Raw genomic sequence first — 72,089 nt, forward strand, 5'->3', positions numbered from 1 at the left:
ACTGAACCTGGGAGACATGTATTGTTTCATTTTAGAATGATAACTGTATAGCAAGCCTAAATTCCAAGCAATCCAGATAGCAGGAACAAAGAACTCCACAAATTAGGTAGAAAATGTATCAGTCTAAATAGAACAAGTAAGTACTTACAAACCTTGAGAAGGTGATAAAGGGATTTGCTTTAAAAAATAGGCCAGCAGGAGTTGGAGGGAAGATGGCGGCGTAGGAGGACGCTGGGCTCACCGCGCGTCCTGCTGATCACTTAAATTCCACCTACACCTGCCTAAAGAACCCAGAAAACCGCCAGAGGATTAGCAGAACGGAGTCTCCAGAGCCAAGCGCAGACGAGAGGCCCACGGAAGAGGGTAGGAAGGGCGGCGAGGCGGTGCGTGCTCCACGGACTGGCGGGAGGGAGCCGGGGCGGAGGGGCGGCTCGCCGGCCAAGCAGAGCCCCCGAGTCTGGCTGGCAAAAGCTGAGGGGCCTGACGGACTGTGTTCCGACAGCAAGCGCGACTTAGCGTCTGGGAGGTCATAAGTTAACAGCTCTGCTCAGAAAGTGGGAAGGCTGGAGGACAAAGGGAGGGAGAGCTGCTGGGCCCCCGGACGGCAGAGCTCAGCTTGGCGGGGAACAAAGGCGCTCGCCAGCGCCATCTCCCCCGCCCATCCCCCAGCCAAAATCCCAAAGGGAACCAGTTCCTGCCAGGGAACTTGCTCGCTCTGTGCAAACACCCAACTCTGTGCTTCTGCGGAGACAAACCTCTGGCAGCGGATCTGACTGCTTCCCGCTGCCACAGGGCCCCTCCTGAAGTGGATCACATAAGGAGAAGCGAGCTAAGCCTGCCCCTCCTGCCCCCTTGCACCTTGCCTACCCACCCCAGCTAATACGCCAGATCCCCAGCACCACAAGCCTGGCAGTGTGCAAGAAGCCCAGACAGGCCACGCCACCCCACAGTGAATCCCGCCCCTAGGAGAGGGGAAGAGAAGGCACACACCAGTCTGACTGTGGCCCCAGCGGTGGGCTGGGGGCAGACATCAGGGCGGACTGCCGCCCTGCCCACCAACTCCAGTTATACACCACAGCACAGGGGAAGTACCCTGCAGGTCCTCACCACTCCAGGGACTATCCAAAATGACCAAACGGAAGAATTCCCCTCAGAAGAATCTCCAGGAAATAACAACAGCTAATGAACTGATCAAAAAGGATTTAAATAATATAACAGAAGGTGAATTTAGAATAATAGTCATAAAATTAATCGCTGGGCTTGAAAACAGTATACAGGACAGCAGAGAATCTCTTGCCACAGAGATCAAGGGACTAAGGAACAGTCACGAGGAGCTGAAAAGCGCTTTAAATGAAATGCAAAACAAAATGGAAACGACAACAGCTCGGATTGAAGAGGCAGAGGAGAGAATAGGTGAACTAGAAGATAAAGTTATGGAAAAAGAGGAAGCTGAGAGAAAGAGAGAGAAAAAAATCCAGGAGTATGAGGGAAAAATTAGAGAACTAAGTGATACACTAAAAAGAAATAATATACGCATACTTGGTATCCCAGAGGAGGAAGAGAGAGGGAAGGGTGCTGAAGGGGTACTTGAACAAATTATAGCTGAGAACTTCCCTGAACTGGGGAAGGAAAAAGGCATTGAAATCCAAGAGGCACAGAGAACTCCCTTCAGACGTAACTTGAATCGATCTTCTGCACGACATATCATAGTGAAACTGGCAAAATACAAGGATAAAGAGAAAATTCTGAAAGCAGCAAGGGATAAACGTGCCCTCACATATAAAGGGAGACCTATAAGACTCATGACTGATCTCTCCTTTGAAACTTGGCAGGCCAGAAAGGCTTGGCACGATATCTTCAGTGTGCTAAACAGAAAAAATATGCAGCCGAGAATCCTTTATCCAGCAAGTCTGTCATTTAGAATAGAAGGAGAGATAAAGGTCTTCCCAAACAAACAAAAACTGAAGGAATTTGTCACCACTAAACCAGCCCTACAAGAGATCCTAAGGGGGATCCTGTGAGACAAAGTACCAGAGACATCATTACAAGCATAAAACATACAGACATCACAATGACTCTAAACCCGTATCTTTCTATAATATCACTGAATGTAAATGGATTAAATGCGCCAACCAAAAGACATAGGGTATCAGAATGGATAAAAAAACAAGACCCATCTATTTGCTGTCTATAAGAGACTCATTTTAGATCTGAGGACACCTTTAGATTGAGAGTGAGGGGATGGAGAACTATTTATCATGCTACTGGAAGCCAAAAGAAAGCTGGAGTAGCCATACTTATATCAGACAAACTAGACTTTAAATTAAAGGCTGTAACAAGAGATGAAGAAGGACATTATATAATAATTACAGGGTCTATCCATCAGGAAGAGCTAACAATTATAAATGTCTATGCGCCGAATACCGGAGCCCCCAGATATATAAAACAATTACTCATAAACATAAGCAACCTTATTGATAAGAATGTGGTAATTGCAGGGGACTTTAACACCCCACTTACAGAAATGGATAGATCATCTAGACACACGATCAATAAAGAAACAAGGGCCCTGAATGATACATTGGATCAGATGGACTTGACAGATATATATAGAACTCTGCATCCCAAAGCAACAGAATATACTTTCTTCTCGAGTGCACATGGAACATTCTCCAAGATAGATCATATACTGGGTCACAAAACAGCCCTTCATAAGTTTACAAGAATTGAAATTATACCATGCATACTTTCAGACCACAATGCTATGAAGCTTGAAATCAACCACAGGAAAAAGTCTGGAAAACCTCCAAAAGCATGGAGGTTAAAAAGCACCCTACTAACGAATGAGTGGGTCAACCAGGCAATTAGAGAAGAAATTAAAAAATATATGGAAACAAACAAAAATGAAAATACAACAATTGAAATGCTTTGGGACGCAGCGAAGGCAGTCCTGAGAGGAAAATACATTGCAATCCAGGCCTATCTCAAGAAACAAGAAAAATCCCAAATACAAAATCTAACAGCACACCTAAAGGAAATAGAAGCAGAACAGCAAAGGCAGCCTAAACCCAGCAGAAGAAGAGAAATAATAAAGATCAGAGCAGAAATAAACAATATAGAATCTAAAAAAACTGTAGAGCAGATCAACGAAACCAAGAGTTGGTTTTTTGAAAAAATAAACAAAATTGACAAACCTCTAGCCAGGCTTCTCAAAAAGAAAAGGGAGATGACCCAAATAGATAAAATCATGAATGAAAATGGAATGATTACAACCAATCCCTCAGAGATACAAACAATTATCAGGGAATACTATGAAAAACTATATGCCAACAAATTGGACAACCTGGAAGAAATGGACAAATCCTAAACACCCACACTCTTCCAAAACTCAATCAGGAGGAAATAGAAAGCTTGAACAGACCCATAACCAGCGAAGAAATCGAATCGGTTATCAAAAATCTCCCAACAAATAAGAGTCCAGGACCAGATGGCTTCCCAGGGGAGTTCTACCAGACGTTTAAAGCAGAGATAATACCTATCCTTCTCAAGCTATTCCAAGAAATAGAAAGGGAAGGAAAACTTCCAGACTCATTCTATGAAGCCGGTATTACTTTGATTCCTAAACCAGACAGAGACCCAGTAAAAAAAGAGAACTACAGGCCAATATCCCTGATGAATATGGATGGAAAAATTCTCAATGAGATACTAGCAAATCGAATTCAACAGCATATAAAAAGAATTATTCACCATGATCAAGTGGGATTCATTCCTGGGATGCAGGGCTGGTTCAACATTCGCAAATCAATCAACGTGATACATCACATTAACAAAAAAAAAGAGAAGAACCATATGATCCTGTCAATCGATGCAGAAAAGGCCTTTGACAAAATCCAGCACCCTTTCTTGATAAAAACCCTTGAGAAAGTCGGGATAGAAGGAACATACTTAAAGATCATAAAAGCCATTTATGAAAAGCCCACAGCTAACATCATCCTCAACGGGGAAAAACTGAGAGCTTTTTCCCTGAGATCAGGAACACGACAGGGATGCCCACTCGCACCACTGTTGTTTAACATAGTGCTGGAAGTTCTAGCATCAGCAATCAGACAACAAAAGGAAATCAAAGGCATCAAAATTGGCAAAGATGAAGTCAAGCTTTCGCTTTTTGCAGATGACATGATATTATACGTGAAAAATCCGATAGACTCCACCAAAAGTCTGCTAGAACTGATACATGAGTTCAGCAAAGTTGCAGGATACAAAATCAATGTACAGAAATCAGTTGCATTCTTATACACTAACAATGAAGCAACAGAAAGACAAAAAAAGAAACTGATCCCATTCACAATTGCACCAAGAAGCATAAAATACCTAGGAATAAATCTAACCAAAGATGTAAAAGATCTGTATGCTGAAAACTATAGAAAGCTTATGAAGGTAATTGAAGAAGATATAAAGAAATGGAAAGACATTCCGTGCTCATGGATTGGAAGAATAAATATTGTCAAAATGTCAATACTACCCAAAACTATCTACACATTCAATGCAATCCCAATCAAAATTGCACCAGCATTCTTCTCGAAACTAGAACAAGCAATCCTAAAATTCATATGGAACCACAAAAGGCCCCGAATAGCCAAAGTAATTTTGAAGAAGAAGACCAAAGCGGGAGGCATCACAATCCCAGACTTTAGCTTCTACTACAAAACTGTCATCATCAAGACAGCATGGTATTGGCACAAAAACAGACACATAGACCAATGGAATAGAATAGAAACCCCAGAACTAGACCCACAAACGTATGGCCAACTAATCTCTGACAAAGCAGGAAAGAACATCCAATGGAAAAAAGACAGTCTCTTTAACAAATGGTGCTGGGAGAACTGGACAGCAACATGCAGAAGGTTGAAACTAGACCACTTTCTCACACCATTCACAAAAATAAACTCAAAATGGATAAAGGACCTGAATGTGAGACAGGAAACCATCAAAACCTTAGAGGAGAAAGCAGGAAAAGACCTCTCTGACCTCAGCCGTAGCAATCTCTTACTCGGCACATCCCCAAAGGCAAGGGAATTAAAAGCAAAAGTGAATTACTGGGACCTTATGAAGATAAAAACTTCTGCACAGCAAAGGAAACAACCAACAAAACTAAAAGGCAGCCAACGGAATGGGAAAAGATATTTGCAAATGACATATCGGACAAAGGGCTAGTATCCAAAATCTATAAAGAGCTCACCAAACTCCACACCCGAAAAACAAATAACCCAGTGAAGAAATGGACAGAAAACATGAATAGACACTTCTCTAAAGAAGACATCCGGATGGCCAACAGGCACATGAAAAGATGCTCAACGTCGCTCCTTATCAGGGAAATACAAATCAAAACCACACTCAGATATCACCTCATGCCAGTCAGAGTGGCCAAAATGAAGAAATCAGGAGACTATAGATGCTGGAGAGGATGTGGAGAAACAGGAACCCTCTTGCACTGTTGGTGGGAATGCAAATTGGTGCAGCCGCTCTGGAAAGCAGTGTGGAGGTTCCTCAGAAAATTAAAAATAGACCTACCCTATGACCCAGCAATAGCACTGCTAGGAATTTATCCAAGGGATACAGGAGTACTGATGCATAGGGGCACCTGTACCCCAATGTTTATAGCGGCACTCTCAACAATAGCCAAATTATGGAAAGAGCCTAAATGTCCATCAACTGATGAATGGATAAAGAAATTGTGGTTTATATACACAATGGAATACTACGTGGCAATGAGAAAAAATGAAATATGGCCTTTTGTAGCAACGTGGATGGAACTGGAGAGTGTGATGCTAAGTGAAATAAGCCATACAGAGAAAGACAGATACCATATGGTTTCACTCTTATGTGGATCCTGAGAAACGTAACAGAAACCCATGGGGGAGGGGAAGGAAAAAAAAAAGAGGTTAGAGTGGGAGAGAGCGAAAGCATAAGAGACTGTTAAAAACTGAAAACAAACTGAGGGTTGATGGGGGGTGGGAGGGAGGGCAGGGTGGGTAATGGGTATTGAGGAGGGCACCTTTTGGGATGAGCACTGGGTGTTGTATGGAAACCAATTTGACAGTAAATTTCATATATTAAAAAATAAAAAAAATAAATAAAATAATAAAAAAAAATAAAAAAATAAATTAAAAATAGGCCAGCATAGTGATTAAGATATTAGGCTTTCAGTGCAGTTTATCAAGCTGAGAGACTGTATTTTTTTTTGTTTTAAAAATAATAACATAAATCAAAACAATACAATCAAAACCCTGTGTAACTATAAGAGATCCCTCCCACAAATACTTTATTAAGGCTTGAGAAGATGCTTGAATTACAGATACTCAGTGTTATTGATTATATCTCTGGCTCTGTCTCTCTCTCTCTCTCTCTCTCTCTATATATATATATATATATATACACACACACATACTGTTTTCCCCTTACTGTTCTACTTGAATTCTAAATACTCTAGTTTTGCAAGCTTTTACCATATGGTTTCCATTTACATTTTTCTTTCCTTTGTTTTAATTCCTCTTACAATTTATTTCTCTCTTGCCTTTCATTACCTTTAAAATTTTCCTATTATTATTGGTTTCATTTCACACTATTATTTAAATTTATTTCCAAATATATGTATCATGTTCTTTCATTTTTATTAATGCCAGATGAAGAGTAACTGTTCATTCCCACTGATTTCCAAAAGATACATATTCTTTAAGATAAAACCAAAAATGAATATTTATAAGAAAAGAAGAAACTCCCTCTTGTTTTTTAGGAAGGACAATAAAGATATGGAAATAACTAATTGAAATATGACTATAGAGTCACTATAAGTTTCCTTGTTCTTATATTGACATATTTCTTTGCACTGCTGATGGCAATTCCTTATACGAAAGAATTTCATTTATACACAGAATTCTTTCTTGGAGGACTTCTTTTTTTTATTTATTTCTTAACGTTTATTTATTTTTGAGACAGAGACAGACAGAGCATGAACGGGGGAGGGTCAGAGAGAGAGAGAGGGAGACACAGAATCTGAAACAGGCTCCAGGCTCTGAGCAGTCAGCACAGAGCCCCACGCGGGGCTTGAATTCACGTACAGCAAGACCATGACCTGAGCCGAAGTCGGAGGCTTAACCGACTGAGCCACCCAGGCGCCCCTTGGAGGACTTCTTAAAGTGAGGTCATAGATGTTTATGAATCATTCTCAAAGTGTTTATTTAGTTACAAGTACAATCATTTTCTACAGAATGAAAAATTAGATCATATATGCGCTTGAACTCTGTTATTGGGCAATTACATTTTAAAAAGCTGATTTATTGAGCAAATGGTTGGGTTAGTAATATTTATATAGTTATATGCAGTAGATTGTATTTCACCTTGCTGTTATGTTCTCTTTAATGGTTTCACTTCTACTTGAAATAAGTTTAAGGTCATGAAACTTTTAATAAGGGACCAAGAAACACTTAAAGATGTAGACACTCCCCCTTAGATTAGCTGGGCCTGTATTAAGCTTCCTTAGATTTAGTTATTTAGATTAGAAAAGGGGAGTTGGTTGAAAAAAACAAGGAAATAGACAAGGAAATGAATAAGGAAATAAAGAGAGAGTGAAATTCCTTGCTATAGCCAGGCCTCACAGGAATCCAAAAATAGATAGACCAGGCCATGCAAATAGAATTCAGTACTGTAATACCATCAGGCTTCTTTTAAACTAGATGACAGGAACCAGGAGGTAATTCAGAATCCAGAGTTGCTCTAGGAACCAGAATACCCTGTGGTAATAGTATCTTGCTTTGGAATCGGCAGTAAGAATTCCTTCCTCATTTTAGTACTATATCATTTATATGATTTTTTTTGTGGGTAAATATTCTATTTTCATTTTAAAAAAGCTGTAATATTCAAATCTGAAATATGTATTTAATATATCTAAAATATCTTCCATCATTCCAATAATGTCACTATCATAAATTGTAGTAGATTGCAAAATCCTTCCCTATCATATACATACATATATATGTATATATATATATTTGATTTATACATTCCGTCAACCTTTCTATTGCTGCTCTCCAGTTATCTCTATACAGTAGGAGTAGTAGCAGCAGTAGTAGTAATTTTTTTTTCTCTCTTTCTCCATGTATCTCTGATGACCTTTTCTCCTGTGTCTTTCATGTTCAGCAGCTGCTAGTAAAGACTTGCTTTGCATACCATAACACTTTCAAGTTCCTCACCAAAAGAATCTTATAGGTTTAATTTGGTCACCTCTCCTGCCAACTACAACATTCCTTACTAAGAAATTTTATAAAGTCTGCTGCCCAATATGTGGCTGATCTTCCTTTGGCCGAATTGGCTGTGGTCCCAGGAGCAAAGTCATGTGTTAGGCAGCATGGCCATCAATGTATTAAGAAATTACTAGAGCCATAGGAAACTATGGAACAATGTCCTTGAAAGGGTTTTAGAAATGGGGGACATTCCTCCAGTCCAGATTTTATAATATAGACACCATGATATATATCTTTTTGCTTGACATTTAATAGTTCTGAAAATACTAATGAAAATCCTCAAATATTAAATTATGCTTATAGAGAATTCTGATATATTGCAACCAAAACTGAAAAAATTTTACACATGATGGAAATTCAAAAATACATTTTTGACAGATAAAGTATAGTTAAAATACAGTTAAAATTTGATGCTTATTTTTTAAAGCCAGTCTTTAAAGGATAAATTTGGAGTAGACTTTTAACATTATTCTTAATATTGTTATCTAGATGTTATATATTCCTACTTGGGTTTCTACCATACTGAAACTCAATAATCCAATATGATTTTATTAAAATTGTATGTTAAGCTATTAAGTGGTGGGTACAATTTATATATTGAAGTGATAACATGATTACAAAAATGTAAGCCAACAAACCTGCATGTTTATTAATATCTGAAAAGATATAAATAGTATGCAATATTACTTTCTGTTGAAGTTTTTGGACCAGTATCAGAAAAACTCTTTGATTAACTTAAAATGCAGTATATAAAGTAACCTGGAAATTTCAAAGAAAATACATGCGCAAAAAAGATTATGTTTCAATGTCTTTAATAGTTGGAGAAGAAATACTAAGGATGAGAAATAGTATAAAAATACGTTCAAGTTAAGTTTTGTAAAGATTGGGTATTTGCTGCAAAAATATATTAGGAGATGTAGGTTTATATTAAAGAAGTATATTTTGGCACTAAAAATGTTTTTTATAGATTTTGGATACTCAAAACCACAATGAAATACCACCTCACAATGGTCAGCATGGCTAAAATTAACAACTCAGGAAACAACAGATGTTGGCGAGAACGTGGAGTGAGGGGAACAATTTTGCACTGTTGGTGGGAATGCACACTGGTACAGCCACTCTGGAAAACAGTGTGGAGGTTCCTCAAAAAGTTAAAAATAGGAATACCTATGACCCAGCAATTGCACTACTAGGCATTTATCCAAGGGATACAGGTATGCTGTTTTGAAGGGGCACATGTACCCCAATGTTTATAGCAGCACTATCAACAATAGCCAAAGTATGGAAAGAGCCCAAATGTCCATCAACTGATGAATGGATTAAGAAGGTGTGTGTGTGTACACACACATACACACACACACACACACACACACTACAATACTATGTGGTGATGAAAAGAATGAAATCTTGCCATTTGTAACAACATGGATAGAACTGGAAGGTATTATGCTAAGCTAAATAAGTTAGTCAGAGAATACAGGTATCTATGATTTCACTCATATGTGGAATTTGAGAAAATGAACAGATGAACATAGGGGAAAAGAAGGAAGAAAAAATAAGATAAAAACAGAAGGAGGTGAACCATAAGAGATTCTTAAATAAAGAGAACAAACTGAGGGTTTCTGGATGGATAGGTTGGTGGGGGTGGGGTGTTAAATTGCTCATGGGCACTAAGGAGGACACTTTTTCAGATGAGCACTGGGTGTCATATGTAAGAGATTAATCATTGTGTCTACTCCTGAAGCCAAGACTATACTGTAGTTAACTAACTTAAAAAAATACAATAAAATACAATAGAATACAATACAATAAAATAAAATAAAATAAATAAAATAAAATAAAATAAAATAAAATAAAATAAAATAAAATAAAATAAAATGTTTTTAAATCTCCTAAAAAATAAATAAAAAAGAATTCTGGAGCATAAGAAATGCTTTTTAAAAATCATTTTTCAGGGTGCCTGGGTGGCTCAGTCAGTTGAGCGTCTGACTTCAGCTCAGGTCATGATCTCACGGTTTGTGGGTTCGAGCCCCGCATCTGGCTCAGAGCCTGGAACCCACTTTGGATTCTGTGTCTCCCTCTCTCTCTGCCTGTCCCCTGCTCACGCTCTGTCTCTCTCTGTCTCAAAAATAAATAGTAACATTAAGAAAAATCATTTTTCAATGCTAATCTACTAACATTTTGTTCCAAATACAGATGGGACTATAGATAATGTAAGAGTTATAAATCCTTTTCCTCTTGAAGAAACTTCAGAATTACAACAGTTATGATCATCATTTTCACTCCAGAAAAATAGTGTAGTCTGTTGTAAAACCAGAGAGAAAAAGGAAGACAAAAGCACAGAGAGAAAAATAATAGCAAATGTTCTTTGCAGAGCTCAACAATATATTGCAGCTGGTATGGAGATTTCATACTATTCTTCATAAATAATCTGTAAACAAAATCTAGCATTGTTGATTCGAAAAGTATACAAAATTGTCAAAATAACAGTAATTTTAATCAGTTAAAGTAAAAATAGTGTTAGGAATTTTTTCACACCTGTTAGAAGTAACAAAACAAATAGATTTACCAATAATGTCTAAAACGTTTTGTTAACCTGCGTATGATATGGGAAAGATGACAAAACTGATTTGAAGGCTATGAGTAGTTGAAATGCAGTAGATAATCTGGAGATAAAAGCATCATTTATAATAAAAACAAAAGAGAAAATATTGGAGGATGGGATTTGGACATATATATGATGGTTAACATTTTAAGTATTTTGGAGGCACCTGGGTGGCTCAGTTGGTTGAACATCAAACATCGGCTCAGGTCATGATCTCATGGTTCACGGGTTTGAGCCCCATGTCAGGCTCTGTGCTGACAACTCAAAGCCTGGAGCCTGCTTTGGATTCTGTGTCTTCCTCTCTCTCTCTGCCCGTCCCCCACTGGCACTCTGTCTCTCTCTCTCACTCAAAAATAAATAAACCTTAAAAATTTTTTTTTAATTTTAAATATTTTTATGGTCAAGGAGAAATACATGCCGGAGCTAGTCTTTTCTATATATTCAAGCGTACATATACACCCCTTGATTAACCAGTAACGTATTAACTATCTAAATTTAAAATACTTCCTTAGTACTGTTAAATATTGTTACCAATATATTATAAAAATAAAACTATCAAAAATATCACTAGTAAACTGAGCACTTTAATACATCATGTTTGTCTTTTCTATTCCTCATTCTTGTTTTTGGCCACATGCATACTTTTTTAAATATTATCAATCATTGAAAAGATAGAGTATTAAGTTTTTAGATGTTCTTTATTAAATGTATTTTTAAGATTATGCAGAGAGTTTTACAACTATTAATTTTAGTGGTTATATAATGGTTCATTAAGTTGATGTAGCATAATATAATTACTCTTTCCCTACTGCTTCATATTTAGTTTATTTCTATTATATCTCATAAATAACAGTGCAATGAAATTCATGTGAGCCTGTTTTTATACTTCTCTTGTATTATCTCCTCAGGATACAAAACATTCTGAAAATATAATTTTGACTTTGGTACTGGAAATATAGAAGAAGAATAAATGAAGCAATGGATTAAAAAATATGATCCTCCATTTTGAATCAAACCCTTTATCTCACTCCATGCTTTAATTAGTATTGATGGGTTTTTATCTGAACCATAACTTGATGGTAGACAACACTTAAACATCAAACAAATGCTCAAAAGACAGGTGTCTTAATTTCATTCTAAAAGTTATTTACCAAATACTCAATCTATACTTAACTCTCCTTAAATTATCGTGGAGAGGCACCTGGATAACTCAACAGGTAGAGCAGGTGACATTAGATTTCTAGATCATAAGTTCGAGTCCCACACTCAGCACAGAGATTACCATAAATAAATAAATAAATAAATAAATAAATAAATAAGGAATTGGAATTGGTGATAAAATAGGAAAGTCAAACTAAGTGAGACATGGACTTTACCATCAAGAAGGCCTTAGAGGAGAAAAAAAATCAATACCCAGAAATGTAAGGAAAGGAGGTGATGGAAAATAAGATAATTCACTGAATGGAAGCACAAGCCTGATGTATCATTAACATATTGCTGATTAACACCAGATAGAGGTGCCCTGTCCATCTTCCGACCTCATTTATCTAAATAAGTCAAATTCATTTGTCCATCTCACATCATCTGTCAGCTTCTTGCTTCCTTGGTTATCTCAAATTCTTTGATTATATGTTTTTATTTTATTATTGTCATTTTTCCTTATGAGCCCTTAGTTTGTAATCACAAATTCATTAGTGATTAGTGACTCCTCAAATTTTGGTACAGTGCCAGAAACCTAGCTGGTACTCAGTAAATATATGTTGCTCAACTAATTTGTTGATGGGAGAAGATAAGATCTATGCTGGCTGGAAGTTTGAGAGGAATCTTCATGAAGCAGGTAAAACATGTAATAGGCCTTGAGGAAATGAGATCAAATATAATGGAAAGGATTTGAAGCACAGAAATGACATTAATAAATTGACAAGGATCCAGTACTAAGAGTGTGTTTGTTAGAGATGACTCTGAAATTTATATTAAGATATAATTTCTTGCTGCTGGGGAATATCAACAATCTTGGTGAAATTAGGTAACATATATCAAGGTCTGTTCTGATAACTTAATCCAAAAGTTGTAATGATTTTGGAAGATGAGATACGAACTTTTAAGGGGGAAAGTTTGGAACAAATTCACTCTCTCAGAGGTGGGATATGTTTTGTGTTTCCAGGATTTACGATGTGGGCAGGGTGCAAAGTGATTTAAACATCAATGGAGTAAAATGAGTAAGGGACCTTTGATGTTCAGCTATTTAATAGATGATAGAAATGGATGTTGTAGTTACTGATACTGACAACAGGAAATGCAGTAAAAGAAAAATATAACCTAAGACTTACCTAGAAAGTAGAAAAAGTGAACTTTATAATAAATAGATTATGACATTGATGATGTGGACATCAAATGGGAATAAATGAAATAGAAGCTTTGGTCCTTTTTCATCTTTCCCATCCCACCCCATCCTCAGTATTTTCTGTTCTCACCAAAGTAAACAAAGTAAATATCCAAAATGTAATACAGATCTTACCACTATTCTGCTGAAAACCCTCCAATACCTCTCTTTTCATCTTTGTAGGAACAACATGGGATATGGCCTCATGGCCTTGTCCACTATATAAGATCTGACCCCTGTTTATGTTCCTGAATTCCCTTCCAACTAACTACTCTACCTTCTACTCACTCTATTCTCTATTCGAGATACAATTCCCTCTTTGATTCTCATAAACACCTACCTTTTTTTTTTTTTTTAATTTATTTTTTATTTTTTATTTTTGGGACAGAGAGAGACAGAGCATGAACGGGGGAGGGTCAGAGAGAGAGGGAGACACAGAATCGGAAGGAGGCTCCAGGCTCCGAGCCATCAGCCCAGAGCCCGACGCGGGGCTCGAACTCGCGGACCACGAGATCGTGACCTGGCTGAAGTCGGACGCTTAACCGACTGCGCCACCCAGGCGCCCCAACACCTACCTTTTAAATTAGCTCTCTCCTTTACATGAAACACCCATTCCCCGAATATCCATGAGACTAAAGCCTTTATCTTCTCCACCTCCCTTTGTTCAATAAGCCTTGCTCTGACCATTACATTTCAAATTGAAATTCACCCTCTTGTCTTTGTTAAGGCTGTTATACCAAAGTATCATAGAGAATGCCTTATGCAGAGCAGCCTTATTTTTCTCATAGTTGGGAGGCTGGAAGTCTGAGATGAAGGTGCCAGCATGGTTGGTTTCTGGCAAGAGCCCTATTCCAAACTACAGACTTCTTACTGCATCCTCACATGGTGGAAAGAGGATGAGAGTTCCCAGGGGTATCTTTTAGAAGGAGGGCACTAATCCCATTCATGAGGGTTCCTCTCTCATGACCTGCTTACCTCCTAAAACCCCCACATAATTTTGGGGGGTTAGATTTCAGCATAAGAATATGAAGGGGACACAACCAGTCAATTCATTGTGTTCTGCCCCTACCCTCCCACCCCAATTCATATCCTCCTCACATGCAGAATATATCCTAACAGTCCCAAAAGTCTGAACTCATTCCAGCATCAACCTTGAAGTCGAAAGTCCAAAGTCTCATCTAAATATCATCTAAATCAGAAATGAGTGAGACTCAATGTGCAATTCATCCCCAGGTAAAATTCCTCTCCAGCTATTAACCTACTTGCTCACGCGTTTCCCCTTTATTCTGTTCTTTTTAAATTTATTATAAATCATAAAATTTTAACTTTTATTTTATAATTTATAATAATTTATAATAACATTATAATTTTATTATTTTTATATTTATTGTTTGTGATCTATATCGCCCCCCAAATAGAATGAAAGCTACCCCTGTGCAAAGATTTTTCTCTATTATGTTTACTGATGTATATCTCAAGGGCCTAGAATACTACGTGGTACACAGAAAGCACTTAATAAATTATATTCATAAATCAAATAAAGGAATTCACTTTGAGGAGTTTAGGGGAAAGTAGTTAAATTAGTGATTAAGCTGACTTTGCAAAGTATAGAATAACAGAAATAGAAGGAAAAGGCAGCATTGACTGTGATATAATTGGGGAAGAGCCAAATTTGGTCATGGCAAAAAATTGAAGATAAGATAAAAATTGAGCAAGATTAAAAAGAAATTGCTGGTAATAAAGCATAGTGCACATGGGGGAGCATTAAGAAGCAAAGAGAAAATGAGATTAGTTTGAATTGATGAGCTAGGGTGGATTATGGAGATATGAATGTTCAGGTAAAGAAATAGGACAATGTATGTGTGCCCAATGTTTCAGCGGCCGACTCAAAAAATTACTAAAGATAAGATGAGAAAATCTTGGATTATATATTTTCCTCACAGATATGATTACATGTGTTAAAATGGCATAAATTTATTGAATAATATTTGGTGTATGGTAATATTTTTCTTACTAAGCCCCTACTATGTGCCAGCTACACTATCAAGCACTTTTTATACTTTATCTCATTTAATCTTCACAATAGCCAGGCATAAATTTAAGAGATAATTCACTTTATTTCAGCATTTGATTAACTTGATATGTACTTTGACAAACTGAAATCCCTGCTGTGCTCATTGAGTGTACAAAATGCAGTCTGGATTTGCTCTCAAGTGATCAGTATTTGAAAGGTCTTGCTTGTATTATTAAACAATTTCAAAATCCAATTAAAAGGGAGAGTAAGCAATTAAGGGAAAAAAAAAGTTTTTGGCACATGCCAGTCTCATTATTTGGACAACACATTTATCTCTAATTAAATTGGTATCTAGAGTACTCCATAAATTGCCATTTATTATTTATTTCCTGAACTCATATTTCTTGTTCTCTTTTAAGGAAATCTACATCTTAAAATATCTCTTTGTTCACATCCTATTTTCCACCTATTTGCATATCTACAGGACCACTGGAAAAAATTATCTGAAATGCACACGAGACACTATATGTTTTCACTTTGTTTATAAAAAATAAGATTCATTTATAGAAAATATGTGTAAAATATTCCCTAAGTAAAACTTCATTCTCGAATGAACTAAAGATCATACAGTAAATGTTAACTATTTTGAACCTTTTAGAAATCTCCCATCAGAAAAAAATTAAAAATAAAAATAGAGCTACCATATGGTCCAGTAATCACACTTCTAGATATTTATCTAAAAGAACTGATATCAGTATCTCAAAGAGGTATTAACACTTCCATAATTATTTCAGCACTATTCACAACAGCCAAGATATGGAAGCAAACTAAATGTCCACTGACAGATAAATGGATAAAGACAATTTGGCATATATATGATGGAATATTATTTAGTATTAAAAAGAAAGAAAGAAACTCTGTAATATGGCAATCTGGATGAATCTGAAAGACATACTAAGTTAAATAAGCCACTCACAGAAGGACGACTACTATATGATTCCATTTTCTGATGTACCTAAAATAGTAAAATTCTCAGACTCAGGAGTAGAATGATGGTGGCCAGAAGCTGGAGTTGGAGTGAAATGGAATTTGCTAATCAATAGGCGTAAGGTTTCCCTTAAAGCAAGACAAAGAAGTTCTAGAGACCTATTGTGGATCATTGTGGTTCTTTATAGTTAACAATACTGTATTTTTCACATAAAACCCTGTTAAGAGGATGTCTCATGCTAAGTGTTCTTACCACAATAAATACAAATCTTTAAACATAATAAAATAATAAAATAACATAAAAATAAAAAATAAAGATCACACAGTACAGAATCTCAAGATACTGTATTTTTTAATAAGGTAATTTAGTATTCATCAATGATAATGACTGAAGGCTGAGGTATTTCATATTGCAGCAAAGGATGCCTTATAACACTCAAGCTGATCAGATATCATTGTAAATATATGCTTTATAGCCAATAAATACATTTCAATATTTTGAGCTATGAAAACATATAAATTGATAAAAACATTATTGAAGTTATTTTTACATTGTATAAAGGAAAATATGGATATTTCTAAAAATAAGTTTTGACAACCTAAAAATAATATGTTTTTAAATTTCATTTTTATTTAATGTTTATTTATGAGAGAGAGAAACAGAACACGGGTGGCAAAGGGGCAGGGTAGCTGTCAGCACAGAGCCCGATGTGGGGCTTGAACTCAGGAATCTCGAGATCATGACCTGAGATGTAGTCAGACGCTTAACCAACTGACCCACCCATGTGCATATTTTATTTCATTTTTATTGAACTATAGGTGACACATAATGTCACATTAATTTTAGGTGTACAACATAGTGATTCAACAGCTCTATATGTTATGCATTACTCATCACAGTTGTAGCTACCATCTGTCACCATACAGTGCTACTATAATACCATTGACTATATTCCCTATGCTATGCATTTCATCCCCATGACTCATTCATTCCATAATTGGAAGCCCGTATCTCCCAATCCTCTTTGCCCATTTTGCCCAACCCCTCCCTCCCCTCTGGAAACTACCAGTTTGTCTCTGTTTTTATGAGTTTGTTCCTACTTTCTTGTTTGTTTGTAAATATGTTTTGTTTTGTGAAATAATATACTATTTGTCTTTCTTTATCTGACTAATTTTGCTTAGCATTATACCCTCTAGGTCCATCCATGTTGTCACAAATAGCAAAATCTCATTCTCTTTTAATGGATGAATAATATCCCTTTGTACGTATATATTGTATGTATGTATTCATGTATTTTATATGAATATATATATTATACGTATCTAATGTATATATATATATATATATATATATATATATATATATAAAATCAGTGAACACTAAGGTTGTTTCCATACCTTGGTGATTGTAAATGTGCAGTAGTGGAATGACTAGTTTGTATGGTGTTTCTATTTTTAATTTTTTCAGGAAACTCCATACCATTTTCTACAGTGGTTGCACCAAATTAGATTCAAACTGAAAGACTAAAAGGGTTACCTTTTCTCCACATCATTGCAAACACTTGTTCCTTCTATTATTGATACTAGCCACTCAGACATGTATAAAGTGATACCTCATTATGGTTTTGATTTGCATTTCTCTGATGATTAATGTTGTTAAACATCGTGTCATGTGCATGTTGGCTACTTGTGTGTTTTCTTTAGAAAGTGTATAGTCAGGTCCTCTGCACATTTTTAGTTGGATTATTGTGGTTTTTTTTTTTTTTTTTTTTTTGGTGTTGAGTTGTATAAGTTCTCTGTATGTTTTTATGTTAACCACTTATTGGACATAAAATTTTCAAATATCTTCTCCAATTCAGTAGATCGCCTTTTTATTTTGGTGATTATTTCTTTCACTGTGCAAAAGTTTTTTATTTTGTCATGGTCCCAAAATACTTTATTTTGTTTTGGTTTCCCTTGCCTGAGGAAATATATCCATAAACACATCACTAAAAGTTGATATCCAAGAAATTACTGCTTATGTTTTATTTTAGGAGGTTTATGGTTTCAGATTTCACATTTAGGTTTTTAATCCATCTTGAATTTGTGTGTGTGTGTGTGTGTGTGTGTGCTGTAAGAGGGTGGCTTGGGCTGCCCAGTTTTCCCAGCAGCATTTTTTGAAGACTGTCCTTTCCCTATTGTATATTCTTGCATTCTTTGTAGTAGGTTAATTGATCATATAAGCATGGGTTTATTTCTAGCCTTTCTATCCTATTCAATTCATCTATATCTGCACTTTTGTGTGGTACCATACTGTTTTGATTACTGTATCTGTGTAGTGTATCTGGAAATCTGGGATTGTGATACCTCCAACTTTTTTTCCTTGTCAAGATTGCTTTGGCTACATAAGGTCTTTGTGTTTCCGTACAAATTGTAAGATCATTTGTTGTAGTTCTGTGAAAAATATTATTGACATTTTGATAGGGATTACATTGCATCTGTAGATTTCTTTGGGTAGTAAATAAATTTAAAAATATTAATTATTGTAATCCATTAACATAGTATATCTTTCCATTGTGTCATCTTCAATTTTTTCATCAATGTTTTATAGTTTTCAGAATATAGGTCTTTCACTCCTATATTTATTCTTTTTAGTGAAGTTGTCAATGAGATTATTTTCTTAATTTCTCTTTCCACTACTTTGCTATTTGTGTATAGAAATTGCAACAGATTAATAGACATTCATTTTGTATCCTACAAATTTAACAAATAAATTTATGATTTGTAACACTTTTTTGGTGGAATCTTTAGGGCTTTCTATATATAGCATCATGTCATCTAAAAATAGAAACAGTTTTACATATTCCTTACCATTTTCGATGCCTTTTATTTCTTTTTCTTGTCTGATTGCCATGTCTAGTACATGCTGTGCCATGTTGAATAAAAGTGGTGAAAGTGGACATCCTTATCTAGTTCATGAAGGCTCCCAGTTTTTCATCATTGAGTATGATGTTAGCAGGGGAATTTTTATATGTGGCCTTTATTGTGTTGAGATTTGTTCCCTCTATACCCACTTTGTTTAGGGTTATCACGAACAGATGTTAAACTTTGTGAAATGCTTTTTCTTTATTTTTATTGCAATATAAAAATAATGATAGTTTATTTCATTTCTTCTAAAACCATTTAAAGGCTTCATATAACAGTATGATATAAAACTTTATTTGATACAACCAAACTATTTACAAAATTCAGATCTATATCTATTTGATTTTTTTTAATTCACTGTCAAGTTAGCTAACATACAGTGTAGTCTTGTCTTCAGGAGTAGATTCTAGTGATTCCTCACTTACATACAACACCCAGTGCTCATTCCAAGTGCCTTCCTTAATGCCCATCACCCACTTTCCCCACCTTCCCTAACTCCCCACCCCCATCAAACCTCATTTTGTTCTCTGTATTTAAGAGTCTCTTATGTTTTGACTCTCTCTCTGCTTGCAACATATATTTCCTTCCCTTCCCCTATGGTCTTCTGTTAAGTTTCTCAAATTCAACATATGAGTGAAAACATATGATATCTGTATTTCTCTGACTTATTTCACTTAGCATAATACCCTCCAATTCCTTCCACATTGTTGCAAATGGGAAGATCTCATTCTTTTTCATTGCCAAGTAGCATTCTATTACACACACACACACACACACACACACACACCCCACATCTTCATCCATCCATCCATATTCAGTTAATGGACATTTCTATTCTTTCCATAATTTGGCTATTGTTGATAGCACTGCTATAAACATTGAGGTACATGTGCCCCTATGAATCAGCACTTCTGTATCCTTGGGTAAATTCCTAGTAGTGCTATTGATGGGTCACAGGGTAGTTCTACTTTTAATTTTTTTAGGACCCTCCATATTCTTTTCCAGAGTGGCTGCACCAGTTTGCGTTCCCACCAACAGGGCATACGGGGTTATTTTTCTCCATATCCTCAGTAATATCTGATGTTTCCTGAGTTGTTAATTTTAGCCACTCTGACCAGTGTGAGGTGGTATCTTAATGTGGTTTTGATTTGTATTTATCTGATGATGAGTGATGTTGAGCATCTTTTCATGTGTCTGTTTGCCATCTGGATGTCTTCTTTGGCGAAGTGTCTATTCATGTCTTCTGCTCATTTCTTCACTGGATTATTTGTTTTTTGGGTGTTGATTTGGTAAATTATTTCTAGATTTTGGATACTAACCCTCTACCCAATATGGCATTTGGAAATATTTTTCCCATTCTATCAGTTGTCTTTTAGTTTTGTCAATTGTTTCCTTTGCTGTGCAGAAGCTTTTTATCTTGAAGAGTTCCCAATAATTCATTTTTGCTTTTATTTCCCTTGCCTTTGGAGACATATCAATTAAAAAGCTGTTGTCACTGAAGTCAAAGAGGTTTTTTCCTGCTTTCTCCTCGAAGATTTTGATGGTTTCCTGTCTCACATGTAGGTCTTTCATCCATTTTGAATTTATGTTTGTGTATGGTGTAAGAAAATGGTCCAGGTTCATTCTTCTGCATGTTGCTGTCCAGTTTTCCCAGCACCATTTGCTAAAGAGACTGTCTTTTTTCCGTTGGATATTTGTTCCCGCATTTTGAAGATTAGTTGGCCATATACTTGTGGGTCCATTTCTGGGTTCTCTATTTTATTCCATTGGTCTGTGTGTCTGTTTCTGTGCCAATATCATACTGTCTTGATGATTACAGCTTCGTAATACAGGCTAAAGTCCAGTACAATGAAGACTCCAGCTTTAGTTTTCTTTTCCAACATTACTTTGGTTATTCAGGGTCTTTTGTGATTCCATACAAATGTTAAGGTTGTTTTTTCCAGCTCTGTGAAGAATGCTAGTGCTATTTTGATTGGGATTGCATTAAATGTGTAGATTGCTTTGGGTAGTATTGGCATTTTAACAATATTTGTTCTTCCAATCTATGAGCATGGAATATTCCCATTTCTTTTTGTCTTCAATTTCTTTCATAAACTTTCTATAGTTTTCAGCATACAGATATTTTACCTCTTTAGTTAGGTTTATTCCTAGGTATTTCATGGAGCTTGCTGCAATTGTAAATAGGATCAGTTCCTTGATTTCTCTTTCTGTTGTTTCATTATTTGTGTGTAGAAATGTAACCGATTTCTGTACATTGATTTTATATTCTGTGACTTTTCTGAATTCATGTATCTGTTTTAGCAGTTCTTTGGTGGAGTCATTCGGGTTTTCCATGTATAATATCATGTCATCTGAGAAAAGTGATTGCTTGACTTCTTCTTTGCCAATTTGGATGCCTTTTATTTCATTTTGTTGTCTGAATTCAATACTATGTTAAACAACAGTGATGAGAGTGGCTATCCCTGTCATGTTCCTGATCTCAGGGGAAAAGGTCTTAGTTTTTCCCCATTGAGGATGATATACCAGTGGGCCTTTCATATATAGCTTTTATAATATTAAGGTATGTTCCTTATAAAATTTTTTAATGTTTATTTATTTTTGAGGGAGAGAGAGAGAGTGATCATGGGAGGGGCAGAGAGAGGTACACACAACAGAATCCAAAGCAGACTCCAGGCTCTGAGCTGTCAGCACAGAATCTGATGCAGGGCTTGAACCCAAAAGCCGAGAGATCATGACCTGAGCTGAAGTCAGATGCTTAACTTACTGAGCTACTCAGGTTCCCCAAGGTATGTTCCTTCTATCCATTTTCTTGAGGGTTTTCAAAGAAAGGATGCTATTTTGTCAAATGCTTTTTCTGCATCTATTGACAGGATCATACGATTCTTATCCTTTCTTCTATTAATGTGATGTATCACATTGATTGATTTGCAAATATTGAACCAGCCCTACAGCCCAGGAATGAATCCCACTTGATCATGGTGAATAACTCTTTTAATATACTGTTGAACTTGATTTGCTAGTATCTTTTTGAGAATTTTTGCATCCATGTTCATCAGGGATATTGTCCTGTAATTCTCCTTTTTTAGTGGGGTCTTTATCTGGTTTGGGAATCAAGGTAATGCTGGCTTCATAAAATGAGTCTGGAAGTTTTCCTTCTATTTTTTGGAACAGCTTGAGAAGAATAGGTATTAACCCTGCTTTAAATATCTGATAGAATTCCTCTTGGTAACAATCTGACCCAGGACTCTTATTTTTTGGGGAGATTTTAGATAACTGGTTTAATTTCTTTGCTGGTTATAGGTCTGTTCAAATTTTCTATTTCTTCCCTTTTGAGTTTTGGAGGATGTGGGTATCTAGGAATTTGTTCATTTATTCCAAATTGTCCAGTTTGCTGGCATATATTTTTCATATTTTTCTATAATTGTTTGTAATGCTCAGTTGTGATCTCTCCTCTCATTTGTGACTTCATCTATTTGGGTTCTCTCTTCATTTTGATAAGTCCGGCTCGGCAATCTTGTTTATTCTTTAAAAAAAGCACCTCTTAGATTCACTGATGTGTTCTGGGTTTTTTTAAATTATATATTATTTATTTCTGCTCTAATCTTTATTATTTTTCTTTTTCTACTGGCTTTGGGCTTTCTCTGCTACTATCTTTCTAGTTCCTTTAGGTGTAAGGTTAGGTTCCGTATTTGGGATCTTTCTTGCTTCTTGATATAGGGCTGAATTGCAATATATTTTCCTCTTAGGGACTGCCTTTGCTGCATCCCAAAGGGTTTAATGGTCATGGATTCCTTAAGTTTTTGTTTGTCTGAGTTAAGTCCTTATCTCTCCTATTCTGAATGACAACCTTGCTGGATAAAGAATTCTTGGCTGGATATTTTTCCAGTTCAGCACATTGAATATTCTTGACACTCCCTCGGCCTGTCAACTTTCAGTGGGCAGGTCAGCTACTACCCCTATGTGTCTACCCTTGGAGGTTAAGTCCCATTTGTCCCTAGCTGCTTTCAGAATTCTCTCTTTATCTTCGTATTTTGCCAGTTTCACTATGATAGATATGGTGTGGACCTGTTTTTGTTCACTTTGAAAGGAGTTCTCTGTGCCTTCTGGACTTGGATGTCTGTTTCCTTCCCCAATTTAAGGAAGTTCTCAGCTATAAGTTGTTCAAATAAACTTGCTGCCCCTTTCTTTCTCTCTTCTTCTTCTGAAGAAAGAAAGTTGTGCACCCTTGAAAACTCTGATCTTTATCACTTAGGTCTCTAGTTCTCCCTGGTGGTCTAGTAATTTCTTTCCCCTTTTTTCAGCTTCATCACTTTCCATAATTTTATCTTTTATTTCACCTCTTCTCTTCTCTGCATCTCCCATCTTTGCCGTCAGTGGTTTTTTTGCATCTCATCACAGCATTTCTTAATTCATTGAGACTATTTCTTAGGTCTTTGATCTCTGTAGCAATAGATTCTCTGCTGTCTTCTATGCTTTTTTCAATCCCTGCCAGTAGTCTTATGACTAATATTTGAAATTCTTGTTCAGATATATTGCTTATGTCTGTTTTGAACTATTCTCTGGATATCATTTTTTCCTGGAATTTCTTTTGAGGAAAATTCTTCCATTTTGTCTTTTTGGTTAGGTTTCTGTCTTTTACATGTTTTAATAGATGTGTCCTGCACCTGTGAGTACTACTGTAGTAAAAAAGGGTCATACACTGCCAGGGCCTGCAACTTCAGGAAGTGTTTTTGGAGTATGTTGCATGCACTCTGTTGTTGTGTCTTTGGCTGTTCTATCCCACTGCTCGTAGTGGTGGACTATTTGGACCTTTCACCAGGTGTCCTTTGATTTGTTCATTGAAGTAACCCTGGAATAAAGGAAAAAGGGGGGGGGTACCTTATCCCTTATGAAGAGGGAAATGAAAAGGACACACACACACACAAAGACCACACACACACACAGACACATCAAAGAAATTAATAGGCTTGATCTAGAGACAGAGAGAGAGAGAGAGAGAGAGAGAGAGAGGAAAATAAAGAATAAGGAAATACCAAAAAGGTGTAAAAGGAATGGAGTAAAAATGCCTGATTAAACAAACAAAAACTGAGAACAGAAAAATATATATATATGTGTGTATATATATGTGTGTGTGTGTGTAAATACATACATATATTTACACACACACTAAGAATTGACCAAAAATCAAATCAGAAACTATGAGCCTGATTCTTAAGGAAAGAAAAGAAAGAGGAGGGTAAAAGAAAAAGAAGGGAAACGACAAAAGGAAAGAAAGGAGAAGAGAAAAAAAAAAAGCAGGCTAACATACAAAACAGCAGGACAGTTGTCTGTTGGTACCTGGGATGGGTGGCGGCTGTGCTGGTCTGGAGGGGAGGCCCTCTGGTTGGATCAGTGTCAATTTTACTCCAGTGGATAAGCAGTTGCCAGGCATTGAGGGGTCGGGTTTGGTGTAAGCAGGTCCTGCCTCCACTGAGGGCTGCTGTCCTGCTCCCTGAAGTCCCACCCTGTTTGTGTTAGGGAGAAAAATGGTGACACCGCAATCTTTCCTCCCTGGGACCAGGTGTCTCAAACCATGCTGTTCAGGTAGACCTCACCGAGTAGTGCAGGAGGTCAGCCTGTCATGCTCCACAGTCTCTCATGCCTCCTACATGCTTGACTGGGATTCAAAACCTGATGTTTTAAAGGATCCTGCACCACAAGGACCTTTTCTTGGGTGGCACCACTCCTCCCCACTGACCTGGCTCTGGCTGGTGCCTTTTGTCCTTGGGGTGGGGGAAGTAATAAACCTTTTCCCCACAGTATTAGAGGGAAGGAACTATTGTCTCTCACTGTGTCCTTGAGATCCCTACCGGGCCCCAGAGCTGGCTCCCCTCCCCACCCCAGGCATGTGCACATTGAAGCATCTCTGGTCAGGAGAAAGTTGTGCACCCCTGAAAACTCTGATCTTTATCTCCTAAGGTCGTTTGCAAAGTAGAAACTGGCGCTCATATTTTCATTCCCCAATCCATGGTCTAGAAAGGTTTTTCTCTTGTCCAAATATACTACCACACTTCCATAGCCTCCCTTTCTCTCCCTTTTGTTTCTCCACAAACATGTGCCTATGCCACATGTTTTATCTCTCCCATTTCCGAAACATGCACCTCTGTCCCACCAAGCTGTATCTGTCTACCTGTGGAGATTGTTTTGTTGCTCTGCAGACTGTATTCCTGGGTGTTCCAAGTGTTCTGACCTCAATACAGCTGTGTGTGAGGGATGAGGGGAATCCCAATCCCCCTATTTCTCTGCCAACTTAACTCCTCCATCAAATGCTGTTTCTACATTTTTTGACATTATCATATATTTTTTATCCTTCCTTTTGTAAATGCAATGTATCATGTTGGTAGATTTGTGGATATTTAACCTTCCTTGAACCCTGGAATAAATCCCACTTGGTTGTGGTGAATGATTCTTTTAAAGTATTGTTGAGGGGGAACCTGAGTGGCTCAGTCGGTTAAGCGTCCGACTTCAGCTCAGGTCATGATCTCATAGTTCGTGAGTTCGAGCCTCGCATCAGGCTCTGTGCTGACAGCTTAGAGCCTGGACCCTGCTTCAAATTCTGTCTCCCTCTCTCTCTGTTCCTCTCCCGCTCATGCTCTGTCTCTCTTTCTCCTTCAAAAACAAATAAAAACATTAAACAAAATAAAAAATAAATAAAGTATTGTTGATTTTGGTTTGTTAATATTTTGTTGAGGATTTTTGTATCTATGTATTAGGCCTATTGACCTTTGGCATTTTTTTTCTTTCTTTCTTTCTTTCTTTCTTTCTTTCTTTCTTTCTTCCTTCCTTCCTTCCTTCCTTCTTGTGTGTCTTTGGTTATTGCATCAGGGTAATGCTGATCTCATAGAATGACTTTGGAAATTTTCCTTCCTCTTCTATTTTCTGGAGTTATTTGAGAAGAATAGGTATTAATTCTTCTTTAAATATTTGGTAGAATTGGGGTGCCTGGGTGGTTCAGTTGGTTAAGCGTCTGACTTCGGCTCAGGTCATAATCTCATGATTTGTGGATTCAAGCCCCGCGTCGGGCTCTGTCCTGACAGCTCGGAACCTGGAGCCTGCTTTGGGTTCTGTGTCTCCTTCTCTCTCTCTGCTCCTCCCCCACTTGTGCTCTGTCTCTCAAAAATAAATAAATGAAACAAATTTAAATTAAAAAAATATTTAGTAGAATTCACCTGTGAATCCATCTATTCCCAGACTTTTGTTTATTGGCATGTTTTTGATTAAGAATTCCATTTTATTACTAGCAGTTGGTCTGTTTAGCTTTTCTAATTCATCCTGATTCAGTTTTGGAAGGTTGTATATTTGTAGGAATTTATTCATTTCTTCTAAGTTGTCTAATTTTCGGCATATAACTTTTCATAGTAATCTCATAAACATTTGTATTTCTGTGGTGTCAGTAGTCAGTTCTCTTTCATTTCTGATTTTATTTGAAGTTCTCTTTTTTTTTTGACTAGTCTAGCTAAACTTCTATGAATTGTATTTATTTTTTGAAAGAACCAGGTCTTGGTTTCGTTGATCGTTTAAGTCTTTATTTCATTTATTCCTGTTTGTATCTTTATTATTTCTTTCCTTCTATTAACTTTGGGATATTTTTTAGTTTGTTTTTTTCTTTTTCTAGTTTCTTTAAGTGTAAGGTTAGATTGTTTATGTGATATTCTTTTGGTTTCCTGATGTAGGCCCATATCACTATAAACTTCCCTCTTAGAGCTGCTTTTGTTGCATTCCAATGATTTTGAATCATTGGGTTCTCACTTTCATTTGTCTCCAAGTATTTTTTTTATTTCCTCCTTGATGTCTTCATCTACCCATTAGTTGTTTAGTAGTATATTGTTTCACGTCCTCTTTTTGTGTTATTTCTACCTTTTTTGTGATTAATTTCTATTTTCATGCTGTTGCGGTCAGAAACGATGCTTAATATGACTTCAAACTTCTTAAATTTATGGAGATTTGTTTCTGGCCTAACATGTGATCTCTCCTGGAGAGTGTTCCATGTGCTCTTAAAAAGAACGTGTGTTCTACTGGCTTTGGATGGGATGTTCTGTACATCTGTTAAGTCCAACTGTTCTAATGTTTTGTTCACAGCCACTCTTGTTGGTTTTCTGTGTGGATCATCTATCCATTGATGTAAGTTATGGCTAAAGTTCCCTACTATGATTGTATTATTGTCCATTTCTCCCTTTATGTCTGTTAATATTTGCTTTATGTATTTAGATGCTCCAATATTGAGTACATAGATATTTACAATTGTTATATTCTCTCATTCTCTGGTTAGATTGATGCTTTTATCATTATGTAATGCCTTTTTTCCCCTCTATAGTTTTTGTTTTACTCATGTATGTATGTATATTTTAAGTTTTTTTTTTCATTTTAAAGTATTTCTTTAAGTTTATTAATTTATTTTGAGAGAGAGAGAGAGAGAGAGAGAGAGAGAGAGAGAGAGGTGGGAGGGGCAAAGAGAGAGAGAGAGGCAGAGACAGAGAGGGAATCCCAAGCAGGCTCTCCACTGTCTGCACAGAGCCCGATGTAGGGCTCAAACTCATGAACTGTGAGATCATGACCCGAGCCCAAATCAAGAGTCGAACACTTAACCAACTGAGCTACCCAGGAGCCCCTAGTCTTTGTTTTAAATATCTATTTTGTCTGATATAAGTATTACTTTCTGGCCTTTTTTTTTTTTTTGCTTCCCTTGCATGAAATATCTTTTTCCATCCCTTAATTTTCAGTCTGTATGTGTCTTTAGGTCTGAAGTGAGTCTCTCGTAAGTAGCATAAATATGAATCTAAGGTTTTTGTTTTGTTTTGTTTTTTAATCTATTTCTCAACACTATCTTTTGATTGCTGCATTTAGGCCATTTAAATTTGAAGTAATTATTGGTAGGTATTTACTATTTGCTATTTTGCTAAGTGTCTTCTGGTTGGATTCATGGTTTTCTCTCTTCCTTTAATCATCTTTTGCTCTTTTTCTTTGTTATTTATTTTCTCTAATGTTATGCTTGGCTTCCTGTCTATATTTTTTTGTGTATCTATTATTGGATTTGTGGTTACCGTAGGGTTCGTATATGACATCCTAAGTATATAGCAGTCTAGATTAAGTTGATGGTCACTTAAGTTCAAACACATTCTACGGAACTTTATTATTATGCACCCCCATGTTTTATGGATATGTTGTCATATTTTTACATTTTTAAAAATTGTGTGAGTCCCCTTCACTAATTTTTTTAGATATAATTGATTTTACAACTTTTGTCTTTTAACCTTCATACTAGTTTTATAAGTGATTGCTCTACTACTTTTACTATATGTTTGCTTTTAGTCATGAAATTTATTCCTTTCTTAATTTTCTTATTTCTAATTATAGCCTTTTTTCCACTTAAAGAAGTTTCTTTAATATTTCTTGTAAGACAGTGATTATGAGTTCCTTTAAATTCTGTTTGTCTGGGAAACTACCTCTCCTTCAATTCTGAATGACAACCTTGCTGGGTAGAATATTTTTTGTTACAGGTTATTTATTTATTTATTTTTTCTTTCAGCACTTTAAATATATCATGCCACTTTCTCTGGTCTGTAAAGTTTCTGCTGAAAAGTGAGCTGACAGTTTTATGAGATTTTTCATGTATATAACTATTTTCTTTTCTCTGGCTACTTTTAAGTTTCTTTATTACTACTTTTTACATTTTAATTATGTGTCTTGATATGGACCTCCTTGGGGTCATATTGTTTGAGGCTTTTTATACTATTTGAATCTGGATATTTATTTCTTTCCCAGGATTAACAATTTACTCAACTATTATTTCTTCATATAAGTTTTCTGCCCCCTTCTCTCTTCTCCTTCTGTAATGTGAATGTTATATACTTGATGTTCTCCCAGAGATCCTTTAACCTATCATCATTATTTATTTGTTTGTTTGCTTATTTGGTATTTAGCTTGGGTGTTTTTCATTACCCTGTCTTCCTGATCTCTATGTAGAAAATAAATAAGCCTTTTTTGCTTGTTTGTTTTCATATGCCATTTACTTTTCCCTGTGAATTTTTATTTTTTTGAGAGAGAGAGAGAGAGAGAGAGAGAGTGGGGAATGGATAGAGGGAGAGGGAGAGAGAATATTAAGTAGGCTCCCTGCCCAACACAGAGCCAAATTTGGGCTCCATCTCGTGACTGTGAGATCATGACCTGAGCTGAAATCAAGTCAGATACTTAACACACTGAGCTACCCACATGCCTCTCCCTGTGATATGATGTTTTCAAGATAGTATATCTTGATTGTTCTGATGTCAGAATGGATTATATGTTGTATTCTAAAGACAGACTGATCTGTTTCAAACTTGTTTATGCCAGTTCTTAACTGTGTTACTAACCAATTAATAATTTATTCCACTGAGCCTCATATCTTGTTTATAAAATGATTATAATAATATATAAAACATAGTTGGTAATTAGTGGTTATTTAATAAAGAGTAGGTATTCGTTTCCTAAGGAGACCCTACAGGCAAGAGGAAATCTGAAAGCACATATACTTTCCTTACATTATGTCATTTAATGATCCCATAGTTCTCACATGCAGAATCCAGATAGTATCTTAAGTAGAATTATTGTAAAAAATAAATAATATCAGGTACACTTAATACCTGAAATACTTGTGTTATTTAGGTTCTGAGTGTGTCATAGACTTTTTTTTTCATTCCCATCAATTATCACCATCATCATCCAAGGAATATGCAAAACAAAATTGCATGGCTTGCCTGAGTGGCTCAGTTGGTTAAACATCTGACTCTTGGTTTCAGCTTAGGTCATGATCTCACTGTTTGTGGGATTGAGCCCTGCCTTGAGCTCTGTGCTGACAGTGTGGAATTTGCTTGGGATTCTGTCTCCTTCTCTCTCTGCCCCTCCCCCACTGTCTCTTATGTGCTCTCTCTCTCAAAATACATAAACTAAAAAAAATTAAAAACAGAGATTAGCACAATAGTTTAATCTTGCAGTTGCCAATTTGCCATTCATAAGTGATTACTATAGTTCTGAGTACATTTCAGCCAATAGAGAAGACTTTGGGCTAGTTTGTGTAATAATCAAACAGTATTGAACTCGGTTCATTTATGCAAGGTTGCAAGATGTTTTCCACAAGAGACAGGTATATGTGTGTATTAAATATTCGTATCAGCTAAGGTCAATTTTAGAAATGGAAAAATTAATCCTTGTAATACTATTAAGTACTCTAGAAAATCCTAACCAAAATAATAAAACAATTCAAACAAAGATGTTCTTAGCTGTTTTTATTTCTTTCCAGCATCACATAAGTTATTTCACATCTAGAATAAACCATCCTCCATAGAAATTGTTCCTTTGTAGTCATCTTAAAACAATTTATTATCATGTATTTATACTTTTAATGACAAATTAAAGGCTTCAAACTATTAGCACAAAGCTGGATGTGGGGCTTGAACCCATGAACTGTGAGATCATGACCTCAGTCAAAGTCAGATGCTCAACCAACTGAGCCACCCAGGTGCCCCTGAAGTTTAATATTTTGATTGGAGTAAAATAATAATTGAAAATTAACTGAAACATGATATTTTCTCTTTAGCAGTTTTACTTCTCAGAACAAGTATATTTTCCTGGTAAAGTTAGAAAAAAAGTCTATAAAATAATTGAGGTTACAAAAGCATTCTTCTTCTTGGAATTGTAGGCACTCTTAACACTTCATCCAAAATTTATAAACGTATAATTTATAAAGTAGCATTTTATTAAAAAACAGGCATTTAATTTTATATAATCATACACTTAGAAATTCTCTACATTCATTTATGTTACAATAAAATTGTAGCAAATTATTATTTTATTTTTGAAACTCTTTATTTACTTCCACATTGAGGTAAAAGTCAAAGAAATATCACAACAAATTTGACTTCTGCTTTCAACATAAATCAGAGAGTTTGAGCCATTTCCTGAAGTTCCTATTTATTTAGATTACCAGAGGAGTCTACTATTGTGCAATATATTAGTAAAACATTTAATTACAAACCTGAAGATTACAGGATATGGGAAAATAATCTAAGAGTTATGAGCTTCAGATTTTAATGTTTAAGAACTAAGAGAGAATACCTTATCTTACTCACAAATTTGATTGTAATCAGATCATAAGCAATCTGGACTAGTTAGAAAGACCTACCCATGAAGAATGATGAAAGTGTGAAAGATGGCAGTGATCAGGACATAAATTATGACATAAATTTTTACTCATTTCTGTCATAATATCATCCAAACATGTCAGGGGTGGAAAGAGGGCCCCATGCAATTGTTTTACCAAGTAGTAATGGTTACAAGTTTAGTTTATAGAAATATATAGTTGAGAATTAAAAGCATGGCTAGTTACAACAACCAAACAGCTTTTTCACACTAAGTTTTCAACTCTTTATAATGATTCAAAAAATGCCAAATAAGTACCAAAATTAATCTCAAAGAATAAGCCACATGAAATTTTTAAGAGTTATGAAGAAGAGAACCTTGTTTCAGAGCTTCCTCAAGGGGCATGTATTTTGAAAATTAGGCATCATGATTAATAATCAACATATAAGAAAAGAGCCTCTGAGGAGGTTTAAAATATTTAAGGTTTAGTATCTTTCATTACTGGTTTATTATTATTTCATTGTGATAAACACCACCTATTACTGTTCAAATCTAATTTCGTCACCCTTACCATTTGCAGTCAGCTCTTAATTTCTGAGCCAGTTGACCCAGTGTATACTGGGTCTCCCCACCTGCCTCCTTCAATCACTGCTGCCATGCCTTCCTACTCAGAGAGTTCTTTCTATCCTCATATTTCTGCAGGTGCTTAACTAAGAAAAAAAATTGAACATTGGGTAGAGTCTTGTTCTATCACGTAAAACTGTAGAAAATAAATTGGTGTTGATGTCTATTTAGACAAATAGATCCAAGAAATCCACATATTTATGAAAATATAATATATGACACAACAGGCAACAATGATCCATACAGCTGTTGAAAAAACTGTTATCCATATGGGAACAAAACAAAGAAATTTAATGGTCTTCTCTTACCAAAATTAAAAACTTAATTCTAGAAGGATTAAAGACTCAAATATGAGTATAGTTTGGGAAAAGACTTCTTAAATGAGATTTAAAGAAAGGGCAATATTGGAAAGTTACTAAATTGCATTATCATAAATCTATGAAATGAAAATGCATGAAAACTGAAAGGTGTTTTTGCAACACATATAACAAGAACATATATACTTATATATTATGTGAAATATGACATGTATATAAAACATAAAATGTAACAGATGAAACAAAAATATATGGTTTTATGTTATTTAAAATTATTTTTAAAGTTTTTAAAAATCAGTAAAATGAAAACAAGTGGAAAAATATCTAGGGGCCAAGTAAGAATTTTACTTACACATAATTGATGAATAAAATTAAAATATGCTCAATCTCATTTGTAATCTGGAAATGCAAATTGAGCCAAAAACTAATTTGGCAAAAATCTTAAAATGCGTGACTACAGAGTAGGTTGTTAAAGATATGGGATAAGAAACATTTTTATTTGGTTTTGGTTGAAATACAGACATATTTGAGAACATATATAGTTTGTGACTCTTGGAATATACTTTATCTTACTTGTCTGAATGAGGAGACCTGTTACAAGAATGTTCACAAAGTTATTGTTTGTAATTGGAGAAAAAAAATTGTGAAAAGCACCCAAACATCCAATGATAATATAATGGATATATCTATCACACATTTATACAGTAAAATGTGATGTCTTATTTTAGTGACTAAGAATGAGCCCTCTGGAGTCAGAATTCATAGATTTGAAACCCAGGTATCCTACCAATTTTTCTATAATTATTTCACTTCTCTATATTTCGGTTTGCTCATACATAAAATATTGATAATGAGAATTTCCAGCACTTACAGTTCTTGTAGAAATGAATTAATTTGTATATGCAAAGAATTTAGAACAGTTTCTGGAAGATAATAAGTATTATAGTAGCACTAGTTATTTTCATATTGCTTTTGTGCACTGATGATAATAAATAAAAATGTTTCATGGGTGGTCACAAGGTAAAATGAATGACATTCTTTAATATAATGTTAAATAATAAAAACATGTGCCAGAAAAAATATACACATTATGACACCATTAATATAAAGTTGCAAAAACAGTGATAATTCAAATAAGATAGTGTTTGAGTATACTAAAATTTACGGTAAAACTAAAAATAAAGCAGAAAGGCAATTATGTGTTTCATCAAAGCAATAACCTCAGAGCAAGGCTGGAAGATGGGAAAGTGGCAGGAAACATACAGGAGACTTTAAAGGGAGCATTTATTTCAAGTATTTTAATTGGTGGGGGTCCCAGTGTCATTCATTCACTATATACTACTGATAGGTTACATATTATTTTGTAATGCACACTATTTGAACAAAATTGAAAAAGATGATTCATAGCCATGTATAGCACATACACTTTAGTACTACTAGAAATGGGGTGATCAACCATTCCTGTTTGCCCTGAACTGAAGTGTTTCCCAGAACGCTATATTTCAGTGATAAAATCAGGACAGTCACAGGCAAGCTAAGAGGGTTAGTCACCCTAGAATTACATGAGCAAATTTGCTAGTAATTTCGAATATACTAAAAAAAACCCAATTCATTAAGTTATCCATTAGTTTCACATATATAGTAACAAGTATGCATTAAGTTTTTAAAGATTCATGAGTTCCTATTCATGTACCTCTATATCATTCTCAAGTTGCTTCCACCTGTGTCCCTTTTAGCAAACTATCTGATACTCTTTGCTTCAGTAACTTTGTAACTATTATTAATGAAGACATTAAGTAAATTTGGTTTATTACACAAAGGTTTTTAAACAGAAGTGTACATCTCTCCAAATGGCATGTGTTGTCATTTGTGATCAAGAGCTTAAATCTCTAATCCTGCTAATTAATATATGCCCCTTGGAATTTCAAGTATCATCTCCTACTAAATAATAATTATTATTATTATAGTCAGAAGATGAAAACCCATATCATTTTCTACCATCAATCAATTTGAAGGATAATGTATTGGGAATAGGAGGTAGTTAAGACATGAGCAGAACAGTCTCAGGAGTTACATCTCAGGAAGATAGCTCATTGCTCCATTTAAGCAACTATTAGTTGTCTTTTAATGTTAGTCATGTTTCTAGTGACATTTATTTTCTAGTGACATTTAGACCAGAGATTCTTTGAATGCAAATTGCATTTATTTTTATATAAAAATCCAAATTCTTTACCAAACTTTTTATGATCTCCTCTCTTTCAGACTTCACAACCTACCCCTTTACAACTCCTATTCTCCACTTTATTCATTCTGATCACACCAGTCTCCTTGTGCCTAGAATATGCCATGCAAGTATTCATCTCTGTCTTACATTTTTTCATAACTGTGACTGCCTTTACCTGGACTACTTAGTGTAAGATACTCCTTGTTGTGTTCTCTGTGCCTTGTTATGAAAATATTACCTAATAAAAGAGACCTTCCCTTTATTAAATGGGAATATCTTTATTGAATCCAACAAATGACTTCTTTTTCTTATTGAAACTTTAAAAGAACAGATGGAAGTGTCATTCCATACATCAGAGTTGTGAATTGATTTTTGTTTTTTGGGTTATTTTGGTTACTATTATTTGCATATTTATTCAAAAATGGCTTAATGTTTTATACTTTTGTGTGTGATATGTTAGTTTGATAATATGATATTTTGATGTCACTGGGGATATGGTTTTTGAAAAGTGTACCTCATGGGCATGAATGAAAATGGGTTAAAGTCTTACCTTCAATCTCTACTTATGTAGAATTGAATGAATGACTGAAGCCAGTTACTTGGCTCTTTTGGCCTCTGTTGTCTACATTATGAAATAGGGATTATAATAATATTTTATATCAATCTAAGGCAGGGAGCAAATAGATATATCTGGAGAGTCTACCTGCTATCTTGGGTTCATCTTTCATTTTAATTTGCTTAATTATCTTTTTTAGGCTAGTATTAGATTGAGAAAAGCAGTGGTTTGAAGCTTTTTACCAGTTAATATGAGATTGTATTATTAGTACCTTCTTATATTTACAGCTTTATTGAAGTATAATTATAGTACAATAAAATGAAAATATTTAAAGTTTGCAATTTGGTGTTTACATTGTGATGATATGAAATACATTTCTTTACGTAAAATATATATTATATAACATATATAATAATATGCATAATTATATAACTATAATATATTTATTGTATATAAAGAAATGTATTTCATATCATCACAATTATAATTAACATTTCCACCATCAAGGTCAAGCCCCTTCCTTTGATCCCTCCCCTCCAACCTAAGCAATCACTGGTAAACTTTCTGTCACCAAAGATTAATTTACATATCCTCAAATTATATATAAAAACAATCAAACAACACTTAATTTTGTTTGACTTTTTCACACAGAATAATTATTTTTATATTAGTCCATGTCGCATATTTCAATTGTTGTTACTTCTGAAAAGTATTCTATTACATGAATTTGACACATTTATTTTTCCATTCTCCTATGATAAAATTTTGTGGTGTTTCCAGTTTTTGCACTGTTACAAACAAAGTTGCCGTGAACACTCATGAACAAATACTTGTAGGATATATGTGTTTATTTATCTTGGGTAAATACTCAGGAGTGGAATAACCGAAATACATCTTGAGTATATGTTTAACTTTTTCGGAAAATGCCATAGTGGTTGTGCAATTTCACATTCGCACCAGGAGGGAAGGATGAGAGTAATAGATACTCCACATTATTACCAACACTTTGAATGATCAGTCTTTTTAGTTTAGCCATTCCAGTGGGTATAAAATAATATTTAATTTGCATTTTCCTAAAAACTAATGTTGAGAGTTTAGTTAAGCTACTTCATGGTATTGCTGTCTCAGCATCCACTTATTCTGTCAAGAGGCCAGCAGGATCCTGGCAATGACAGTAGCTTCTCATGCAACTATGTGCACTAGATGTCATTCCATAGAGTCACAAGTAAATGTAGGTTCCCAACATGATCTACTTAACAGGCCCTTGTGGTAAACAGTCTCCTCTGCCACCTAGCACCTTCCCCTTAGATAAGACCCATGTGGAGTGGGACCACTTTAGTCCAAGAGCCCCAAAGTATGCTACCTATGGTCCCTAATATAGGCAGGTGCCCCAGCTTGTGGCACACTTTCTGCCTGCACACTGCCTTGACTTCCCCGTGTGGTCATGCTGTGTAATTCCTCCAGGACTTGTGAGTGGTAAATGTTTCTATTTCAATTCTCTGTGGTCTTTTGTTGAAACAAGGCTCACCATCCAACACTCTGTGGGCTCTCATTAACAAATACTAATTTTAAAAAGTCACAGCAACTAATGATATTTAGCTTCTTTTTATATACTTATTGTCATCAATGTATCTTCTTTGGTGAAGGGTCTATTGAACCCATGTATTATTTTATTTTATACATATATATTTATATAAAGATTATAAAAATTATTAATATATCCTATACACAAGTTCTTTGTTACTATAAGATAATATTTTATGCAGTCTTTAGTTGGTCTTTTTATTTTCTTTATAAAATCTTAGGAGTAAAGTTTTTAAATTTTGTGAAGTTTAATTTAGTGATTCTTTTTTTTAATGCTTTTTTTGAACTCTTTCTTTTTTGACTTTTTGCTTCCACCTGTTTTTTTTTATATTAAAGTATAATTGACATGCAATGTTACATTAGTTTCAGGTGTACAACATATTGATTTCAGCAATTCTATACATTGCTAAGTACTCACCATAGTAAGTGTAGTCACCATCTGTTGCCATGCAATGTTACCACAATATTATTGACTGTTTTCCCTATGCTGTACTTTTCATTTCCATGATTTATTTATATAACTAGAAGCTTGTACTTCTTGATCCGCTATATCTATTTCACCCATCATGCTACCCACCTCCCCTCTGGCAACCACCAGTTTGTTCTGTGTACTTGAGATTCTGCTTTTTGGCTTGCTTGTTTTGACTTTTAGATTTCACATATAAGTGAAATCATATGGTGTTTGTCTTTCTCTTTTGACTTATTTCACTTAGTAAGATATCCTCTAGCTACACCCATATTTTTGCAAATGGCAAGATATCATTCTTTTTATTGCTGAGTATTATTTCATTGTATACATACCACTTCCTCTTTATCCATTCATCTATCAGTAGACACTTGGGTTGCTTCCATATCTTGGCTGTTGTAAGTAATGCTGTAATAAACATTGGAGTGCATAAACCTTTTCAAATTAATGTTTTCCTTCTCTTTGTGTAAATACAATTATTGGATCATATGGTATTTCTATTTTAATTTATTGAGGGTACTCCACACTATTTTCCAAAGTGGTTGCACCAATATATATTCCTGTGAAAAATACACAGTGGTTCCCTTTTCTTCACATCTTGGCTAACAATTATTATTTCTTGTCTTTTTGATACTAACTATTCTGACTAGTGTGAAGTGATGTCTCACTATGGTTTTGATTTGAATTTCCCTGATGATTAGTGAAGTTGGACATCTTTTCATATGTATTTTCACATCTGTAAAAATGACTGTCCAAGTCCTCTACCCAGTTTTTAATCTGAATGTTTGTTTCTTTGGTGTTGTGTAAGTTCTTTATATATTTTTGATATTAACCCTTATGAAATATATCATTTAGAAATACCTTCTCCGATTCATTAGGTTACCTTTTTATTTTTTGATGTTTTCCCTTATTGTGCAAAAGCATTTTATTTTCGTGTAGTCCCAACAGTTTATTTTGCTTTTGCTTCCCTTGCCTAAAGAGTCATATCCATAAATATATTGCTGAGGTTGATGTTCTAGAGATCACTGCCTATGTTGTCTTTTATGTGTTTTATAGTTTCAGGTCTCACATGCAGGTCTTTAATCTATTTTTAGTTTAATTTGGTGTATGGTGTAAGAAAGTGGTTCAGTTTCATTCTTTCGCATGTAGCTGTCCAGTTTTCCCAGTAACATTTACGAAAAGACTGTATTTTCTCCATTGTATTTTATTCCATTTTTGGTCATAAGCTAATTGACTGTATAGGCGTGGGTTAATTTCTGGGGTCTCTATCTTTTAGATTGATCTTTGTGTCTATTTTTGTGTCAGTAGCATACTGTTTTGGTTACTGAGCTTTGTAGTATATCTTGAATCTGGGATTGTGATACCTCAGCTTTTTTTTCTTTTTCAAAATTTCTTTGGCTATTCAAAGTCTTTTGGGGTTTCATACAAATTTTAGGATTATTTGTTGTAGTTTTGTTAAAAACACTATTGGCATTTTGATAGTTGTTGTATTAAGCCTTTAGATTATTTTGGGTAGGATGGACATTGTAACAATATTAATTATTTCCATCCATGAATATTGTATGTTTGTCCATTTATCTGTGTCATTTTTAATTTCTTTCATCAAGATTATACTTTTTTTTACAGTTTTAGCTTAATTTTTAAGTTTTTATTTAAATTCCAGTTAGTCAACATACAGTATATTACTTTCAGGTTTACAATGTAGTGATTCAGCACTTCCATGCAACATCCGCTACTCATCACAAGTGCACTCCTCAATCCCCATCACCTGGTTAACCCATCTTCCCACCCACTTCCCCTCTGGTAACCATTAGTATGTTCTCTATAGTTAAAAGTTTTTCTTGTTTTGACTCACTGTTTCTCCCCCTCTGTGTTCATTTGTTTTGTTTATTAAATTGCACATTTGTGAAATCACATAGTATTTTTTTTCTCTGACTTATTTCACTAAGCATAATACTCTCTAGCTCTATCCATGTTGTTGCAAGTGGCAAGATTTCATTCATTTTTATGCCTGAGCAATATTCTATTGCATATATATACCACATCTTCTTTATCCATTCAACAGTTGGTGCATACTTAAGCTGTTTCCATAATTTGTCTATTGTAAATAATGCTGCTATAAACAAATTGCGTGTATCATTTTGAATTAGTGTTTTTGTCTTCTTTGGGTAAATGCCTAATAGTGCAACTGCTGGAGCTATTTTTAACTTTTTGGCAAACTTCCATACTGTGCTCCAGAGTGACTGCACCAGTTTGCATTCCCACCAACAGTGCAAGAGGGTTCCCCTTTCTCTGCATCTTTGTAAACATCTGTTGTTTCCTGAGTTGTTAATTTCAGCCATTATGACAAGTGTCACACTTGTCATATCTCATTGTAGTTTTGATTTGTATTTCCCTTATGATGAGCGATGTTGAGCCTCTTTTCATGTGTCTGTTAGCCATCTGAATGTCTTCTTTGGAAAAGGGTCTATTCATGTCTTCTTCCCATTTTTTAACTGGATTGTTTTTGGGTGTGGAGTTTGATAAAGTCTTATATAGTTTGGATACTAACCCTTTATCAGATATGTCATTTGCAAATATCTCCAATTTCATAAGTTGGCTTTTAGTTTTGTTGATTGTTTCTTTCACTGTACAGAAATTTTTATGTTGATGAAATCCCAATAGTTCATTTTTGCTTTTGATTCCCTTGCCTTGGGGGATATCTCTAGTAAGAAGTTGCTATGGCCAATGTAAAAGGGGCTACTGCCTGTGTTCTCCTCTAGAATTTTTATGGTTTCCTGTCTCACATTTAGGTATTTAATCTATTTTGATTTTTTTTGTATGTATGGTGTAAGGAAGTGGTTCAGTTTCATTTTTCTGCATGTTGCTGTCCAGTTTTCCCAACATCATTTGTTGAAGAGACTATTTGCCATTGGATATTAATTCCACTTCTGTTGAAGATTAATTCACCATATAGTCATGGGATTATTTTTGGCATTTTTATTCTGTTCCATTGATAAATTAGTCTGGTGTTATGCGAGTACCATATTGTCTTGATTACTACAGCTTTGTAATATAGCTTTCAGTCCAGAATTTTGATGTCTCCAGCTTTACTTTTCTTCTTCAAGGTGCTTTAACTGTTAAGATTTGTGTGTGTGTGTGTGTGTGTGTGTGTGTGTGTGTGTGTGTGATTCCATACAAATTTTAGGATTGTTTTTTCCAGATTTGTGAAAAATGGTGGTGGTATTTTGATAGGGACTGCATTAAATATGTAGGTTGCTTTGGGTAGTATAGACATTTTAATGATATTTGTTATTCTAGTCCATGAGCATGCAATATTTTTCCATTTCTTTGAGTCATCATTAACTTCTTTCATCAATGTTTTCTAGTTTTCAGAGTACAGGTCTTTCACATCTTTAGTTAGGTTTATTCCTAGGTATCTTATTCATTTTGGTGAAGTTGTAAATGTGATTGATCTCTTAATTTCTCTTTTTGCTGCTTCAGTATTGGTGTAAAGAAATGCTACAGATTTCTGTAGACTGATATTGTAATCTGCAACTTTATTGAATTTGTATACCAGTTCTAGCAGTTTTAGGGTGGAGTCTTTTGAGTTTTCTATGTATAGTTTCATATCATCTGGAAATAAAGTTTTACTTCTTTCTTGAAGATTTGGACAACTTTTATTTCTTTTTCTTGTCTGATTGCTATGGCTTGGACTCTCACTATTCTGTTGAATAAAAATGATGACTGTGGACATCCCTGACTTGTTCCTGATCTTAAAGGAAAATATCTCTGTCTTTCCCCAGTAAGGATGATATTAGCTGTGGGTTTTTATATATGGCCTTCTTTATGTTGAGGTATGTTCGCTTTAAGCCCACTTTGTTAAGAATTTTTATCATGAGCTGATGCTGTATGTTGTCAAATATTTTTATGCATCTATTGAAATGATCATATGGTTTTTATACTTTCCTTTTTTTAATGTAATGTATCACACTGATTGATTTGAAATATTGAAACTCTCTTGCATGCTTGTAATAAATACCAGTTGATAATGGTGAATTTTTCTTTTAATGCATTATTGAATTTGGTTTGCCAATATTTTAAGGATTTTTGCTTGTCAGAGATATTGGCTTGTAGTTTTATGTTTTGTGGTATCTTTGTCTGGTTTTGGTATCAAGGTAACACTGACCTCAAAGAATGAATTGGGAAGTTTTCCTTCCACTTCTACTTTTTGGAATAATTTGAGATGTACAGGTATTCATTCTTATTTAAATATTTAGTAGAATTCACCTGTGAATCCATCTGGTCCTGGACTTTTGTTTGTTGGGAGTTTTTTGATTACCAATTCGACTTTGTTACTAGTAGCCAATCTGTTCAAATGTTCTATTTCTATGTGAGTTAGTTTTCAAAGATTGTATGTTTCTAGAAACTTATCCATTTCTTCCTAGTGATTAAATTTGTTAGCATGTACTTTTTTATAAATTTTCTTATATTCCTGTGATATTTTTTTTGCTTTCATTTCTGATTATATTTATTTAACTTCTCTCTTTTGTTTCTTGATAAGTCTGGTTAAAGATTTAGAAATTTTGTTTATCTTTTCAGGCAACAAGCTCATGCTTTTATTGATTTTTAAAAATTTTTTAAGTGTCCATTTATTTCTGCTTTAATCTTTAATATTTCCTTCTTTTTACTAGCTTTGAGCTAATTTTTTTTTTTCTAGTTTCTTTAGGTGTACGTTTAGGTTGTTTATTTGAGACATTTCCTGTTTCTTGAGGCAGAGTTGTACTGCTATAAAGTTCCCTCTTTTTTAATTTTTTTTTAACATTTATTCATTTTTGAGAGTGAGAGAGACAGAGCATGAGCGGGGGAGGGGCAGAGAGAGAGGGAGACACAGAATCCAAAGCAGGCTCCAGGCTCTGAGCTGTCAGCACAGGGCTTGATGCGGGGCTTAAACTCACAGACTGCCAGATCCTGAGCTGAAGTCAGATCCTTAACCAACTGAGCCTGCCAGGCGCCCCTAAAGTTCCCTCTTAGAACTGCTTTTACTGCATCTTAAAGATTATGAGCTACTCTCTTTTCACTTTCATTTGTCTCTATGTATTTTTTAAATGTTTATTTTTGAGAGAAAGAGAGAGAGAGCGAGGGCACAGTGGGGGAAAGGTAGAGAGAGAGGGAGAGACAGAATCTGAAGTAGGCTCAAGGCTTTGAACTGTCCTCACAGAGCCCGATTTGGGGCTTGAACTCACAAACTATGAAATCATTACCTGAGCTGAAGTCAGACCCCTAACCGACTGAGCCACCCAGGTACCACTTATCTCCATGTATTTAAAAAAATTCCCCTTGGTTTCTTTATTGACCCATTGGTTGTTTAGTAGCATGTTTTGTTTTTTTTTTTTTTTTTAGCTTCCCTCTGTTTGAGTTTCTATTTTTTTTTTTACTTGTAATTGATTTCTAATTTCCTACTTTTGTGGTCAGAAAATATGCTTGCCATTATTTTAATCTTTTAAATTTATGAACACTTATTTTGCATTCTAACATGTGATGTGTTCTGGAAAAATTTAATGTGAATTTGATTTAAAAAATGTGTATTCTGCTGTTTGTGAATGGAATGTTCTATATATCTGTATATGTTAGATCCATTTGGTCTACTGGGTTGTTCAAACTCACTGTTTCTTGCTGGTTTTCTGTGTGGATGATCTATCCATTGATTTAAGTGGGGGTATTAAAGTTCCCTACCATGACTGCATTACTGTCCATTTTCTCTTTATTTCTTCTTTTATGTTAATATTTGCTTTATGAGTTATATGCTCCAATATTAAGTGCATAGATATTTGCAATTGTTATATTTTCTGGTTAGATTGATCCCTTTATCATTGTGTAATGCCTTTCTTTGTCTCTTCTAACAGTGCTTGTTTTAAAGTCCATTTTGTCTGATACGACTATTGCTATCCTAGACTTTAAAAAAAATATATTTATTTATTTAGTTAGTTATTTATTTACTTATTTATTTATGTTTCATTTGCATTGAATATCATTTTACATCCCTTTACTTTCAGTCTGCATGTGTCTTTAGGTCTGAAGTGAGTCTCTGGTAGGCAACATATAGATTGATTTTACTTTTTATCTATTCAGTCATCCTATGTTTTTCACTGGAGCATTTAATCCAGTTATATTTAAAGTAATTATTGATAGGTATGTAATTATTGTCAATACATGAATTGTTTTATGGAGTTGTTTTTGTAGGTTTTTTTCTGTTCTTTACTTGTTTTCCAGCTCTCTCCCCTGTGGTTTCACAGCTTTCTGTAGTATTATGCTTGAATTCCTTTCTCTTACCTATTACAGGTTTTGATTTGTTATTACTGTTGGGTTCATAATAAGTATCCTATGCATAGTAGCATATATGGTTGCTAATGTGTATAGTAGTCTAGAGGTTAATGGTTGCTTAAGTTCAAACACATTCTAAAAGCACTAAATTTTTACTTCTTCTCCTCACTTTATGGATATGTTATATTTTACATCTTTTTTTTGTATATGTGTGTATCGCTTGACTAATTTTTATAGATATAATTGATTTTACTACTTTTGTGTTTTAACTTCTACACTTTAATCTCCTACCTCTAGTATATTTTGCTTTTGCCTGCACAATTTTTGCTTTTCATAATTTATTGCCTTTCTTTTCCACTTAATGAATTCCTTTTAACATTTCTTGAAAAAATGGTTTAATGGTGATGAATTCCCTTCACTTTATTGTCTGATAAACTATTTCTCCTTAAATTCGAACGATAACCTTACAGGGTAGAGTATTTTTTGTTATAGGGTTTTTTTTTTGTTTATTTGTTTGTTTGTTTGTTTCAGCACTTTGAAAACATCATGCTACTCCATTTTGGATTACAGTTTCTGCTGAAAAATCAGCTAAGAGCCTTATGGGGTTTCATTTGTATGTAACTGTTTTATTTTCACTTTTAAGATTTTCTGTTTATCATTACTTTTTGTCATTTTAATTATTATATTGTCTTAGTCTAGACTTCTGTGGGTTCATCTTTTTTGGGGCTCTCTGTAATTCCTGGATACCTCTTCCTTCCTCAAATTAGGGAAGTTTTCAGCTATTACTTTTTCAAATAAGCTGTCTTCTGCTTTCTCCCTTTCTTTGTCTTTTGGGAGATCTATAATATAAATGTTATTCATCTTGATGATGTCAGAGAGTTCCACTAATCTATTATTTTTATTCTTTTTTTTCATCTTTCTGTTCAGCTTGATGGCTTTCTATTACCCTGTCTTCCAGATCACAGATCTATTTTTCTGCAGCCTATAGTCTGTTATAGATTTCTTTAGTGTATTTTCATTTCACATGTTGTATTCTTCAATTCTCAAAGGTTCTTTTTCATATTTTATATCTTTTGTGTATGTCCTCACTGAGTTTATCCCCTTTCTTCAAGTCCAACAAGTAACTTTATGATTATAACTTTGAATACTTTATAAGGTATATTGCCTATCTCCATTTCATTTAGCTCTTTTACTTTTATTTTGTCTTATCCTTTCCTCTGAGGTATATCCTTTGTGTGCTCATTTATCTAATTTTCTGTGTTTGTTTCTATGTATTAGTTATGTCAGGTGCATCATCTTATCTTGAAAGTAGTAGCCTTATACAAAAGAGGTCCTGTGGTGTCCTATAGTGCAAACACCCCAGCCACCAGAACCAAGTGCTCCAGAAGTGTCCCCTGTGTGGGCTTTGTGCCTTCCTGTTGTGACTGAGCTACAATTGTATGCAGCCAGATGCAGTCACTTGATTTGCCTGCTGTGGGTGCACTCGGCAGGGTTTGGTCCCTGGGTTTGGTTGTATTGAGAGGCCTGGCTATGGCCACTGCAGGTTCCCTGGTGGGTGGTGCTGGCACTCAGCCTAGCTGTCTGTAATTAGCCTCTCTACCACAACTGTAGGCACCTTAAAGGATGGGGCTTGCTCTCTCTGTCCACCTCATCAGGGCAAGAGTTACTTTGGAGTGGCACATGTCCTGGCTTGGGCTGCCTGCTGAGTGTAATGGAGCAAGAGCCACTTTGGCAGGAGGCCTGGTGAAGTGGGCTGGTTGATGGAGTGGGTCTGCAGGGCAATTCTGAGCAGGGCACATGGTGCTAGCAAGGTAGATGGGGAAAGTTAGCGCTGGCTCCTGCAAGCATCCAACTAGTCTGGGACCTAAGGGAGGGGTACAGAAATATTGCCCTTAGCACTTTTGTGCCTAGATAACTATCTTGCAGATCCCTGCCCCGGCACACATTCTAAGATTAGTCATAAATCTCCTTCATTTATACCACAGGCTCTTTTCAATCTGCTCCTCATGCTTTTCTGTCTTTCACTGAGTACCTTTTTCAATGTTTTATGTGTGCTTTTAAAACTCCTTAGTTAACATTTTTCCTCAAGAGAGTTTTAGCTTTAGTATGTACATCAATGATCCATTTTGATTTAACTTTCATAAATAATGTGAGGAAATAGCAGATGTTCTTTTATTTAAGCATGTATATATGTGTTTATTTATTTACTCATTTATTTGTGCATATGGCCATCCAATTGTTTCAGAATTATTTTTTGAAAAAGATTGTCTATTTCACTGCTTTGCCTGGCATCTTTGACAAAAGTCAATGACAACATATGTATAGGCCAATTTCTTGACACTATTCTTTCCTACTCATCTAGGTGTCTTTTTAAATGCCAATATCATACAATCTTCTTTGCTGCAGATTTGTAGTAAATTTTGATATCATATAGCATAAGTTCTTCAGTTTTATTTTTCAAAATTATTTTGGCTTACTTTATTCCTTTACATTTCCATGTAAACTATAGAATGGACTCATCAATTCCTACAGTATAGCCTGCTAAGAGTTTTATAGGGATTGTGTTGAATCTTAGAGCATTACAAAGAGAATTAACATTTTAAGGAAATATGAGTATTCCAAACAATGGGAAAAGTGTATTTTTCCATTTATTTAGAACTTCATTAATTTTTCTCAGGAATATATTGCAGTTTTCAACTTATTAGACTTCTTTTATCAAATGTATTTTTAATATATTATGTCTTTAATTCTATTGTAAATATTAATTAAAATATTATTTCCAGTTGCTCATTACTACTAACAATAAATAAAATCAGTTGTTATATGTTGACTTTGTACCCTACTAGAATTTTTTTCTGGTTCTTTAGGATTTCCTCCATAGACAATCATATTTCTGGATTTTGTGCATAAAGCGCTGGTACTTCTTCTTTGGCCATCTGATTGCATTTTGCCAGCTGCCTCTCCCTCTCCCCATTGCACTGGTTAGGATAATCAAACTTAAAAATATATAATACGGTGAATTATATTGATTTTCAAATGTTATGTCAACTTTTGCCTTCCTGGGGGAAATATATCACATGGCTTTGAGGTCTTAATATTTTTTTATGTTGTTAAATATAACTTATTAAAATTTTGTCAAGAATTTTTGTGTCTGTTTTTATGAGACATACTGATGATCTACAGTTCTCTTGGAATTTCTTTTCCTAGTTTAATTTTAGGGAATTTTTACCCTCACAGAATAAAATTATGTGCAGAATTGATAACATTTCTTCAGTAAATTTTGAGTAAGTTAATAGTGAAAACATCAGGAGTTGGCATTTTCTTCAAAGAAAATGTTGAACTACAAATCCAATTTCTTTAGTAGATATGAAGCTATTCAGTTTATGTCACTTCTTATAAGTGCTTTGGTAATGAATGTCTATTTCATCTACATTTTTGAATTTAAGCCTTTAATATGTGTATAATGTAGAATGATTTTTGATGTCCTATCTCTTATTCTCATTATTTGGTAAGTTTTATCTTTCCTCTCTCTTTTTTCAGTCAGTGTGGCTAGAGAACTATCATTATGATCATTTTAAGAAATAATGTTGCTCACATTCATTTTTTCTTATTTTTGTCTTGTCTCTCTCCCTTATTTTTAGTTTATTTATTTATTTTGAGAGACAGAATGTGCGGGAAGGTAAGAGAGATAGAGAAAATCCCAAGCAGGCTCTGCACTGTCAGCACGTAGCCCAATGAGGGGCTCGAACTCACGAACTGTGAAATCATGACCTGAGCCAAAATCAAGAGTCAGACACTTAACCAACTGAGCCACCCAGATGCTCCTGTGTTGTCTCTTTTAATAATTCTTACTCTTATCTTTATAATTCACTTCTACTTATTTTGGTCTTAATTTGTCTTTCTTTGCTTTCTTGTTTCTTAAGTTAGAAAGTTACTTATTGGCTTTAACAATTACATGTGAGAAATTTTCCACAAAATCTCACTGTTCAACATTCAGCTGAAGACTTGAGGGAAAACCTCTGAAGTTCTTGAATATGTGTGTTGTGTTGTGAGTGTGTGTGTGTGTGTGTATGTGTGTGTTTGTGTGTGTGTTCATTCAGCTCTTTTCCTCTTTCCTCTTCAGTACTCTGCCCTCCACATTTTACCTGCCTTGGCCTCCCCAACTCTGACCTCTGTTTCTTCACTTAGATTGTGAAAATCTGTTTCGTTTTTTCTTTTCTATACTGCTGCCTGGAAACTCTCTCTAGACAACAAAGTATGACTTACCTCATATGTTTTTGTTCTTTCATAAATTAATGTCTGTTACCCCAAATTTGAAAACTATTGTCTTACCTAAATTGTCCAGTTTTTTATTGGTAAGGTTAACATGGTTTCTATTAGCCTATCCTGGCCAAAAGCAGGATTGCTTATTAACTGTTGGATATGGCCCAACATTAAGAATTTATTTTTTTCTGTTTTAATTATTGTGCTAACAAATTTATTTAGAAATGTATCACTGCCTTAATTGTCAGTCATGTTATCACAAGTATTGATAGTAGAACATAACATATAAGTTGAACCCATAGAAATAACCCAAAAAAGAGTAAATCTTTTAGCTATCACTTTATGTTAACAAGGGCTCAGACCAAGATCAAAATACTTATTCAAAGTATAGTCTGTGCTGGTTCACATGGTGGAGTGATTAAGCCAATTATTTTCTTAGTTTTTATATTAAATAAATCTTAATTTAAACATTAAATTTAAGCATTTAAACATGGCTCTCACGATATATATATCTTAACATTTATTTTGCTTTTGTGAAGTGAATACAGCTGAACTCCTTTTGCAACTTCACATTCTCTGTCCCCAGAGATTATACATCTTCCTAATAAACAGTGGTCCCCACTTTCCATCATACACTCCTACCTTAAAACATCCAGACGTTCTGAATTCTTCTGAATTCTTTTTTTTTATTTATTTTTTTTAACGTTTATTTATTTTTGAGACAGAGAGAGACAGAGCACGAATGGGGGAGGGGCAGAGAGAGGGAGACACAGAATCGGAAACAGGCTCCGGGCTCCGAGCTGTCAGCACAGAGCCCAATGCGGGGCTCGAACCCACGGACCGTGAAATCATGACCTGAGCCGAAGTCAGCCGCTTAACCGACTGAGCCACCCAGGTGCCCCATGAATTCTGAATTCTATGTGGCACTGTGTAGCACCCAAAATCTGAATCCAAGAACTTTTGTCTAAGTGACCAGGAGCATGGTATTGATCATGCTACCTTGAAAATGGTGCATTGACTTCCATGACATACCATACCCTGGTATATCAACATACTGTTCCAACCATTATAGGAGGAAAGCAGAATTCATTAGCATGCACACAAAAAACTAATTATTAAAGTAAATAAATCATTCCTATGCATTTTTAAAATGTAAATGTTAATTATATTTTTAAGGAGGCTGCATAGAAATAATAAGTGTCCCTGCATTAAAAAATAGTATTCTATTAATGCCATATCACAGAGAAACCTATGACTGCTATCATAGGTCTAATCTTTTATTCTCTTATTCATATATATTTATTCACAGACTCACATACACATATAGACACACACACACACACACACACACACAAAACTCTTTCTCTCCGTCATTTTTGGTGACAAATGCAATAAAAAATAATATATTGAAATGTATGAACTACGAGTGTTCCACTTATACTCAGATGCATATTTAACTAAAATGGAATTTAAATCAATAATAAAAATGCTGTATCAAAAATATTTTGGTATAATTCAGTGATGAATAAATAATCACTAAGTACATATTCTGTCTTGGAATCATTTGATATTTAAGTAACAATGATATACAGTTTGAATTTAGAATGTATGTTCATTTATGATTCTCATGACGATGCCTAAATCTTCCATATTTTGGGTATAAATCAATATTAGTGGAGAAGAAATTCCAATATAACAGAGGTACTAAAAAAAATGCCCAATTTCCCTTTATCTAATCATTTGGATTTGGTAATTTATAGATTAGAGATTATAGAAAAAGCTGAGCAAGAGTTCACCAGCAATAAGAAATTAAAATTATCCTTAGATTCATACATGCTGCCCAGAATTTTTAGAGCTTCCTAGAAATTGTACTAATTCCAGATAGCATAGCAATAATGTTCATTCAGTGCAAATTCTGCTAACAACTCTTGTCAGCAAGAAGAGGAAATAGATTTGATCTATTTAGTCACTAAAATTGTACTACCTGGAAAGAATTTCTGAGATACTTATAATTCCTCAATGAAATTCTAGTAGTTCTGGTTAACATACAAATTACAGAGAAAGAATATTCCATTTTCTGGCTTGTTCTGAATTTACAGAAATTAACATTGAGTTAAGGAGATCAAACATTTAATTGTGACCTTTTCTAGTATGCATTAAAATTATCCTACTGCAAAAAAATCAGCAGAATCATAGTTCATTGGGTTGGTTAAATGCCCCTTTTTATAAAGAAACTTTATAGAGTCTTTCCTTCTACCTAATTATAACCAGCTTTTTATCCATAAAGTGTGCTTTGTAAAGTGATCGTTTTTCATAATATGGAAGAACCACTCAGAAACAAATTTTGAAAAAACTCATAGAACTTTAGTTATGAAAGGAGCCATGGAAAATATCTACTTCAGTATCTTAGATTTTATATATAATGAAATTGTCCTCAGTTCTTATTGAAGAGATTTTTAAAATTTACCTCCTCCCTTTTTTGAAATTTCTCTCACCTAATCACATTATATATTGAAATGATAATTGTACTTATACTGGGTTAAGAAAGATATTTAAATAGTCCCAAATTTTATCATTTATGCTCTGAATTTGAGCACTATTGCTCATCAGTTTCTATAATTTTATATTTGTGCTTTCAAAAAGTAATTGGCATTGAGTTTTTGAGGTAAAATTGGTGTGTATATATAATTTTAAGTTTTAGGTATACTTCATTATAATTCAACATCTGTATACAGTACAAAATGATCACCAAAATGATCACATAGTCTAGTTACCAACCATAAACATTCAGTTGACCCCCTTCACCCATTTTGCCCACATCTCAATCCTATTCTTTTCTGCTAACCATCAATTTGTTCTCTGCATCTATGAGTTTGTTTTTATATTTGTTTGTTTGTTTGTTTAGATTCCACATGAGTGTAATTATATGATAAATATTTTTCTCTTTCTGCCTATTTCACCTAGCATAATCTCCTTAAGTTTCATCCATATTGTCACAAATAGGAAGATTTCACTTAATTCTTTATGACTGAGGAGTATTCCATTGTATATGTAAACCACATCCTTTTTATCCATTCAATTCATTTATCAATGGGCATGTAGGCTGTTTCCATATTTTGGGTGTTAAAAATCATGCTGCAATGAAAATATTTCAAATTTGTGTTTTCATAATCTTAAGATAAACACCAAGAAGTAGAATTGCTGGATCATATGGGTAGATTTTTGTTGTTGTTGTTTGAGAGAGAGAGAGAGAGCAAGAGAGAGAGCACAAGGGAGGGGAAGAACGTGGGAGACAGAAAGAATCTTAAGCAGGCTCCATGCCCAGCACAGAGCCTTATGTGGGGTTTGATCTGATGACTGAGATTCATGTCCTGAGCCAAAATCAAGAGTCAGATGGTAACCAACTGAGCCATCCAAGCACCCTTGGTAGATCTATTCTTATTTTTTTTATTAGGAATAGCCATGTTTTTTGTCATAGTTACACCAATTTATACACCAATTAGTTACACCAATTTATATTTCCACCAACAATGTGTGAGGATTCCCTTTTCCTCATATTCTCTCACATTTATTATTTCTCGTTTTATTGATAATGGCAATTCTAATAGATATGAGTATGAGGTGATATCTCATTTTAATTTTAATTTATATTTTTCTAATACTTAGTGATGTTGAACATCTTTTCATGTGCCTGTTGGCCATCTCTATGTCTTCTTTGGAAAAACACTGCCCTTTTGTTTTGTTTTTAAAGTTTTTATTTAAATCCCAGTTAGTTAACAAACAGTGTAATAATAGTTTCAGGTGTACAATATAGTAATTCAACACTTATAGTAATTCAATACTCAGCTCAGCACAACTGTACTCCTTAATCCCCATCACCTATTTAACCCATTCTGCCACCCACCTCCCCTCTGGTAACTGTCAGTTTGTTTTTTATAGTTAAGAATCTGTTCCTTGCTTTGCTTCCCTTTCTCTTTTTTCCCCTTTACTCATTTGTTTCTTAAATTTCACATGAGTGAAATCATATGGCATTTGTCTTTCTTTCACTGATTTATTTCATTTATTATAATATTCTTCAGCTCTGTCCATGTTGTTGCAAATGGCAAGATTTCATTCATTTCTATGGCTAAGGAATATTCCATTTAAAATATATACCACATCTTCTGTATCCATTCAACAATTGATGGACACTTGGGCTGTTTCCATAATTTGGCTATTGTAGATATTGTTGCTATAATCATCCGGATATGCCTATCTCTTTGAATTAGTATTTTTGTATTCTTTGGGTAAATACTTAGTAGTGAAATTGCTGGATCATAGTGTAGTTCTATTTTTAACTTTTTGAGGAATCTCTATACTGTTTTCCATACTCCATATTCTGCCGTTTTAATCAGCTTGCTTGTTTTGTTTTTTTTTTATTGCTGAGTTGTACAAGTTCTTTACATATTTTGGATAACCCCTTACTAGATATATGATTTGCAAATACCTTCTCATTATCAGTGGGCTGTCTTTTTGTTTTAATGATGGTTTCTCTTGCTGTGAAGAATTTTTTTTTAATTTGATATGGTTCCATTTATTTATTTTTGCTCCTATTACCCTTGCCATTGACATCAGATGCACAAATACATCACTAAGATCAATGTCAAGGCTTCTTGCCTGTATTTTCTATTAGGAATTTTTATGGTTTCAGGTATTACATTCAAATAATTAATCAGTTTTGGATAAATTATTGTGTATAGTGTAAGATAGAGTTCTAGTTTCATTCTTTTGCATGCAGCTATCTAGTTTTCCCACCATTTATTGAAGATATATATATCATTTCTGTATTGTGTGTTCTTGGTTTCTTTGTTACAAATTAATTATCCATATATGAGTGGATTTATTTCTGGCATCGCTATTCTGTTCCATTGAGTATGTGTCTGTTTTTAAACCAATACCATACTCTTTTCATTACTATAGCTTTGTAGTATAGTTTGAAATCAGTAAGTGTGATACCTCCAACTTTGTTTTTCTTCCTCATGATTGCTTTGGTTATTCAGAATCATTTGTGGTTCCATACAAATTTTAGAATTATTTGCCCTAGTTTTGTGAAAAATGTCACTGGAAAGTGATAGAGGGTGCACTGAATCCATATATTGCTTTGGGTAGTATGGATATTTTAATAATATGAATTCTTCCAAAACATGAGCACTGAATATATTTCTATTTATTTGTGTCTTCAGTTTCTTTCATCAGTGTGTTACAGTTTTCAGAGTATAGGTCTTTCACCTCCTGAGTTAAATTTGTTACTATGTATTTTAATATTTTTTATGTAATTGCAAATGATATTGTTTTATTAATTACTTTTTATGGTAGCTCTTTATTACTATATAGGGATGCCACAAATATCTGTATATTGGCTGTTTCCTGCAACTTTACTGAATTTGTTTATTAGTTCTAACAGTTTCTTTTTTTTTGGTGTGGATTTCAGGATTTTCTATATATAGTATCATGTCATCTGCAGATAGAGACAGGTTTACTTCTTCCTTTCTGATTTGGATGCATTTTATTTATTTTTCTTGTATAACTGTTGCAGTTAGGACTTCCAACACTATGTTGAATAAAAGTGGCAAAAGTGGGCATCATTGCCTTGTTCCTGGATCTTAAAGGAAGAACTTTTAGTTTTTCACCATTAAGGATGATGGTTGTGGGTTTTTCATATATGGCCTTTATTATGTTGAGGTATAGTTTCTCTGTACCCACTTTGTTGAAAGTTTTTAATGTTTATTTATTTTTGAAAGAGAGAGAGAGAGAGAATGTAAATGGGGAGGGACAGGGAAAGACAGGGAGACACAGAAGCCGAAGCAGGCTCCAGGCTCTCAGGTGTCAGCACGGAGCCCAATGCAGGGCTCAAACTCACGAACTGTGAGATCATGACCTGAGTGGAAGTCAGACACTTATCCGACTAAGCCATCCAGGTGCCCCTTGAAAGTTTTTACTGTAAATGCTGACTTTTGTCAAATGTATTTTCAACAACTATTGAGATGATTATATGACTTTTATTTTTAATTTTGTTAATGTGGTATATTGCATTGATTGATTTGTGGATATTGAACTATCCTTTGCATCCCTGGAATAATCCCAGTTGATCATGGTGTATGATCTTCTCAATGTGTTGTTGAATTTGGTTTGCCAACATTTTATTGAGGATTTTTGCAGTTGTATTCATCAAGAATATTGGCCTATAAATATTTTTTTGTGGAATGTTTGCCTGGTTTTGGTATTAAGGTAATGTTGGCCTCATATAATGAGTTTGGAAACATTTTCTACTTTTCTGTTTTTTAGAAGAGCTACAGAAGGATAGTTATTAAATCTTTGAATGTTTGGAGAATTCACCCGTGAAATCGTCTGATCCTGGACTTTTGTTTGTTGGGAATTTTTGCCTTACTGATTCAACCTCCCTAATAGAATGGTTCCTGCTGTATCAATTTTGTTTATCTTTTCAAGGAATCAACTCTTAATTTCATTGATGGTTTCTATTGTCTTTTAAATCTCTAATTTATTTGTGCTCTGGTTTTTATTGTTTCTACTAAATTTGGGCTTTTTGTTTTTCTAGTTCTTTAAGTGTAAAGTTAAATTGTTAATTTGAGATTTCTCTTGTTTCTGGCGGTAGGCCTGTATTGCTATCAACTTCCTTCTTAGGATCATTTATGTTATATTCCATAACTTTGATATGTCATATTTCTGTTTTTATTTCTATCTAGGATTTGTCCCTTGGTTTCTTTGATGACCCACTGGTGTTCAGTAACATGTTTTTTAATTCCCACATTTTTGTGTTGTTGTTTTTTTCCCCAGTTTTCTTCCTGTGACTGATTTCTACTCTCATAGCACTATAGTCAGAAAAGATTCTTGCTATGATTTCAGTCATCTTGAATTTACTGAGACTTGTTTTGTGGGCTAACATATAATCTATCCTGGATAATGTCCCATGTGTCCTTGAGAAGAATGTATAGTCTATTTTTTTTGATGGAGTGTTCTCTTTATATTTATTAAGTCCATCTGGTCTAATGTGTCATTTAAGGATGATGTATCCTCTTGATTTTCTGTCTGGATCCAATGCTTTAAGTTGGCTATTAAAGTCCCCTGCTATTATCATATTCCTGTCAATTTCTCTCTTTAGGCTCGTTAGTATTTGCATTACACATTTGGTTCTTCTAAATTGGGTGCATATATATTTATAAATATTATGTATCCTTACTGGGTGAACTCTTTATTGTTATGTAATTCCCTTCTTTGTCTTTTATTACAGTCTGCTTTAATGTCTCTTTTGTCTGGCCTGAGTATAGCTACACCAACTTTCTTTCTGTTTCCATTTGCATGGAATATCTTTTTCTATCTCTTTACTTTTGGTCTGTGTGTGTCTTTAATTCTTAGTAAGTCTGTTATAGGGAATATATAGATGGATCCTTTTTGAAACTTTTATCCAGTCACTTTATGTCTTTTGATTGAAGAATATAGTGCATTTATATCTAAAGTAATTATTGATAGGTACATACTGATTATCATTTTGATAATTATTTTCTGTTTTTTTTTTTTTTTGTAGTTTCTGTTTCTTTCTTCTGTTTCTCTTTCCCTTGTAGGTTCATGAATTTATTTATTGTTATATTTGAATTCCTTTCTCATTTGTTTTTGTTTTTGCTTTGTGGTTATTATGAGATTTGCATATAAAACATTGGTTTTAAGTTGATAGTAAGTTAAATTTGAAAACTTTTCAAACTTATATTTTTACTACTCCTCCAATTTTATGTTTTGATGTCACATTTTGCATGTTTTTTATGGATCCATTAATTATTGTAGTTTTAGGTATTTTACTGCTTTTGTCTCTTAACCTTCATATTTGCTTTATAAATGATTGATCTACTATCTTTACTATATATTTACTTTTTCAGTTGAGATTTTTACTTTTGTAAAATCATTTATCTGTGCACTACTTTTCAGCTTAGAGAAGTCTTTTTAACATTTTTTGTAAGGCTAATTTAGTGGCAATGAACTCCTTTAAGATTTGCTTATCTGAAAAATCCTTAATCTCTGTTTCAATCTGAAACATAATATTGCAAGATAATTCTTGCTTGGAAGTTTCTTCTTTTCAACACGTTGAATATGTCATGCTACTCCATCTTAGCCTGAAATTTTTTTTTTTGCTGAAAAATTAGCTGATAGTTTTATGGGGTTGCCCTTGTATGTAACAAACTTTTCTTCCCTTGCTGCTTTTAAGATTCTTTCTTTATCTTTAATTGTTACTATTTAATTTTTAGAAAATATTTATTTTTTAGAGAGACAGAGCATGAGTGGGGGAGGGTCAGAGAGAGAAAGGGAGACACAGAATCTGAAACAGGTTCCAGGTTCTGAGCTATCAGGACAAAACTTGATGCAAGGCTTGAACTTGTGAACCTTGAGATATGACCTTAGCCAAAGTTGGACACTTAACTGACTGAGCCACTCAGGTGCCCCTAATTTTTACCATTTTAATTTTAATATGTCTTGCTGTAGCTCTCCTTGAATTCTTCTTATTTTGAACTCTCTGGGGCTCCTGAACATGGATGCCTGTTTTATTCACCAGATTAAGGAAATTTTTTTTTTTAATTTTTTTTAACGTTTATTTATTTTTGAGACAGAGAGAGACAGAGCATGAACGGGGGAGGGTCAGAGAGAGGGAGACACAGAATCTGAAACAGGCTCCAGGCTCTGAGCTGTCAGCACAGAACCTGACGCGGGGCTTGAACTCACGGACCGGACCGCAAGATCATGACCTGAGCCGAAGTCGGACGTTTAACTGACTGAGCCACCCAGGCGCCCCAGATTAGGGAAATTTTTAGCCATTAATTCTTCAAATAAGCTTTCTAGTCTTCTCTCCCTCTTCTCCTTCTGGGACCCATATAATGTGAATGTTAGTATATGTGGTGTTGTCCTAAAGTTCCCTTAAAATACTTTATTTTTTAATGTTTTTTTTTGTCAATCTGTGTGCATTCCATTTTTGTGTTCCACTTCACCAATCTGTTCTTCTGCTTCATCCAGTGTTCTGTTGGACCCCTCTAGTGTATTTGTCAATTAATTTATTGTGTTCTTCAGTGCTGTAACTTCTGCTTATTTGTTTGTTTGTTTATATGTATTTTCTTTCTCCTTGTTGAAGTTCACACTGTGAAACAAAGCTCTTGCCTGACCTGGTTGTGACATGCAGTTGTAGTACAAGTATAAATTGGGGATCTTGCTTGACCCAACTATGGCACAAAGCTATAGTAGGGGCGTAGGCAAGGCATTCAGTGGGTACACTCTCAAGTGCTAACAGGTTAGAGGTAGAGTTCCAAATGGCTCCCACCATTGCCATTATTAGAAGCTAGAGTGAGATCATAAAAATGGCACCCTCTGGTGTCTCTGCCTCAGAGAGAACCTAAAGGATTTCTTGCCTTTCTGATAGACGTTTTAAGTTTAATAAGTGGGTCTCCTTCACATATAGTCTAAGTGACTTCAAACTGGTATTTCTGTCCAAGGGTCCAGTGCAAGTGAATTCGTGTGTGAGCCTTTTAAGAGCAGGTTCTGATTCCTACAGTTCGTATAATTCCTGTTTATTTCCAAAGCCAGGCATTTTGGTTGCTCATCTCTCCTGTGCAGGATCTATGGGTTGAGGCACTTGGTATGGTAGACCCCTTATTTATCAGGGGAAAAGTTCCATATTTTTAAGATCCCTTTGTTTGAGGATTGATTGCCTGGTTTTCTTCCTTTCAAGTTGGTGACTTGTTCTTAATCTACTTTACTGCTTCTTCCTCATCCTACTGACATCTTAAAGTTGGCGGTTTCTGGCATTCAATCTTGATTGTCTTTTCTTCTTATAAAATTCACTCTTTGGTGTCTTAAGTCTTAAAACTTTAAATATTATCTGTTTGCAAACAACTCCCCAATAGGCATCTCTAGCACAGACATCTCTCTCAGTCCTTTACAACTGTACATGGATATATACAAAATATCACAAAATACTATAACTAATTTTCTTTTTTAAGTTAGTTTTTATTATTTTCTTGAGTTTTTCTTTTTTATTTCTTTATTCATCATATTTTTCCTTTTACTCAATATTTCTGTGTGCATGAAGTTTGATCCAAACTTTATGAGTGTTCTATAAATAAACCATAGTCTGGCTTTAAAAAAAATGGTTTATGTAGATTCATTGCAATCACTGATATACTTCACTTTATTATTTTACATTCTTAGCTTACATCTTCTAATGCAACATATTTCTATTTTATTTCTTTTCAAATTTTTATTTAAATTCTAGTTAGTTAACATACAATGCAACATTGGTTTTAGAAATAGAATTCAGTGATTCATAACTTACATACAATACCCAGTGCTCATCATGACAAATGCCCTCCTTAATACCCATCACCCATGTAGCTCATTTCCCACCCACTCCCTCCATTAACCCTCTATCTTTAATAGTTTGTTCTCTATCATTAAGTGTCTCTTTTGGTTTGTTTCCCTCTTTCTCTCATTTTTCCCCCTCCCATATGTTCATGCTTTGTTAAATTCCACATTATGAATGAAATCATATGGTATTTGTCTTTCTCTGACTGACTTATTTCACTTCACAATATACACTCTAGCTCCATTTGTGTGGTTACAGATGGCAAGATTTCATTCCTTTTGATGGTTGAGCAATATTCCATTGTGCACGCGTGCACACACACACACACACACACACACACACACACTACTTCTTCTTTATCCATTCATCAATTGGTGGAAATTTGGGCTCTCTCCATATTTTGGGTATTTGTTCATAATGCTGCTGTAAACATCAGGATACATGTACCCCTTTGAATCTGTATTTTTTATCCTTTAGGCAAATACCTAGAAGTGCAATTGCTGGATCATAGGGTAGTTCTATTTTTGACTTTTTGAGAAACCTTCATAATGTTCTCCAGAGTGGCTGCACCACTGTGCAGTCTACCAACAGTTGTTTCAATATACTTCTATGTCCAGCCACCATAGCAATATCCTCCTTTTGATTGTCAGAGTAATTTTTTATGTTTATTTTTGAGAGGGGGGGCAAGCAGAGGAGGGCAGAGAGAGAGGCAAATACAGTCCAAAGCAGGCTCCATGCTCTTAGCTGTGGGCACCAAGCCCGATGCAGGGCACAAATTCACGAACTGTAACATCATGACCTGAAACCAAGTCAGACACTTAACTGACTGAGCAACCCAGGCACCCCCAGAGTAATTTTTAATCTATATTTTTTACTAATTAGAATGCTGTACATTCTATTTGTAATCTTTGTAGTTATATTAGATATTTTATAATTAATTTTAGGTTATCAAAATCTAAAATTAGTCAATATCCTTACTAATGTCCCTTAACACAAGAACCTTAAAGTCAAACACACACCTCAACATTTTTTACTGGTTTTATTATGTAGGTTATTTCCTTATTTTTGAAACCCACAGAAGAGTCAATTATATTGTTTTTATAGATATCTCTAGATTTATTCATGAATAGTATAGCTTTCTATGTTCTTTATTATTTTTGCATCTCAGAATTTTCCTTTGATATTATTTTCTTCTGCCCAGTACTTACTTAAAAATTTCCTTTGGTAGCAATTCATTTGTAATAAAATCTCTATTTTTGCTTTTGGCAAATGTCTTTTTTCACCTCATCCTTACAAAGGATATTTGTCAGTTTAGGGTAAAATATCATGCCACTACTTTCTGACTTCCATTGTTTCTTTTAGAAAGCCGGTCAGTAATTTTTGTTCCATTTAATTTTCTGTTTGATTTTTCTCTGCTACTATTACAATCAATGTTTATGCCTTTCAAAAATGTTTACTTATTCATTCTGAGAGAGAGAGAGAGAATAAGCAGGGAGGAGGCAGAGAGAGAGGAAATCCAAAACAGGCTCTGCACTGACAGTGGGGCTTGATCTTCCGAACTTTGAGACCATGACCTTAGTTGGCTGCTCAACCAACTGAGCCACTAAAGCACCCTATATGATTTTTTAATTTAAAAGCAATTTTCACAACTTTTCATATATATTTATATTCCTATTTTACTAATTAACTTGGTAAGACATTGATAGATTTTTTCAACTGCTATCTAGGCTTCCAGCTTTTGATCTGATATGTAAAGAGCTTAGAAGTTGTGACTCCAGGGACACCTGGGTGGCTCAGTCAGTTAAACATCCAACTTTGGTTCAGGTCATTATCTCACAGTCCACGAGTTTGGTCCCCATGTTGGGGTCTATGCTGACAGATCAGAGCCTGGAGCCTCCTTCAGATTTGATTTCTCCTTCTCTCTCTGCCTGTCCCCTGCTTGTGCTCTGTCTCTCTCTGTCCCTCAAAAATAAATGTTAAAAAAAAGAAAAAAAAAAGAAGTTGTTGTTCCAAACCTTATAATGAGAAAATATCTGAACACACATAAAGTCAACAACTCTTTTTAGGTGCATCAGAGAATTGAAGATACCGATGTCCTCACAGAATCATAGCTTATCAGAAACAGAGGCCTCTGGAGTTTGAATGTGGACTAGCTTGAAAGTTAAAAACTCCTGGGTGCCCAGTCTTAGGGGACCACACATTTTTGTGAGATTTATCTCTAGGAGTCAGCACTAGGAGTCTTCACCATGGTGAAAATCAGAAAAAAAGTACTCTTGTCCTTTCAAAAGCAGGGGAGTGGGAAAATAACCATTTGATGTAAGCTCAGGGACAAGTAATCATTTGAAAAACATCCAGAGAATTTTGCTCTCCTCCCTCCCCAAAAGGAAGTTTCTTTGCCAGATGCCAGAGCTAGACCCATGTGGGAAAAAGGAAATACCTAATTTCAGCACATTTTTACCTTCCTATCTCTCTTGAGAGGGAATAAAATCTGAGAAGCATTTGTGAAAATTATAGCTCTGGGACACAAACCCAGTAAAATACCTAGACCTAGTCATATAATTATATCATAATGTCTCCTCCTCACCATAACTTATGATCACATCAAAAGGACTCCTGTAAAATAACAGAAAATTACAGATTAAAAAGCTGCAAATTTTAGATTCCATTTAAGAATAATTTGGTAAGGAAACATGAATAACACAGGGGAGACAAAAAACAAGGACACTAGAGAAAACTGAAAGATTAGATACATATGGTTAAGACAATAAATTCAACATATCTCCTATAAGATAAAACTAAAGCCTCACACTAAAGGCCTATTTGTCTTAGTCCTATTACCCAATATATAATGTCCCTTTCAACAAAGAATTTTAAGACATGCTAAACAAAGAGATAAAAGACAGTCTAAACAACAAAGCAAACAAGAGGACCAGACTTGCAAATAACAGAAGTTTGGAATTGCAAGATAGGGAAGGTGAAATAACTATGATTAATACACTAAGAGGTTCAATGGAAAAAACAGAAAACATGCAGGAACAGACAAGTAATGTAAGCAGAGCTATGGAAACTCTAAGAAAGTAGCAGAAGGAAATGCTAGATATTACAAACTCTGTAACAGTAATGGAGAGTATCTTGATGGGCCAATCAGTGGACTTGACACAGATGAGGAAAGAATCAGTGAGCTTTTACATATGCTAATAGAAAATTTCCAAGCTTTAATTTAAAAAGGAAAAAAAAAAAGAATGGAAAAGGAAAAAAAAAGACATATCTAAGAACTGTGGGAAATTACAAAAGATGTAATATGAAAATAAAGAAGATAAGAAAAAACAAAGAGGAAAAGAAATATTTGAAGAAATAATGACTGAGAAGTCCCTCAAATTAATGCCAGACATCAAAGCACAGACATAGGAATATGAAAACCCCAAGCAAGTTAAATTCCAACACAAATATAAAACTGGCATACTGTATTCAAACTTCAGAAAATGAAAGACAACAAAAAAATCTTGAAAGAGGTCATGATTGGGTGGGGAGATGGGGTAGAAGGTTCAGGGACTCCTGATCTACAGAGGAACAAAGAACAAGGGTAAGAATTATGTTGGACTTCTCTTTACAAACCAGTAAATCTAGAAAAAGATGCAGTGAATTGTTTAAATCATTGAAAGAAAAAAAACCCACCAACCTAGAATTCTGTATCCAGTGAAAATATTATTAAAAAATGAAGGAAAAGTAAAGAACTTCTCAGAAAACGAAAACTGAGGGAAGTTTTCACCAGCATACATGACTTGCAAGAAAGGTTGAAAGTTCTATAGAGAGAGGGAAAATAATGTAGAAACTCAAATCTACATAAAGAGAAGAACATTAGAAAAGGGATAAATGAAGATGAAATAAACACTTATTTTTCTTTTTCTTAATTTCTCTACTTGAAAATTGTTCAAAATAATAACAATGTATTATGTGATATAGCTTATAGATAAATGAAATAAAATGATGGAAATGCTTTAAGAAACAGGAAGTAAGAAATAGGGATAATCCATTAAAATGTATTGGTGTTATCCATGAAATAGTGTAGTGCCATTTGAATGTTAACTTATATAGTTGTAAATGTGTATTGCAAACTCTGGACAATCCCAATATTGTTTGCTTATTTTTTTTTTTAATAATTATTTATTTTGGGGAGAGTGCAAAGAGGGGCAGAGAGAGAGGGGACAGAAGATCTTAGGCCAACTCTGTGTTGACAGGCTGACAACAGTGAGCACGATATGGAGCTCCCACTTGAGAACCGTGAGATCATGACCTGACCTGAACTTGGAGACTTTAAGTGATTGAGACACCCAAAATATTTAAAAATGCGTATAATTCATACGTTAAGAGAGAAAATGGAACTGTATAAAGTACTCAGTTAAAATCACACAAGGTAGAAAAAGAGTGGAAAACAAAAAAAGAAAAAAGAACATGGGACACTAATAGAAAATAGTTACAAATACTATGGCTATTAATCTAAGTGTATCAGTAATAACAATAAATGTAAATGATTTAATATACCAATCAAAAGAGAGAAAGTGAATAAATCAAAAAAACTAAACACTATTTTGTCTAGAAAACCTAGATTCAATATAAATATACATGTGGATTAAAAATAAAGGGATGAATGAATGGATAAAGATGTGGTATATATATACAATGGAGAATTACTCGGCAATCAAAAAGAATGAAATCTTGCCGTTTGCAACTACGTGGATAGAACTCAATGGTATTATGCTAAGTGAAATTAGTCAGAGAAAGACAAATATCATATGACTTCACTCATATGAGGAATTTAAAGAATTTAAGATGAACATAAGGGAAGGGAGGAAAAAATAATATAAAAACAAGGAAGGGGACAAAACCTAAGTGACTCTTAAATACAGAGAGCAAAGGTTACTGGAGGGGTTGTGGGTGGGGGGAGGGGTTAAATAGGTAAGTGGCATTAAGGAAGACATTTGTTGGGATGAGCACTGGGTGTTATACATAGGGGATGAATCAATGGAATCTACTCCTGAAATCATTATTGCACTATACACTAACTAACTTGGATGCAAATTTAAATAAATAAAAACAAATAAAGGAATAGAGAAAGATATATCATTGTGACACAAATAAAAAGAAAGTAGGAGTAGCTTTATTAATTTCAGACAAAGCATACTTGTCCAACAAAGAAGGAAGATAATCAGGAATAAAAAATATATTATATAATGATTAAGGGGTTCATTCTCCAAGAAAACCTAAAAATCCTTAATGTCTATAAAAATCCTATATGTCTGAAAATAGATTTTCAACACATGTGACGCAAAACCTAATAGAACTGCAAAGAGATACAGACTAATCTATTATCAGAAATGAAGACTTCAACACCCCTCTATACTAGTAATAGATAGACCCAGCAGGCGGAAATTCAGTAAAAATATAGCTGAATAGAACGTTACCATCAGTCATCACGGTCTTATATTTTGTATGAGATACTGTTAAGAAAATGAAAAGACAAGCCACAAACTAGGAGAAAATATTTGTAAAACAGATATCTGCTAAATACATATCATATATATACATATATGTATATATATCATATATATACATATCATATATATATATACATATATGTATATACATATACATATGTATATATGGATACATATATGTATATATATATGATATATATAAAAAAGTATTTAAAACTCAATAATAAAAAAAATAATCCAATTAAAAATAGATAGGGACATGTAGGTGGCTTAGTCAGTTAAGTGTCTGACTATTTTGGCTTAGGTCATGATCTCATGGTTTGTGAGACTGAGCCCTGCTTGGGAGTTTCTATGTCCTGCTTTCTCTGCCCCTCCCTGACTCCCTCCTACTCTCTTTCTCTCTCTGTCTCAAAACTGTCTCAAAATAAATAAATAAACTTAATAGTTAAAGATATGAACAGACACATTGCTCAGGAGATAAGCAATAGCAAGTAAACTTATTAGAAGGTGCTCATCATCATATGACATTAGAGAATTACAAATTAAAACAATAATGGGGCCACTACGTACCTATTAAAACAGCTAAAATTGAAAACAAATAAACAAACAAACTACCCGACAATACCAAATGATGGTGAGGATGTACAGCAATAGGAATTCTTCATTGGCGGTGGGATGCAAACATGTACCACAACTTTGGAAGATAACTTGGCAGTTTCTTACAAAGCTAATCATAATATTAATATATGATACAGTAATCATACTTCATGTACTCAAATGAGTTGAAAATTTATGTACACATGAAAATATGAACAAGACTGTGTATAGCAGCTTTCTTCATAATTGTCAAAAAATGCAAGTCACCAAGATGTCCTTCAAAATGTGAATGGATAAACAAACTATGATACATCCATACAGTGGAATATTATTCAGTGTAAATAAGATATATGCTATAAAGCCACAAAAAGACATGGAGTAACCTTAAATGTATGTTGCTTAGTGAAAGACATGAATCTGAAGAGACTACATGCTGTATGATTCCAACTATATGACAGTCTAAAAAAGGTAAAATTATAGAGACAGTGAAAAAACAATAGCAGCTTCCAGGGTTTCAGGGAGAAGAGTGAGGATGAAAAGGAGGAACACAGGGGATGTTTAAAATAATAAGTCTTTTCTGTATGACACTGTCATGATAGATACATGTCATTATATATCTGTGAACACACAGGGGTGCCTGGTTGGGTCAGTTAGTTAAGAAACTCATTCTTGATCTCAGCTGAGGTCATGATCTCATGGTTCATGAGACTGAGCCCTTCACCAGGCGCCTAGCTGACAGCAAGGAGCCTGCTTGGAATTCTCTTTCCCTCTTTATGTGCTCTCATGCATGCTTTCTCTCTCTTACTCAAAACAAATAAACTTAAAAAAAAACATACAGTGTACAACACACAGTGAACCCAAGTTAAAATATGGACTTTAGATAATAATAATAATAATAATAATAATGTATCAGTGTTATTTCACCAATAGGAACATATGTACCACACTAACGCAAGATATTAATAATAAGGGAAACTTTTGGTAGGAGGAACAGGGAAGATATAAAGGAAAATTATGTGTTATCTGCTCAATCTTCTATAAGCCTAAACTTCTCTAAAAAATAAGTTCAATTAATATTTTTAGTGTTATCCATATTTTATTTAAAAACTTAATTATATTTATTGATGGTCAGGGCTGTTGGTCCACCAACTACCAGAAGTGGTAATGTGTGTGTGTGTGTGTGTGTGTGAGAGTTTAATATTACTATGGCTAAGAAAAATATTTAAAATGAAAGCTCACCTGCCCCTACCCAAAACTAGACATTTGCAGAGAATGAAATGTAAATGGGTAATTGCAGATTGCTTTTACTGAAGAGAAAAAAATTCTGTCACATAATTTTTCCATGTAACTGCCATAAAGAGTCAAATCTCAGTTAAATCCTCTGACCCACTTATTTTTTTTTGTTTTGATCACAAACAATAAAATAACTTATTTTCACTTAATTTAGAGGTTGCTGCCCCTCGTATATAAAAGTCTCTGGTTTTAATGGGTTCTACTCTATCAATTATTATGTGGGATTTTGGGGGGATGTAGTTTTATATCAATAAAAGTAAAGAAAATGTGCAGTGACCATTTCCTATTTAATGGTAGTTGAGAGAATTACTTAAACAGTCTAAAAAAACAAAAAAAGGTGACAGCTATATTCAATGCCTGATCTTAGGTGAGTATTGCCTCTTTCTTTAAATAATGGTGCCAGAGTTAAGACTAATGTTGTTTCGTGTGTCTTTCATTACCTACATTAAAACCAGATGACTAGAAAGGGAAAAAATAAATTTCATTTTAGTGATTGATACAATCAATTTCAGTTCTACTTGAATATGTTCCAATGGACTTCATAGAATATGTTTCTTCTATCTTCAAATGATTTGATATAACATGTTATTAGTGGCTTACACATTGTCATTCTCTTGCTGTTTTTCTCCCTTATAATAACAAACTGATAAGCTCACAGTTTTTCCTAAGATCATGAACTAAAGCTGCAATCTATTCAGATATTTAAACCTTTTTTAAAGTTTTTAATTAAATTTCAGTTAGCTAACATAGAGTGTAATGTTAGTTTCAGGTGTACAATTTAGTGATTCAACACTTTCATACAACACCCAATGCTCATCACAACAACTGCACTCCTTACTCCCCATCACCTATTTCATCCATCCTCCTACCCACTTCCCCTCTGGTAACCACCAGTTTGTTCTCTGTGGTTAAAAGAACCTATTTCTTGGTTTGCCTCCTTTTGTCTTTTTTTCCCCTAAGCTCATTTGTTTTGTTTCTTACATTCCACATATGAGTGAAATCATACGCTATTTGTTTTTCTCTGACTGACTTATTTGCTTAGCATGATACTCTCTAGATCCATCCATTGTATTGCAAATGTCAAGATTTCATTCTTTTTATGACTGAGTAATATCCCATTTTATATATATATATATATATATACCACATCTTTATCCATTCATTAGTGAATGGACATTTTGGCTCTTTGCGTAATTTGGCTATTGTAGTTATTGCTGCTACAAACATTGGGGTGCATGTATCCCTTTCAATTAGTGTTTTTGTATTTTCTGAGTAAATACCTAGTAGTGCAATTGCTCAGTAGTTCTATTTTTAACTTTTTGAGGAACCTCCGTACTGTTTTCCGGAGTGGCTGCACCAGTTTGCATTCACACCAACAGTGCGAGGTTCCCCTTTCTCCACATCCCTGCCAACATCTGTTGTTTCTTGTTTTGTTGACTTTAGCCATTCTGACAGGTGTGAAGTGACATTTCATTGTAGTTTTGATTTGTATTTCCCTGATGATCAGTGATGTTGGGCATCTTTTCATGTGTCTGTGGGGCATCTGTGTGTCCTCTTTGGAAAAATATCTATTCGTGTCTTCTGCCCATTTTTTAATTGGATTTTTCATTTTTGGGGTGATGAGTTTTATAACTTCTTTATATAGTTTGGATACTAACCTGTTATCCATTATGACATTTGCAGATATCTTCTCCCATTCCATAGGTTGGCTTTTATGTTTTTTTTATTGTTTTCTTCACTGTACAGAAGCTTCTTATTCTGATGAAATCCCAATAGTTTATTTTTCCTGTTGTTTCCCTTGCCTCAGGAGACATACCTAGTAAGAAGTCGCTATGGCCAATGTCAAAGGGGTTACTTCCTTGCTCTCTTCTAGGATTTTTATGGTTTCCTGTCTCACATTTAGGTCTTTAATTCACTTTGACTTTATTTTTGTGTGTGGTATAAGAAAGCGGTTCAGTTTCATTCTTTGGTATGTTGCTGTCCAGTTTTCCCAACACTGTTTGTTGAAGAGACTGTCTTTTTCCTGTTGGATATTCTTTCCTGCTTTGTTGAAGATAAATTGACCATATAGTTGTGGGTTCATTTCTGGGTTTTCTATTCTGTTCCATTGACTTAATGTGGCTGTTTTTGTGCCAGTCTTGTGTAGTTCACAATTTATTTATCATTAAATTATAATATCATTTCACAATATCATGCCTGTAACTAAGGAGTAAATAAATATGAAGGCCAATCTTGCTTTCCTCAACCCAAAGGAATGCTTTATAAATAAAGATTTAAATTAAATTGCTAACCTTTTAACTTAATGAAATAAATATTTATATATACTCAACATTCGATTTCATTATATTTAAACACTCCTTTATAAACCAGTTTTCCTCAGTAATTCTCGAAATGTTTGAATTCAGAACACTGTTAGAATGAAAGTGCTGGATACAAAGCAATGTTGTACACTACATTCCACTCACCAATTATCTGTGTTACTTTTTTTTAAAGTAGATACTTCTGTCAATTTTAATTTCATCCTGGCTGAAACACAAAATGGTGTGAAGGCTAAGCAGATGGTTGTCACAAACAGAGAAACACAAAATTTATGGGAAATTTTCCAGTCTGGTAGTAGCAAAGGAAATTAGTCATCAAAGTCATTTTATTGTTCATGAGCATTATGTGCCAAACCTTTCTTATAACATGTGGAAAATAATCCTATTTGTGAACCCAAACAGTTTATAAAACATTTAAATAAATTGTCAGTATGACTGTTTGCAAGTACCTAGTAATTGTCAGAGTACTACAATAATTTTCTTATTAATAATAAAAAGAAAAACTATATATAACAAAATATTGAATTAGGAAATGAATACTTTATGCTTATCTTTTGCATTGCTAGGCAGTCTTTGCCTTGAACTGAATTGTGGTCCATTCAAGTGAATGAATTTTAAGAGGAATTATTTATATTTTTGTGTTGTGGTGGGTTGGGTAGTGGGAGCATTTGAATTCTTCTTTCTCTTTTTTCTTAGGGTAACTTGCTCCTTAATGTAAGTGGATTCATACTTTGAACTCAAACTTTGTAACAAGAAGAAGAGATGAGAGAGAAAATCTTGTATTTTTCATGTCCAGAAAAAACCTCTAAATTAAGTTTTATATTTTATGAGTTCTGAGACAATTCACATGTTTTAATATAGAAGAGTGTGGCCAAAATGCATTGGTTCAGATATTTCTCATTTTATAAATTAACCTCAAAGAATGAAAGCTACTCACTTCTGGGATCACCTCAGTTATTTCTATTAAATATGTCAAGTTTAACATATAATAGGTATAAACTTACAACATGCAAGTCAGTCACAGAATTTAGGTGCACTTCAAACACAAACACGTCAACAAGCTCAACTGACTGTTGACAAGAACCTGCAGACTCTATCTCTCTTCTCCTTGAGACAAATTTGAATGAGCAAATGTTGAGAAAGAGTTTTATCTCATTTACTCTAAGGAGAGTCACAATATTAAATAGTGATTCTTCAGGAAAATATAAGACTACAAATTAAATAAATTCACTTGAAAAGAGGAAACAACACATTTATAAATTGTGTCACTGAATTTTTTACTTAGTGTGTTTTTTGGATACAAACCAAATATAGAATTTATCTTTTTGATATTCATTGTATTGTTAATCTTCAGGGTCTATTAAAAATGTACACATCATACTTAATGCTTCTTACTAGAATATTAAAACCAGCATATAACTGTATGAATAAAAATACAAAAGGTCATATACATATGAGAGAAAAGCACTCAAGTTCATTTTGGAATATGTATTATTGGTTCAAACGTAAGGTAACATTAACTTCTATTTTTGAGTAGGATAGAGTAGTTTAGAATACACAAATACCTCCCTCACAAATAATTCAAAAATCTGGGCAAACTGTAAAAAAAAAAAGTTGGAATTAAAAAAAAAATGACCTGTTTACAGGCATCAGAAAGTACTGAAGCAGCCAGGATGTGAAAGACCAATATTACCAAGAAGGGAAGGCCAAAACGTTGAGCCAAAATTCTGCATTTTGTTTTCCTCTGGAAAGCATTTGCCAATTCTGGGTGCAGAGCGAGAAGCTGGGAATCCAGGTTTTCCCAGGCAGAGCTGCTGCTGGAGGACACTGAAACCAGCAGAACTTCTGGACGAATTACAGAGTTAGAACTGTAAAACTAAAGACATTAGGAGACTGAGCCTACATGGCCATTCTGTATTTTAGGGTGAAGCTTTTTCCACATGGATAAGAGATCATAAAAGTCAGATAACATTTTACTGGTTTCCTTACACTCACTACAAAATGAGTATTTTTTTCAGAAGTTGATCTTAGATGAACTCTCAACATTCTATAACAAGGTGTTAGCAATTGATATTTGGTACTATATTAGTTTGCTAGGGCTGCAGTAACAAAATACCAAAAATTGGGGTCCTATACAAACAGAAATTTATTGTCTTATAGTTCTGGAGGCTAGAAGTCCAAGATAAAGTTGCCAGGAGAGTTTTTCCATCTGGGGAAGAGCCTGTTCCATTTCTATCTCCTAGCTTCTAATGGTTTGCTGGTAGTCTTTGGGATTTCTTGGATTATACATGTATCATCTTGATCCCTGCCTACTTGATCCCATGACATTCTCCCTTTGTGCATATCTGTTTCTGTGTCCAAATCCCTTGTTTTATAAGAACACCAGTTATACTGGATTACAGTCCATCCCAAATGATCTCATTTCAATTTATCTAGGTAAGGATCCTGTTTCCAAATAAGGTCGCTTTCTGAGGTCCTGGGGGTGAGAGCCTCAACATATTTTGGAAGCACACAAGTGGACCCATAATGGGGTGTCTAGCTTTCAGGGATGTCATGAGTACCTCTGACTTCTCATTTCTTTTTGCACAAGTTTCTGACACTATCAATATCTTGCTGCTGTAGGTGATTTGACACTACTCACTTTTATCTTGGTAATTATTACATTTTATCACTTAGTTTTGTTGCAGAGTTTGTCTGAGGGTTTTATTATGCCTACTTGCTCTATCTGTATTTGTAGGAAATATTTTGAAATTCAATGACTGTAATACTACCATTCTGCTGTTAGCCTCCCAATCACATGCAACACTCTGAAATTTTTCGGTTTTGAGAATCATATTCTTTAGTTCCAGAAAATTTTCAGGTATTTCCTTCTGTATCATTTTTTCCTCCTCAATTATCTCTATAAATAATGAGAAATACCTTTAGAACATCCTTATAGTCATTCGTTTGGATGCATTTGGATTAAATTTCCTGTCTGTAACCTCTTACCTATATTGTCTTTATCTTCATTTCTCCACTTTTCCTACAAATAGATTTGATAACTTTGTTTCTTAAGTTAATATCCTCTCTTCAATTTGTCAAGACCATAATTTGGAATAAATAATTGCCAGCTGATTCTTTTTAAATCTTACCTACTTGTTAATTCAGAACCTCAGATGATATTGCTCTACGTGTCATTTGAGGATTTTGATCATGCTTCATTTAACATATTTTCAAATATTATATTCTCTCCATTTTTTTGAATGTTTTTTTAATCTTGGATTTACATCTCATGGCATAGATTTTCTTAATGAATTTTGTAATTTTTGTTTGAGATGCAGACTTATGAGAAGAGCTTTCTTTCCCTGTTCAATAGTCTTTATCAACTACTTCGTTTCAAGGTCTTTTCAGTTCATTTCTCCAAATTGAATCTTGTATTAACAGCTATAGGTCAGAGGCTCATTCTGTCTCCAACCTTTAATATGTGCCTCTGATTCTTTTTTCTGCATGTAAGCAACTGTAAATTTTCTGTTGAATCTTCCTAGGTGAATGGGTGGAGACATTTTCTCTCCTGTTTATCATTCACAAGTGTAATCTCAGTACTCACCTGAAACATGGATGTCAGTATCATTTTTCTGACATTGATCATACGTACTTGACCTGACGGTTCAGGCATAAAAACACTAGTTCTTAAAGCTTGTACCTTATGCCAACTTTTATAGGACCTTGTGACTTCAATACTAACTCGGAAGCTTGGCTTTCCATTTAACATAGGTTTATGGAAAACTTCATCTTGTTTTTACACACTGACATTTATTTTAATAGTTTTTTTAATTACTCTCATAAGTTTGAAACAGATGGTCAAGTTTTAAAATGTGTTAATGCTACCATCTTGTCTCAAAATTCCAAGAATAAAAAAAAAAATTCCAATAATACGTAGGGGATTATAAATGCACTCACTATTCAGTAACCCAGCATAGAGATCTTTCTTTTAAATGTTAGCCCAACTAATTGCAGCTTTATTATTGATCCCATTTGTGACAGCTAAGCAACTCAGTTTATGTGCTTACACATGATGCATATCTTAAATTTTGGTCCTGTGTCTGTCTCCCTATTTCACCAAAGTTGAGAATGGCCATTTTATTCTTGCAGTTAGCCTAAAAATGAGGTTGTACATGTCTTCCTCCAAGGAAGATGATGAGTTTGTGAAGGCAGAAATAGAACACCTTACTTCCAAAGAAGGCAATATAGGGATGAGCAAAGTTCCTTCTTCTCTAGGTCACTTGCCAGATGGATCACCACACGCCTCCTAAATATTCCTCCTATGA

The sequence above is a fragment of the Panthera tigris genome, chromosome B1 (assembly GCF_018350195.1).
Source record: "Panthera tigris isolate Pti1 chromosome B1, P.tigris_Pti1_mat1.1, whole genome shotgun sequence".
Lineage (NCBI taxonomy): Eukaryota > Metazoa > Chordata > Mammalia > Carnivora > Felidae > Panthera > Panthera tigris.